The sequence below is a fragment of the Eleginops maclovinus genome, chromosome 16 (genome assembly GCF_036324505.1).
Source record: "Eleginops maclovinus isolate JMC-PN-2008 ecotype Puerto Natales chromosome 16, JC_Emac_rtc_rv5, whole genome shotgun sequence".
Classification (NCBI taxonomy): domain Eukaryota; kingdom Metazoa; phylum Chordata; class Actinopteri; order Perciformes; family Eleginopidae; genus Eleginops; species Eleginops maclovinus.
In genome coordinates, this window is record NC_086364.1 from 21,265,878 (window position 1) to 21,326,825 (window position 60,948).

Below are 60,948 nucleotides of genomic sequence, written 5' to 3' on the forward strand. Positions count from 1 at the left end.
GTGTCGCCAAACAGACGCAGCACACCAGAGAGGGAAAGTGAGAGAGAGAAAAGCCAGAGTGTGATTCAACAGCCATTTTCCTCTCCAGCAGCAGCCAATGATCTGAACAGAAAAGATATTGGGGAGAAACAAGTGGTCAAAATGGAAACGGCATCGAAAGAGGCAGCAAATTTACAACCTGATCATCATGGTGGAGCTAATGAGGCTGATCCGGAGTATCATTCCAAGTCGGTTCATTCATCTGTTGTAATGAATGCTGACCCCTATAGGCGAGGTAATGTGGATATAACACCCTTGTCTTCTCATCCGTTGAACACTAACCCTTTATCTTCACCCCCGAGGCATCAGTCCTATCTTCACGGTGTTGATTTATCAGCTGGCAGCAGTTTTCCTGGATATCGATTTGGAGACGCGAGAGAAGGGAATATGATGCCACGCAGTAACCCCCATTTTCCCTCCCACCATCCATACCACAATTTGTCCCCCCAGACTCAACCCGCAAATAAGCTTCAAATGTATCCTCACCCTCGCGGCCCCCCTCATCTCCCCCACGACATGAATGACTGGGTGAAAGCGATGAACAGGCCGTTAAAGGAGATGATGATGCAGCCCGGTTTGTCTCCAGGAAGACATAAGAGCGGCCAATCAGAACAGAGGCAGAGAATCTTGCAGAGTGAAATGCCAGGTGAACAACTTGGAAGCAAAACTCTTCTCCATCAACAGGGTGCTTTTTTTGATTTGAAAATGTGGGAGTCGACACACTCTGGAAGAGAAGGAGCTAGAATAAAGGACGGAGATCCCTTTTACAGAACACAGCCTCCCCCTCCTGCTGCTCCTGTAGCTTTACACGTCCCTGTTCCTCCAAAATTGACTCATGGCCAAAATGCTGCTGAACCTGAGGTTTCCAGAGCTGCCACAGAGGAAGCCAAACATCCCCTCCCACCTCCTCTCACTAAGCCTCCTGCTGAAATCAACTCCACTCCACAGCGTCCAACTAAAGCTGGCGGTTCTGGAGACACAAATCCGCTGATGTTGCGAAGAAGAGTCCGTTCTTTTATCTCTCCTATTCCCGCCAAAAGGCAACTCCAGGATGCCTCCCAGCAAAGGGCTGCCACAAATTCTCACCACTCCCCCGGGGCTCAGTCTGAGTCGAGCCATCACAATGAAGACTCATCCAGTTCAGATATCACATGCCCTAGGCTTTCTTCCCCTTTGTCTGGAGAAAACCCATATTCACAACCTCTATCTCCAACGAGTGGAAATACCAAGGCTTTGACTCCCAGGAAGGGACGAGGTTTGAAGCTTGAGGCAATAGTGCAGAAAATCACACCAAATATAAGAAAGCCAGCAAGCCACATCGATGACGAGTCAAATCATTACCCGGGTTTCTCTCACCCTGAAATACCTTCGTATAATGACTCACAGGACCAAGACTTGACACATTTCCCCAGGGTTTCAGGTGGTGATGATAGTTACATGGATGAAAGTCACTCATTAAATGATATGATTCCCTTCAGAGGGATTGATGGGGCTGGGCCTTTACCTCCGACTGCCTACCCGTGTGATCCCCATCAGACGTCCCGAACCATAAAACAAGACTTTGACTTTGGATTAGGATCCGCCGTGGCGTCCGCGTCAGGCGACAAGGAGGATTTCGCTTTGCTCGGACCTTTACCCCCTCCTCCTCCTCTTCCTCGCCCAGTCCAGGATTCCCCACCTCCGTCTTCATCCGCCCTGTCAGACATTCAACATTTCACCAACACTTACCAGCAGCTTGAGACCAGGAGAGGTGAGCAGTCTGCTGCTAACCTCCTGCGACAGAAACTTCAAGAATCTGGCATGGGGTTTGACGATTATCCCGGGAGCGATTACTACGGCGCCACCTCTCCCCACGATAGCCAAGGACACATATTGAATAGGCATCAGATGTCCTCTTCTAGGTCCAGTTTGTCGCCACAAGACTGTAAGGACAGTTCTGTGCCCAAAGGCTATTTTCCATCTGGCAAAAAGAAGGGCAGGCCTGTGGGGAGTGTGAATAAACAAAAACGAGCCCAGAGTCAAGGCCAATCACCGGGGCAAAGCCAGCCTCAAGCCCAGGATCAAAGTACACCTTCGAGTGCTACTCAAGCCACTCCAACTACAACTCCAGCTACAACCCCACCGTTTGCGCAGAACACCAGCTGCTCACCCCCACCTCCAGAAGTTCCCCCTCTTACAGACAATAACACCGCTCCCCCGCTGACCCCACCTGTTTTAACCCAGATAGTGAAAGTGGATGTAGAGAGCGAAGAAATGCAGCCGGAGGTCGAGGTCAAACCGGTGCGACGGCGACGAAGAGGCGTGAAAGATGAAGACGGTTCGCTGGAAGCAAGAGGCCGACAGAGGAGGAGGAGGCGGGTAGCGGCGCCGACGGCAACATCGGTGGCCAAAGACGACCCGGATACACCTTCAGGGGCAGGAGGGAGCCCCAACACAAGTAGAGATTCTAATAGAAAAGGCCCGTTTATCCCGCACATACATGTGGAGAACAAAGTACCAGAGATAGGGGCGGTGTGCACCATTGTAAATGGAGAGGAGGAGAAAATGAAAGTCGGAGGGAAAGCGAGCGGGAGTGGAATTGATTGTCTACTGACCTCCGCTCTTACCTCCCAGTTATCTAAGAGAGACAAAGAAGCAGAGAAAAGGGATTCAGACGATGTGGAAACTACACTTCAGTCGGGGAAAGCGCTCCCTTCGTCCGGCCATGTTGTTTCAGGCCCCGTGATCACAGAGACCGATCATTCGGGCCGCCTGCTCTGCTGCCTGTGTCAAAAATGGGCGAATTACAAACACCTCGGAGATCTCTATGGACCTTTCTATCGGGCCGAATACGCTGCAAAACTCCCCAAGAACCAGCCTCAAGTCCGACAATGTCAAACGGCCACGACTATAAACAAAACAGGACCAAACTTGGACGTAAACTCAAATTCTTCGAACACAATCCAAGAAATGCAAACACAAGAAGCTCAGTTTACCAAGCCCCAAGCTGAGTGCAACTACACCATCAACCTAGATTCAAACCCAATACCTCTCATCAGATCTGTCAGAGCTGCCCCGCCAAGAGAGGAAATGATGATGCACATGACTGGCCAGTTCAGTAACACCCCTTCCTCTTCTTCCTGTTCCTTCTCCTCCACTTCCTCCTACATCAGTAAAACCACATCTCTAACCTGGGACATGAATCTAGACATCCGGCCTATCCCTACGCTTAAGAGAGAGCCAGACGTTGAGATGGACCAACAGCAACAACCACAGCCGCCGCAAATCCAGCAACAACAGCCGATGGACGAGGCTCAACAGCGACCTCAACACAGAAAGCTGACCTCGCATCCTCGCTTTAAAAGGAGGCACAAATCCAGTGACGATTCCCCCAGAATGGTGCCATCCAACAGTAAGGCTTCGCTGCCTTTCCAGCCTCCTCCCCCAGCTTTGGACTCCCTGGGGCCCTTGGCACAACTGGCCCAGCTGCCTCAGATGCCGATGGACCCCGAAGAGCTGTGGGTGCACGAAGGATGCATCGTGTGGACCAGTGGAGTGTATCTTGTCAATGGGAGACTGTACGGCCTGCAGGAGGCACTAGATGGTGCCAGAGAAACAGTGAGTGTCCTCTGTAGCTGTGAAATTTTGGGATGTTTTAGGTTAAAGTGGAAAAGAAACAACAGAATTATACAACATGGTTTCAGACTTAAGGGTGTGCAGTTAGAGAGTGTGTGTGTGTGGGGGTTAGACTGATGGGGTAATACAACTACATTTATCTTTAATCAATATTTAGTTTTTATGGGTAAAGAGAGAAAAGAGATTATGTTAATAGCATAAATGAATAACAATCATTCAAAATAAGTTGGTACTACTGTGGATTAAACTATTGTTAATGGCTTTTACTTATTTTCCTCTGCTCAGTGCTGCTCGTACTGTGAGATGGTTGGCTCGACCCTGGGCTGCTACAGTAAAGGCTGCACTCTCCGCTACCATTACCTGTGTGCTATTGAAGCAGGTGAGTGGATGCATTAAATACAAAGGCACTTTAAAAGAAAAGAGTTGAAGGAATACTTCACATCCAAAATGATTGAATTCTCGGACCGTATTACCTTGAGTTTTTGAAGAAGAGTTTGTCCTCCGCGATGAACGAAGAATCGACGACCCAGAGAAATGAATTGAAGCATTCGTCAAAAAGCAAAACTGAACACGTGTGTTTGATATATTATTGCTGTTGTTAAATACAGCCCACATTTACTTCAATTCTTCCTTATTTTGTTAATGTATTTTGATACTTGAATCATCAAAGTGGCATAAGAGAAATACTAAGAAGGTCCTCATTATGTTAAGCTAACACAGGGAGGCTTTGATAGGCCAACAATGATTGAACAAATCCACCAAATGTTTAGATCAATTCTGGTGTTGTACTAATAGTTTCTGCTCCCCCTTCCAGATTGTTCTCTGAACGAAGATAACTTCTCACTGCGGTGTCCGAAGCACAAGGTAAAGAAGGAGAGGTTGGTCTTTGCTTTAAGAAATTCAGTGACAGTCTTCCCTGTTTTTTATTTGCCGCTGTAGTAAACCACCCCCTAATCACAGTTTTTAATCACTTCTCCAAGCTGTTCCTCTAACCCCAAACGGTTTTCTATCTGTTTGTCTTTCTGTCTCCGTGACTCAGTTTACTCAGAGCATCCGGCCCCCCAAGTCAGTTTACCTGGAGCAGTCGGAGAGAGGCTGAGAGGAACGCAGAAGGAGAAGAGACACAGGAGTCTGGGAGCTGTAAGTCTGTGTTTTTGTACCTGTATTATACCTATAGGTGTGTTAAATGTTATTGATTCTTCTGAACAAAAGACATAATGGAAATAGGGATGCACAATCTAAAAAAACCAAACTATTTGTGATTATTTTTACTGATATTTTGAATAAGGTATAGCAGGGTTTGGTCATTTTTCCATCAGTCTCATTGCTATTAAAAAATGCATCAACATAATAAAGGTGGGAGTATTTAAGAGGATTAGTACCAAGCCAATATATCTTGTTGAGTTGGTTGGATATATGTTTTTGTAGGCGGGGATGTCTCTGCAGTCCTTCCATACTTTATTTAACCTTTAACAATTACTGTGCTCCCTGCGATTTGAACGTTGCACTGGTCCATACGCTTTAGATTATTTATTCAGCCCTGAATGGAAATGCTTTTTAAAGTATGTGTCAGAATGGTGCAGCCATATAATGTTATGTAGATTGTGTAAAAATGACTTCCTCATTGGGTGTTAACATGTAATGCAGCAGTGTTCTGAATCAAACCCAACAGGTTTGATCAGCACAATTACATTTTTTTTCTGGGAAACATCATTTGGTTTCTCATTAACGAACCGTCAGTGAATGGACAGTAATTTGTTGCCTCAGGGCTGATTATACATTTCCTATTCAGATCATTTAATTCCACACAGCAATACAATAGCTACTCTGCTCTTTGTTGGCTCGTTATTAGGAAAAAAATAATTCTCTCACACTCCTCCTCGCCTCACCTTGGTGTCTGAACCGCTGCCTGTCACTTCCTCCCACTCACTGCCTGTCCTCATGGAAACCAAAGACAAAACTAAATCTCCTTTTTTCTGCATCTTTTAGAAAGATTTCCGCCTTAATTCATCACCATTTGAGCAAATGTATCTCTTTTGAATTTGTTTGAAAATTGAATTTTAAAAATTAATTGGACAAAGAAAAGAAACAGATGCTTGCCTCAGTTTGTGTTTACAAATCTTAATAACATGTCTGTCAGTGAGTCAGATAATGGAGTAAAAAGGACTCTGGCATTATTGAAAGAACCTGTGATTATCTGACAGTCAAAGCCCTTCTCACAGAAGTCTATGAAATTGTGGAATGTGTAAAAGTATTGCAGTGTAGTGGCCGTTTTATAGTACATTATTCTAAGCCCTCTTAGTCTGCAAGGGCAATTCCAGTTCTGACTGGCGCTCCAAACCACGGTGTTGTCCTCCCGGTTGGACTGTTTATAAAGCGTAAAGCACGAATCATCACCAAAGTCTGTGTTAAAAACAAAATACAAACAAAATAGCTATAACCGAATTGTTCGACTATTAGAAACAGGAAGGTAAATGAGGACCCAAAGTAATCACATGAAAGTCTTAAGGGTTTATTCAAAGATGTCACAGCTTCCAAATCCACACTTCTCTTGTCGGTCCACCTCGGACTTAAAAGACACGATAAAACTGGATAAAGTCAAATAAACACAAGTCCTATCATGCGGCCGAACGTGCTCATTCCACGCCTGTAGACTGCGAACAAGTGACCTAAACAACAATAACCATAAACCTTTGCACAGTCCAGAAACATGTCCACAATGATACGCCTGACGAACGAACTTCCAAAGTGTCTGAGGTCCGTCCCAAACCCTGGGTTCTTTAAAATCAAGGTCCTTTTAATGCTGCTTTTCCAGAGGTCATTTAACTATGTACTATCATTGCACTTCAGCACTTCTTGCAGCATTATGTGTATTTTAAAATGTCTATTTGTTTAACTAGTTTGTATTTATTTGACGAGTTGTTCAGTATATTTAGTTTTTAAGAGTTCTGTGTTATTGTAAATCAACAGCTCTTACTCTTTGTATTTAAACTGCTAGGTCCTTGTTGATGATACGAATCTCTTTCTTTGTGTGTGTTTCCTGTCCCAGGTTAGTTTTGGACCGTAGAAGACAAGAGAAGATGAGACCCGAAATGTGAACAGGACTGGCAATCCGTGACGGAGAACAACGTAAAAAAGGGAATGTACAATTTTTCTCAACGGGAATCAGCATTATTTACATTTAAAGACAACGGAGAAAAGAAACCTTTTTCTTTTTTTCTCTAAGAGAATTGTTGCTCTTTACTTTACAAGCTGAAAAAAACACGGACGTGCAACATAGAGGAACGGGAGTGAAAGAAAACAAAGAAAACAAAAAAAACAAAGCGGAATAAAAATGAGACGTCGAGACCGATGTAGGAACTAAAGGAGCTTTTCCGTAGAGAACAAAAGAAACTTCCTCTCTAGGCTTTACTTTGATTTTCCTCTGACACCCTCAAAGTCTAAAAGTCTTTATAATCATCTGTATTATCATTTACCTGTTTGTTCTTTTTCAATTGTTGCCTTAAAGAGGCGTATTGGGAGCAAGAAAAGGAGTGCATTTTGTATCCTCTCACAAGTAGTACCTTATGTTACGATATTAGGATTTATTTTAGTCCTCATTTATTATTTTTGTATCTTCATCATTATTTACTCATGAAATTGAAATGGATGTATCTCACTTTATATTCATGACTTGGATTAATTTCTTTTTTTATTTTCCATTCATTCCTGGAGAGGGAGGAGTGATGTTGTCAGGAATGTCAGGGTCGAGTTTTGCCACAAAGACATTATTGCCTTGGAGAACGGACATCTGTTGCCTTTCAAAAGTCACGTTAATGAATGCGCGATGAGTGTGTGTGTGTGTGTTTGTGTGTGTGATTGTGTGAGCGTGCGAGTGTGTGTGAGAGAGAAACCGAAAAAAAATGCCAATATCTTGGGTCTTTGATTCCATTTTTGGTCCTTTTTGAAAAGTGTTCTTATTTTTCATCACTTGGGGGTTTTTACGGTACAGATAGTATTCATGGAGAATCCGATGGAACAATCTTATTTTTCAAAAGTACACAAAGGAGGAGGACGGAGCCTTTCAAGAGGAGATGATAACACTATGGCCATCTTTTAAAAGGCAAAAAGAAAGACAACAGGACATGGAAGAGTTTTCATTGCGTGTGCAACTGTGTACTGGTTGCACTTCGGAAGTTATGAAAACATTTTTGGAACTGGAAACTTTGGAGACGTTGTCATATATGAACGCTGTGATTGACCAATGGGGAGTAAGCCTTACCAAGTACTTATGAAATGGTTTAATTCATAGTGAAACCGCAGCGATATTTGATCGGGAGATGCAAAATCCATTCAAAAGAAGCATTGCCATAAAATTTAAAAAAGTGCGTCGTACATGGTGTTGTGTCTTTATCATTTTTTATTGTTATTCTTGTAAAAAAAAAAAAAAAGCTGGAAGACAGTTACACTATCAAAACCATGCTGTATTAGAAACCTGTCAATATGTATATGAATTATGAATACACTTAAAAAATGCTTCAAGTACACTCCTCTTCTTATTTCAGAAACTTATTTTTGTCACTTTTGTTGCACTGATAAAAAAACACTACTTTCAGGTTCATCTGATATTTTTCTGCCCCAATTTCTTTCCAAAACTCTGCCTCATGCTTTTTGTTTTGCACTCCTGTTCTGACTTTTCTCTCTATGGCAGGTGGGTAGCTATCTCTGTCTCTATTTCTGTTTCCTTCCCTTGTTTCTTCTGTCTGTTTTTCAGTTTCAGGGGAGTTCATAACCCCATTCTGACTCTTCAGTTCTGCCTTTTGAAGGCAGGTTATGAATGCATATTTCTGAGTCTAGAAAGTTCTACCAGGGCAATTCTGTGTTTCTTTCAATCTTGTGTGAAAGAATTTGACTTAAAGAAACTAGGGCAGCTTCAGGGTAAAAATATAACATTTTATTCCAAATTCCCTAAGGTTAAAGGTAAATGTTGAAATGCAGATGCAATTTTCTAACTTTTATAGTTGCATTTATATTATAATGTGCATCAGCGTAAGTTTTTCTTTGACACAAGTGTAGATGCTTTTAATATTATGGACCTATATTTATTTTCTTACAGAAAGACGGGCTTGTGCAGTTGCAACGATGCTTCAGGGTAAGTGGAAAGTAGAGAAGCATCATATCTGATCATGAGAAACGTTTTTGTAAAATTGTATAGTTTTTGACATGTAAACAATTAACTAGCTTAAAACAATGGATAGGCCAAATGGTCATAATACATATCTACAAGTAAAGCTTTTTTTTAAATGTAGTTAAAAGTAATGGTTCACTGATTTATATAGCTAACGTTAGCTTACAGTAAATACAAATAAACGCATAAACTGCTCAAATAATTAGCTAAAGGTAATAGATAAACAGTTAGCCATAAGTCATTGATAAACAATTGAAATGGAGGGGTAAAAGCAATTAAAATATTAGCTAAACATAGTACAAACAGTTGAAATAACTAACGTTAGCTTAAAGTTATTCAAAAACCGTTAGCTTAAAGTTATTCAAAAACCGTTAGCTTAAAGTTATTCAAAAACCGTTAGCTTAAAGTTATTCAAAAACCGTTAGCTTAAAGTAATCAATAAGCTAGCGGGTTAGCTTAAAGTAATGGGTGTGTTAAAGGGTCAAAAAGTAGCTACAAGTAATGGATAAACAACAGAAATAACTAGTAAAAAGTTAGCTAACGGTCAAATAAATAGCTAAAAGTACTGTAGTAAAAACAATAGCCTTAAGTTATGGATAAAATATTTTAAAGGAAAGCTAATTGGGGCTCTCTGATGGAGCTGACGGATAAGCGGGAGAAGATGAATGGATAAAAGCAATTGAAACACAATAAACGGAGTACATTAACAGTTAAACTAGCTTAAAGTGAATTAAGAATTATTAGCTAAAAGTAATGGATAAAATTGTCAAAAAGCTAACTAAAACTCATGCATAAACATTTCCCAAAAAGTTGTTAAAACAAGTGTAAAGTATAAACTGAGTCCTGAATTAAAATGTAAGATATTTTACAATATTTATATATTTTTCCTCTAAAATCTAGCACAAAATGAAAATACTCAATTAACGTACAATTTAGGCTAACACCATAGTACTTATACAGGCTTACAGTTTTATATAATTAGTACAGTATCCAGTTAAGTATCCAGAAGGATCACGTTGTCTTGTTAACAACCTAAAACCTTTGCAGTAAAGCGATTTCAAGTTGCAAGTGGTTCCTTAACATTGGTGTACACATCTGGTACTGCAAAGCTATTTGGCCCAAGTGTGTGTTTATCTGACATTTATTCCACATTCAAGGTCATGTTGATTTTCAGATCCAAACAGTGAAAGAGGGGCCAGATAAGGATGGGGGTGAGAGATGGATGAAATGGATCAAAATAAGTCTAGGAATCATAATGAAAACAGATGGAACAGAGATGTCTGCTTTGGATTTATACGGATGGATTAAAGAAGAGGATGGTGTGTGTGTTTGTGTGTGTGTGTGTGTGTGTGTGTGTGTGTGTGTGTGTTTTGCTCACAGTTGTTGTGGTTGGATCATAAAGACTGACAGTCACTCAGCTCTCAGAGGTCAGCAGGACGGCCAAAATCCTCCATCACTCTGATATCTGATGAAGAGTCGACGGGAAGAAGAGAGCCGGATGATTCTGTCTTCAACTTCAATCGCTTCACTCGATGAGAGAACTGAAGACAAAGTACAAAGAAAGAGAGGCCGAAGGAGGTGAGAGCTTCTTAGTGTCTACTTTTAATTAAATATCCTACTAACAATAATACAGAAAAGGTCAAAATATCTTTAAAAAAAGGTATAATGGATACATGTGAAATAGCTCAAATTATTGCTTTAAAGTATTGTAATGAATCATTTGAATTAAAAGTTATTTAAATGTGCTTTCTAAAAGTATTAGCATTACATTATAATTAAAGTACCGAAGATATTTGTTGCGGTATGGCCGATTTCAGCTACCAAATATATGAAAGGATTTGGATTTTAATCATCGCTTCATTAATGTGTTTGCAGCTGGTAAAATCTGAGCTTAATTTGAATTACTTTACTGCTGCATTGTTTTATCTATAATGTTGTAGTTTATTTATATTTAGCTTAACAAGAAAAGTAGTGGAGTAAAAAGCAGAGAATACCAAACGTATTGGAGTTAAAGCTCAGGTAAGTACAAGTACCTCACATTTTACTAAATGTAGTTTCTTACGCATCTACCGCTGCAATTTCCGTCTGATTCATCCCTGCAACAATCACCAGTAGTGTGCTGATTTTCTGTCTCTAATTTGTTATTTAAATGTGATTAATCATGTAAAAACTCTGTAGCACCTTCTCTTCCAAACAGTATTCATCTCAGGATGTTGATTATGGCTGCTTCTCCTTGGTTACTAAATCTGGCTGCTGATATTTTTAATATTGAGTCCCTTGGTAACATATTGAAGTACTCTCCTTGAGTTTTTCCATGGTATGCCTCTTTGTTATTCTTCCTCACTACATTTCGGGAGAAAATATTGGATTTTTTTTCCACTTAATGTTTCTCAAAGTTAGTTTTGAAATTAAGATTTTGCAGTAAAACAAAAATGTGTACAAGAAAAACCTTTGACGTAATCTTTAAAGATGAATGCAACGGTTACAAAAAGAGAAAATTATTAAATATATTACAGAAAGAACATCTTAAACTTGGATAATTTGTGTCGTAGTTAATTGTATATATTAATGTCGTAATTTGGGATGAATAAAATATATAAAATGTAATTTAGTATCGAGCTGACTTTTAGTTTTCCATGTTTTTGGGATATTTGACCCTGTTTTAAATATAAACACAACTTAAGGTTCATTTTAGTTCAATGAATCCTGAACACCTGTTTGAATATTTTGCACATTACTGTTAAATGCTAGCTCTTTTAAAATCTACACATTAAGTTTTTGTATTTTGTCACACTTTTACTGTACATTTTTGTAAATATTTCTCTTATTTTTTTATCATTGCACTATTTCTGTTCCTTAATTCCTCTCACTGCATTGATGTATGCACAATTTACACCGAAGCAAAGTCCTCCTACGTGTAAACCTACTAACCTGATTCTGAGTCTCTCTACACCTGTTCCCCCCCCCCCAGCCCAGGGCTCCATCTAACCCCCCGATGAAGGCGTTTGTGCAGAAGATGCGAACCCCCCGCCTCTCCTTCCTCCAGACCATGGTCTCCCTCTTCATGGCCACCTCCGCCCTCCTGTCCTCCTACTGGTGCGAGGGGCAGCAGAAGGTTCCCAAACCGCTGTGTTCTCCGGTCAAACACAAAAACTGCATCCCCGTCCCCGGCATCGCCAACGCCTCCGACATCCAGTTCTCCTGGGAGACCGGAGACGACCGCTTCGTCTTCCCCACCTTCCACACCGGACTCTTCCTCATCTGCGAGGAGAACATCTACAAAGACGCCTGGGGTGAGAGTTCAAATGAACATAGTCTCAGAATCAATGAGCCATATGACATATTTATTAACTGCTGTGTTTCAAAGATGCTCAGCTTTTTTAATCTAGTTTGACATGCACAAAACAACATGGCATTCAATCCAGAAAAGGATCATGTGCTTGCGGTAAGACAGACATCCAAAACAGACAGGACGTTAGATAATAAAGTAAAGTAAATTCATCAAAGGCGCAGTGCTTTTTGTGTAAATACAATACTTTTATTTGTCCCACAGGGGGATAGATAGTCACAGCAGATCAACGGGAAAAACTCAATAATTATTAGACTAACAGAGAACACACATTTTAAAATGAATCAAATAAGGACACATCCATGGTAAATCAGTAGCAGCATTATGAAAGTGGAATCAATGGAAAAATAGTTCAAATACCTCAAAGAAAGTCAACAAATAAATGGTGAAATACATCAATTAGAATTTGAATGCCGGTCTTTTACCTGTCACCTGCACGTATTTATATTTGATTTGTTATTTGTTTAACTAAAATATTCGGGTAATTCTTTCATCTTTTTCATTTTTTTTTTCATGTTTTCGGTTTTAAATGGAATGAAAAACTAACAAATGAAATACAATAATGGTAGTACTTACAGGGTACAGCTTATTGAAGTGAATGCACCTGAACTTATATTGGTTTATTTGAAGTAAAGCTACCTGCATGCTCTTGTTGAATTTGAATCTTTATGGTTTATTGCATTGCAAGTCGCATTGGCTAAAAGCGTCAAAAGAACCATTTCATGTAATGTAAAACTTAGACATGCAGCCATCTTTGCATTAAACATTCAGCATTATTGTAAAATATTTTAAGCCGTGGTCATATGCTGATATTCACAAGGTGAGATAAGGATCGGCACAGAAACAGGAAGTCAAACTGTGGCACGAGTGCGAAACACAATGAAGTAGGACACAGAAATCCAAGGTGGTGATGTGAAATGAGGCCACTGGTGTGTTAATTTGTATTTGTGTGTGTCTCAGTGTGTGTGTGTGTGTGTGTGTGTGTGTGTGTGTGTGTTTGTGTTTGTGCCCAAAGAGGATTATCATCAGTGTGTGTTTGTGTGTGTGTGTGTGTGAGAGAGAGATTTAGACTTCAACAGCATGACTCAATTATGGATTAGAAACCCTGAGAGAGAGAAAGGTTAATGGGATTCACAAACATCGGCGGGGTTTTAACCGTCTCATTTGAGGCTGATTTGCAACTGATTGTAAGGATTGAGTCTCGGTGATAGCGCAGTGCAGCCAGAAGATTTAAACTGACCTACTGTGAGGTCAATATATACATAAATAGATCCTTATTTTGGTTAATAGTTTGGTAATGGTTGGAAGTAAAGCAAACACCAACCATCCTGTCTGCTGCAAGACATACAGATGTCCTTCCACATGTATTAATGAAGGTAGTGTTTGTTCTGTAGTGTTACACATGTTGTTTAAACCATCATTTGTGCAACTTTAGCGGCGTTTTCCAGGCAGCAAATTGTATAAGAATGCATCAGACAATTATTTACAATCTCGCTTGATTTGCAGACCATTTTTTGGGATTAAATCAGTTAAATTTGGTCTCTAAAATCAAAGAAAATTGTGAAAAATGTCAAAGTTAATCCGTACAAATGTCTCTTTTTTGCAATATTTATCCAAATCAAAGCTAAGAAAGCCAGGAGGGACAATACACGGAGATATACGAGAGTATTGACTACGATTTAAGGATCTCTTTCTTGAATACTGTCTTGTAGATTTGTGTTTCAGAGTGATAAGTAAGGCACACACAAGAAAAGTAGGCCCTCTGAGCATTTGAATGAATGTCAGTGAAGTATTTAGAACGGTGGCCCTGAGAGCTCTGTGTTTAATCTTTAAAAAAACACAAGCAAATGGACAAAATAAAGGCAATTGAAGAAGAATCTATGAGACAGAGCATGCACAGCATCTAGAGATAAAACTGCAGTGTGAGAGAACAAACAAATACCAAAGAAACATCACTTCTTTATTTTTCTTACACATTTCTTTCTGTTTTTCTCTGTGTTAAGTCCTAGTGTGTCGAGCTTATGGGCCGGTGTGATTTAGAGCCATATGCGGTACTCTGATTATTGCAGCTGTCATGTAAACACTTTGGTAAACAAGCCTCAAAGAAGCTTAACCGACTGCAGAACAGGTTGTCCCTATTTTTCTCCAAAATGGCTTTCCTGGCAGTGGAGGAAAAAAAAAAAACCCAGACAATGTGTGGCTGATGTGTTGCATTGGTTTTTGTCGCTTGAGTTAAAAAAAATACTTGTTTATTTTCTTGTTCTTGTTTGCATGTGTTTTCCTGTGTGTTGAACCCTCAGGGCCACCGTAGTTTTGAGCCTCACTGATTATTAGAGCTTGGCATGTGAACACATCGGCAAACAAAAAGGATTTCTTTGCGGAAGACATTTCTTTTAAATATATGTCAAAATTCAATAAAAAATAACCTCTCACTCCTCCAGGTTTATAACATACACAATATTCATTTAATAAAATGCTATAATGTGAAAAAACAGAAATAAATATTGGGTTTTTAGAGGGAAAAATTAAGAATAAAGTGACAGTTTTTTGGGGGGTTTTCTGCCTTTTTTCTTTTCTAAATTGGTGAAAATGTTTTCTTATTTGTGGACCACCATGGTTTTGAGCCTCACACTGATTATTGCAGCTGTGATGTGAACAAAATCTCTTGCAGTGTCAGGGGAAAAAACACAATTTGGGGATGTTAACAAAAATCATTTCCTTAAAAAGAAAGAAAATGTATTGTTTGTGCTGCTACTTGCCCTCCTGTAAACCACACCAGTCAAAGTCAACATTCTTATCAATATCTCAGATTGTGTTACAAACAGGGAGACTGAAATTATGTTTCACACTCTCCCAAAATGTTAAAAAGAAATCCATGTTAATAGCAAACCAATCCTACACTGTCACCTAAAATCGGACCAATTTGGAAACACAATGCACTAATAGATGCATTCTCTCATTTTCTCCATGCCTTGCACACGTGTTTCCTACATGTTCCTGTACTTGTTTGCACGTTTTCCTGTGTGTTGACCTCTCAGGGCCACCGTAGTTTTTAACCTCACTGATTATTGCAGCTGTCCTGTAAACACTTCAGTAAACAAGCCACAGAGAAGCTCATCCGTCTGCAGAAACACGTTGTTCCTATCTTTGTAATGTTTCTATTTTATAGCATTGCCTGCAGTGGTGAGAAGAAACACTTGTGGGGCGAACACAAAATGCTTTCATGTGGAAATAACGAGGGGAAATGAGAGACGAGACTCACTGTAAGAGAGTCTGGTTTGGTGCTACTCAGATTCTTCCCGTAGGGCCATCCTCACAAATCTGATAATCTCCCAGCAGCTTTCTGCAGGACATGTACACACTTCACCTCCGTCTGGTTATTCTCACAGTCATTAGAGCGCAGAGTGCATTTAAATATATAATATAGACTTTATCTACAGGCTGGAGGAGTCCTTTAAAGGGAGGAACAATGGAGAGTCTGTACAGTACATCTAAATAGATCAAATAATAGAAATCCAACTAAAATATTGGTATAAACATAACAAGTTAAGGTCAAATATCCCATAAAAGATGAATATGTATATATATTTTTACAGCCATAAAAAGTTCAATTAAATGTCCAATAAAATATTTTAAAAAATAGAAAACGATACAAATATTTATAAAGAAATACAAATTTAAAGAACAAGTTTGCAAAATATAAATAAAGGTTTTAAAGTAAAAAGTCTAATAAAGATCAAATAAAATACACAATTAAAATATGTATACAAATGTGAAATGAAACTAAGAATGATATAAACATTAAAAGTCAGAAAATGCAATGAAAGATAAAAGAAAGTGGGTAAAAAAGATTTATATAAACATGAATTAAAATAAGAATAACAAAAATGTCATGTTTTATATAAACATGGGAAGTAAAAATGTGCGCATTTTACTACAATATATATATAACATGCATTTTAAAATATGTGACTGCTGTAGTGGACATCTTCCAGTGCACTGTTCCTGTCGGTATAAAGATCATTTCAATGTACATTTTTTGTGTTTTTCGTTTGTCTTTTGATTCCTAGAGGAGAAATGCAGAGGGTTTTATACTTTGACTCCGGGATCTGAAAAAGGTAAATGGCTTTATCCTTCTCTGTGTTAGTGATTGATATAAATCCACCACCTTCACCAGTCTTATTGCTCAGCCTGTCCCTCCCCAGCGATGATGTGGCTGTCTCTCACGATGGAGATCATGTACGTGGCTCTGCTGATGATCAGCTGCACTCTGCTGTCGGTGCAGCTCTGCATCCGGACCTGCTGCCCGTCCACTCAGCGCTGTGGGCAGCTGCTCAACGCCTTCGCTGCTCTCTCCACGGTCCTGGGAGGTAGAGATACTATTTACGATGTCACTCAGACTTTGGTTACAAAGCAGAAGGACCAGTGTACTTATATTAGTTTCCTGCTCTGTGTTCCCAGGTCTGCTTGGGATGGTGGGTCACATGATGTTCATGCAGGTGTTTCAGACCACCGCCTCGATGGGACCAGAAGACTTCAAGCCTCACAGCTACGGCTACTCCTGGGCCTTCTAGTGAGTCCTTTAAACACACTCACACATGTTCTGCTACTCCCATCAAAACATCCAGACCTTTTTAGGTTTTTCCTCTGAAGCCGAGATCTCTGCAGAGAATTTAAACTTCTCAGAAAGTCTCAAGGATCCAGGCACAGTGAGATAGTCAACTTGGACCATAGAGTACTGAGGGTTTGTGCGTTGACTTGCAAAACACATTTTAAAACCGTATTTATCGCTCCCTTTGGTATGGTGGAATGTTTTCACGACTTCCTGCTGAGTCGTTCCCTGACAAACTGAAATTCTTGACATGGAAACAAGTTTTTCTTTTCTTGCGGCTCAGCTGAGACTCCAAGTCTTCATGTGGGATCACTTCACACTTCCAGTCAGTCCTTTCTTTGTAGCATCACAGGTCCATTTCCTTCAAATCAAATGTTGAATGGAAAAAAGTCTCAGGCTTTGCAAGAAAGTGTACTTCTGTATATCCTGTACTTAGATATAGACCTGCTTATTAGTTAAGACATGCTAATAAGAAGTGGTCGTTTCCTGTTTGACAGAAAAATGGGAGAGATTGTATTTTAAATTGTAATTTTTCCTCTGAATATTACCCCTCTACCTGTAATGTCCCTCATACAGTATTATACCGTTGAATATAAGAGGATTTCTTGAGAGCCGCCCTTCTGCGCTTTTTTGAAAAATGAAAATCTAGCTTTCCGATTATTTTTCTAGAACCAGGATACACCCAGTCACTCCCCTTTTACAAATGATTTCCCAGTCCATTCCCTCTGGTCTGTGTCCCATCAGCACGGCCTGGTGTGCCTTCACGGTCTGCATGTCAGCCGGAGTCTCCACCCTCAACAACTACACCAAGAACGTCCTGATGGTCGGACCGCGACGCCTCTCCAGTCTCAACGCCTGCAGCTTCAACTTTGTGGGTTTGCTGCCTCCTTACTACAGCTCCGTCAACCCCACCCTCAACCCTCCCCCGTCTCCCCCCCGGATCTCCCACTTGTCTCCGTACTACAAAACCCCGTTGGAAGATTTACCGTCCGCCGGTCAAAGGCACTCCGACAACCTGCCTCCTCTTCCTCACTCCAACTCCTTCCCTCCCCCTCCCTCCCACCATGCCTCTGCTACCTCGATCCATCGCCTCTCGCTACCTTCTCCGGCTCCACCACACCCCCCCTCTGTCTCGCCCCGCTTCCCGCTGCCGGGACACCAGGAGAGCCGCTACGATCCGGGAGAGGACTACAGCCCACTGTGAACTGTACTGCATATATCCAAGATGGAGTCTTTCTACGACTGCAGCACTTATTTGCCATAGAGTGGTGCAGCGATGACGTTAGTTAGCATCTCCCTGGTTCCCTCGACAAAAAGCCAACGGGATGTTTCCATTGGATTTTGGAATATAGCAGAAAATTAGCTCTGTGACAAACAAAAGTTGACACGTTTCGTACCACAGGAAAATCTCCACATATTAACACCACTTCTATAGTAGTTGAAGTGTACGTTTGGTTGTCCGGAAGTAAAAAGCTAACGTTAGGCTACAAAGGAACTACATCACGGTCACATGACTTCACGTCGGCACTGCTAAGCTAAAGGCGGCTAATGTTCTGGGCTGATCCAGGCTTTTAGAAAGTGAACCAGAAGTTAAAGCAAATTGTTATAGTGGCCAAATGGTGGTACTACATCTTCAGTGTGACATCATTTTGCACCAAAATAAAGGTTATCTGTTGACTCACATTGGGAAATCAGCTGATATTATTGTTTACTTAATTCAACTCCTCGTTACGAACCCTTTAAATAGCTCATATTTGGGCCTAAAAATTGTAAAACGTGCTATTAGCCAAATCCAGAGTTCTTTTCCAGCTCCGAGACCGGCCATGGGGGCGGGAAAGAGGCGGAGCTTAAGGAAAATGAAAGTGTGCATGCTTTAAGGACCCAATGGATGCAGAAGATTGACGTAAAGGTATTGTCGTTCTCGGAAGACAAGTCAATTTGGCTTCATGCACCACTGAGCAACTTTCATAGGAATGAAAGGGTTACCTCCTCCAATGATGTTCTCTGTGTCCATGAGGCTCCCTCCACAAGAAGCCAATTGGATTTTGAATATTGCAGATTATAGGATCCTTGTCAAACACGTTTTTGATGTTTATACGTTTTGTTTGGATAACGCCAGATCTTAGAACCACGTTAAAAAAACATTGACTTTGAGACGAAGGAACCGGAAGTCGTAAAACGCTGACTCATTTCCAGGTTTTAGGACTCATTCCTGCACCACTCTATTAAATGTTCATTAAAGTCTAAATATACATGGTGAGCAGTCCAGTGACCAAACGAATCAGACACTAAATTCTGATAGAGGGAAGTTTAAATGCACCATTGTTTTGTAAACTAAATATCCCGTATTGTTTAGAAAGACTCTTTGTTTTTAACGGTGTGAATCTTGTTTTGCAGTTCACTAAATTGTAATAAATGTGGTCATCAAACTGCTTTTGTTTCAACACAACTATTCCAACCACCATTTGCCAGAATTGAACACTTATTCAACTACTTTTTACTCCTAATAATGACAGAGAAACATCAATTATTGGTCGGAAATCAAGTTTTAATAGTGTAAAAATCCTTGTTATTGTCATCGATGATGAACAATAACAGTAGCAAAAATAAAACAGCCTTAGACATACAGAGCATTAAGGGAAACATATTTACACCACGTCATATCTCACGCTTTAAGGCAGTTGCATTTGGGGAAAACAGAGCAGATTGGACCCTATATGGTTGGATTAACAGTCGGAAAATATGTTTAATATGTGAGTTAATGTAAAAAGGCCCGAATGGATATCATTTTAGTTCATTTGGGTTTCAAAAGAGGTTAAAATAAAAAATATAAACTACTTGTGTATTAACTGGGAACACATTAATGTAGTGTAAGAGTTTTGCAAGTCATTTTTTAAACCGGTTTTCTGTCTGTAATCACAAATAATTACAAAAAAAAGGTGTATTATTGTACAGATTTGATCTTCTATATCATTATATAGTCTTATCATTAGATTACACATGAATCTGCCACAGAGGAATGGATTTGTTTTGACCACATTTGTTTAATTAGTGGCACATTTAATTAAGTAAGACCAAATAAAATAAATAAGAAAAATAAACTTGCCCCTTTTTATCCAATGTTAATGTACAAAAACAACAAACTACCACAGATTTGACTCTTCAACCTGCTAGAAATAGTGACAGATCTTAATTTATCATGGCGTCTTATATCTTAAGGCAAATTCTGTTCAGTTAACAACAAAAAAAGTCTTAGTCTGTAGAAATCCAGCCCAAAATCTGGGTGAAAACAGTCTCAAATACAGCCGTTATTTACCTGCTTCTCACTGACAGCAGACTCAGTTAAACAATGATAGCATTTGAAGGGATCAACAGGTCTGCTTTATCTTGAGCTGAATATACACTAGCAGCTCAAATCTGATGTCCAATATTACAACATCTGTGACAAAAAAATAAATCACATTTCAGCAGCGAGGGTAGATCCAGCCAAGGGTCTTTTTTTTGGGGGGGGGGGGGTCGGGAATAGCTTCTAGTGTCCATCTCACGCCGTCTTCTTACGTAACACGAAGTAAATGATGGAGGAGATGAAGGTGAGGGCGAACGCGATCCACGCCAGGATGAAGCAGTGACCGTACCAGCCGAAGTTCTCCTCCTTGTGGAAGCGGTCGGTGTAGATGGAGGCTGCGATCATGATGCACAGGCCTGCGAGGGAAGGAGACGAGGACGTGAGTTAGGAGGAGTGTAGAGGTACTCGGGAGTGAATGTAATTTCCCCCCTCTGAGTTGCAGGGATACTCACAGGCGAGCAGCTGGAAGGCGCCGGAGATGGTGAACCTCTGTCCTTTCTCCAGGGTGAACAGCTGAGCCACAAACACAAAGATGCCGATGATGGAGAAAATACAGGCGAGGACGGAGCTGGCCTGCACCGCCTGGAGGTAATCTGCAGGGGGCGACAGAGAGGGGGCATGTCAGTGACAGTGTGTGTGAGAGGGGGGTGTGTCACTGAAATATGTGCCAAACATCACACTGACACACCCAGGAAACTGTTATTCTGCAGCGACACCGTGTGCGGCTCATGCCTGGTCAGAATGGCAGGAATGTGACGTTCAGACAACAGGAGTATTTCAGCATTTTGAAACATGCTGGATATTTTTGAAGTTCCAAAACTCAACCTCACTTTACAATAGGTTGAGGATGATGTCATTTCATTGAGTTCTGCTTCAAAAACGGACATCTTTGCATTGTTGTTTGCGTCACTTTGAGCTATACCGGTCTTAATTTGCAATGCAAAAGTTAGTATTTGGATAACCGAAAAACCCATTGTGTTTTTTCCAACTCATTTACATGCCATGTTCTGGAAAGATGCCAAATAACAGGGCTGGATAAAATCATAATTTGAAGTAAAGGATGCTTCCATGCACCTATCAGGATTTAGCGACAGTATTAATCCAAATCCAATGAAACAACAACATCCATAGAGGCCGGGCGAAGCAGATTATCCGAGTTTTTGAGTGTTAAACTTAAAAAAGATGCTTAAAGATGACTTTTTTAGCGTTGACTGCTGTATTCTAGCCATGCATATTACATTTTTATGGAAAATACCGTGGATTTGAAGCCAGTTTTTCAGTGGCTTTAGTCAAACTGGGTTATTTCGTCTCTTATTGAAGCATCAAGTCAGAACAAGTTGAACAAAATTGGCAGAAAATCGATGAAAACTTGAGGGCAAACATTGTTTTTGATTAAGTAAATATGACTTGAAGTGTAGTGCGCATGGAAACGAGTTCTCCTCCTTTCAAAGTGGTGTGTTTGACTTACCCTGTGGGTAGTGTGCACCTGTGGGAATATCGGTGAGGTTCCACACCCCGTTCACCTCAATCCACCGAGCCCACACATCAGTGGAGATTGTTTCAGTCACCCACCAGGCCTGGAGGGGGAAGGAACCAAACGTTACTTTAGAAATCATGGTCCGACTTTGTAGCAGCTGTTGCACAAGTCTGAGAAACCTTCCTATGAGCTGAAGAAAGGTTATTGAATCAATGCTGGAGGAATAATTCAAAGCAGGAGGGTGTGTTCTGACTATACCGTATATAAAAACTGGCCATAGACGCTAAAACATCACATATTGGTTCATGGATTAAGGGCTCAAATTTGGCACTTTGGTTGTTGATCTAGGGTTAGGGTTAGGGTTTACAGACAGTTAACGTTAGGCATTGATCTAAAAATGCTTCGATAGTCATAGGTTATCGGACAAGAGTTTTTGCCAAATCTTGGGTTACTTTTCTTTTCTAAACTTGATGCATTTCGGCCGATGCCTGACATTATGGCTGTCACTATGTAGTTTTGTTGGAACCACCGTCACAACAAGAGAATGGATCTTAAGAACAACACCGAACAAGACATTTTAAGGCAACAAAATGAACTGGAAAACATTGTGAACAGGAGGAAGCACGGACAACACCCAAACCAGACAACATTGTGGTAGCAACTTGTCAATGACCTAGTTGCCACGCCCAAAAGGATAGCCTTCTTTATCATCCCGCAGTTTAATAAATGGTCACCTTTAGAGTCCTAAATTGGATTGGAGAAGACTTTAAACTAGCGATTGAGAACGGGAACTTCTCAGGAAAATGAAAATGAGTTATAAATCAAATGAGGAGTAGGGTAGATTTTCTCATAGACTTCTACACAATTTTCCTTCTTTTTTGCAACCAGTTGATATTGATAACTCAAGACTTTAAAACTGGCAAATGAAACCATAAACACGTTTGCAAAATGTTAGCTAAAGTGTTGAATCAAGTGAGAAAAAGTGTCATTTTCTCATAGACTTCTACACAAGTTGACTTCTATTTGAAACCAGTGGAGATTCCACTCCAATGTTTTTACTTTCTCACACCCGAAGGTTCACGCTCTGTATTTAAAAAGCTGCAAGCAAGAGCGACAATCATCAAAGGTAGGAATGCACATCTGCCTGTCACTATCACATTCCCCGAGTCTCACTCCTGTATGTCCGACATGTGCTACAAAAATGTGACATATTTACATGTTTATGTTCACTTTCTTAACAACACAGTGTCTGGGGGTAGAATGCACTCAGGGAGACCAGGTGACGACACTACCTCGGCCCCACCTGTCACCGAGAAATGTCAAAAATGCGGCGATGAAGGAGAACAGAGGCCCATTGACATTCTGCTGTCTGTCAGCATCAAGGAGACGCACATTACTCTGTGTTTTTAGCACTCAAACTAAGGGGGGAAGTCAGGGATTATGTAGCACTGAGGTAGAAGGTGTGGTTCAGGTGTGTTGAATTAAACTTCCAGCACTTTAAAACACAACAAAAACGCACTTACATTGTCAATGGTGGCCACCAGGAGGATGATGATGCCTATGATATGAATGCCAAAGATGCCAGCGAGAAGGATCAGCATGATGACGAGGGTTGCTGGAGAAAGAAAGAGAAGCACAAGAGGAAACTTGTCAGGCCACTTTACTACCTCTTTATTATGCAGGATAACTGCAGGGCTAACTCAATCGCTAATAAAACACACACAGCGAGCAGAACGAGTCAAATGTGGCCAATAACAAAGGCACTTCCTGTGTGGTTTTAAAAAAAAAAGGCAGCCATTAATGACAGCTTCAAGCACGCACACAGATCTTCATAAACACACTGAAAGTGCGGCGAAAAGCTGGCATCTACTCAGGGTGTGGCTTCACAACTTCTAATTACTCTGAGTTACAGCTCTCACTGTGAAATGTCTGCAAATAGACGGCGAGAAACGCTCCTAAAGAGAGGTGTTGAAGGAGATCGAAGACACTGTAAGAAGGTGTAAAGGAGGAGAAGTTTGTGGCGGGTAGATGAGTTCAGGCTTGTCTCCACTCCTTAAAATAACTGTCAAGAAAAACCTGCCATTCTAACGTCCCAGTTGAGCCCACGCCCGCTTCCCAGGGTTTGAATTACGACACACTGTAACCTCTGCTCTCTCTCACCTGAGGGCCTCTTCACAGGTGGCTCTTCTGGCTACTCTGTGGTTTTTTTGCGAAATAATCCACAGTGGGTGTGTGAACGGAAGAAGAGCGGCACATCTGGATTACGGCGTTTCTCGACAACGGGTATAGGAGTGGTCAAGGGCTGGGTCCACACACACACACACACACACACACAACACACACAAACAAACAGATCCCTGTCACGCAACCACACACATGCAATGAGCAACCGGGCGGCTGCACGATATGTCAAGCCTGATGCATCTTTACAAACATCCCCCGCCTTTCACCGGATCTAGGAAGAGTTTTGGAACATTTTCAGATATGTTTGCCCGTCTGTCAGATCCTCAGACTTGATAAGCATCTTCAGTGAAGTTAGTTCAACAGTCAGCAGCTGCTTTAATACAAAACACACTTGTGGAATACCTCCAAATTCTTGCCTCTTGAAAACAAGACTCTTTTTTCTTTTTTTTTTAGACCTGGTTGTGGCGTACTTTCCACCGGGCAAAATAAATGGGAGTCATTTGGTTGAGGTTGGCTAAAAATACAAAAAGCATTCAGTAAAAAAATCTGTCTTTTAAAAACAAATGAACTTTGTTGTGCTACAGGAGCTGAAGACATGTGGAAAGCAGCTTTTATCGACTCCAGGATAGTGAAGAAGTTACTGTGAGGACTGTGAAGGTGAGCAGTTACGTGAAAGTTACACACACACACACACACACACACACACACACAAACACACACACCTGCCTTCACTCATCAGTATTCCTCAATAAAACAGAAAACCTGCAGATGATCTTTTAAATACATAAATTAAGAGTTTTGGACTTACTGTTTGCTGCCTGTGTGTCTCCGTCTAATTCCTCCTGCTCTCGGGGATACTGATTTCTGACTCGCACTCTAAATGCACAAAAACTATGAGCTACCCGACTGCCCTCTTTTTAAGTCCACACCCCAGACAAGCCTCTGGCTGGCTTCACATAATCCCTCCTCCTCCTCCTCCTCCTCCTCCTCTCTTCTGCCTTACGCTGCCTGTCCCACCCTATCGTTTTACTTCTAGGAGAAGAAAACTAAATCCAGCCACTATTTCCACTACTTTTGTGGGCAGGACATGTAAATGTTTTCCTTTTGTGTTTGGTGTGTCATGCAGTGGTGGGACAGTCAAAGCAGCAATATAATATTGTAAAAGTACTCTGATACAAGAAGCATACTGTGATAGGAGTAAAAAGTCCAACATTTAAAACCTTACTCAAGTAAAAATCCTTTGGTAAATATATATATAAAGTAGCAGAATTAGAAGTATTGATAATGTTCCATTTCAGAATCATATATATTAGAAAACCGAATCATGATTGTTGATGCTGTACTGCGTTCGTCACAGCTGGTACAGGTGCAGCTATCTTTAATGACTAGTACACGGCGATGGATCTCTTAGCCTACAGTTATGTCAGTGTTTAATCATAGTTCTAAATATGTTTTGTAATCAATTAAAAAATCAATTAACATAATATTTAAAAGGCAGAAAAATAAGTTCCATGTGTCACAAAAAAATAAACAATAAATAACTAATAAAGCTGAAGAATAGTCCAAAAATAATATATAATCAATAAATACATAAAAGGCAGAAAGAATAAATAAATTAAATAAATATAAGGAAGAAATAAATAAACTGGAGAAATTAATTAAGGGCAGAAATAAAAAAATACATTAAAGGAAGAAATAAATAAATTATAGTAAAAAATAAATAAAAGACCAATAAATAAAAAGCTTCATTCTACAAAATAAATAACCTGTAAATTGATTAAAATAAAATGTGTACCGCAGACACATATCCTCATATCTCCAGCCTTGAGTAACTGTACTTCCCTAAGCTGGTGGAGGAGGAGGTGGGGGGTGTGTGTGTGATTTTGTCCAGTAGTGACTCACTGACGTTTGGTAGGGAGGGGGAACTCCCCAAAAATGTCACATTATTTACAATGATTCTCAGCCTGCTGCCATGGCAACAGACGAGGCGAATCACAATCACAGCGTCTCTGTTTCACATGTAAACAAACAGCAGAGAGACCAGCGAGTGTTCCTGATCCGCCCTCTGGCTTTCTCGCTTTTGTTGCACAGGAAGAAGGAAGGAGTTTCCTGATGAAGGAATGTTGTTGGTTGTGAGGAAGGGAGTTGGGGGGGGGGGGACAAATGAGTGCAAGTCATAGCATGAGTAAAAGAGAAGGAGGGAGGGAGGGAGGAAGAGAGGAATTTAAAGGGGTGAGGAGGAGGAGGTATTTCATACTGCTGCAAGGTCATTCATTATTACCCAGCTTTATTGTTTCATAGCTGCAGATGGAGTGGCACCGTGTCAACAAACTCAGGTTCAGAAATATATTCAATTAAATGTAAAAAGAAATGAATAAAAGAAATGTAAAAAATCACGAAGAAAATATTAAATAATAATAACAAATTAAATGTAAAAATGTAATTAAATATAATAATAAAAATGATGATAATACAAATAATATAATAAATATTCAGTTGAAACACACAGCATCAAAAAACACACCAAAATAGATGAAAAGAATGCATAACAAATAAATGCACATATAAGTTTCAATTAAAAGTACTAAAGTATTAGCTTGAAATTATATTTAAAGTAAAAGTACTTATTGTGTAGTTTGATTTCAGAAACATATTTATTCTGATTATAATTATCAGTGCATCCATGTGTTCACAACTCCAAATCAAAAGCTATTTTTTAAACCATGTATACTATTAATTATATATGTATTTTATAAATGATATATCTATTTATTTATTTATATATATATGTATTTACACTGCTGGGTGTATAGTACTTATCATCATGTATTAATGGATTAGTATTTGTGTTTTAATAAAAGTACAAATACCTCAGATTGAACTAAATTACAGTAAATGTACTTTGTTAACATTAAACCACAGCTCTCGATGCTATGGATTCCATGAGCAATGCTGCTCCTGAACACATCACAAGCTCAGTTTGAGGAAGATTTTTTAACTGAGACTTTATCTAATAAACAGCCCATAATAACATTTGCGTGTTTGTCATTGAGGTCATTGATTATATTTGGTGGTTTGAGTGCAAATGACTCATCTCTAACCGTGTCTAATAACTCAGAAAGGTCAAATAAACCATCGTAAAACACGCCCAGTTAAAACACTCAGGCGGAAAGGTTACGTCAGGCTCAAATGTGAGGATGTGTGTCTGTTTTACATATTATTTTTCATTAATTATTCTTTACAGAAATCCAACTTTTTTTCTGTTTATTTATTATTATAATTATTTTATTTATAATTATTTTATTTATTATTTTATTTATTATTATTATAATTATTTTATTTATTATTATTTTATTTATTATTTTATTTATTATTATTATAATTATTTTATTTATTATTTCATTTATTATTATTTTATTTATTATTTTATTTATTATTTTATTTATTATTTTATTTATTATTTTATTTATTATTATTTTATTTTTTGTGTTTATTTGTTTTTATTTATTTGTTTTTCTATTTCTTTTGTTAGTTCATTGTTTTGTTAAAATTATAAAAGTTATACATTCTTTTTTAAGCTTGGTTTGATGTGAAAACTGTCATAAATGTTCGGGCGGGGACGTCCTTGAAGTAGAGTCCATAAATAACTGGGAGTCCAGTATTCAGAATTATTCCAGAATTACTAGAAAAGTTACATTTTCCGAACAAATTTCAAGTAAGGTTGAAAACTTGCAATTTCAACATTTAAAATTCTAAAATTCAGAAATAGGATCCGGTAAAGTGGCAGTAGAAATAATTAAATGTAATTCATTTCAATTAATGAAAGTCACAAGATTAAAGTCACATATTTGCACGTAAAAATGAATTGATAAAAAGTGTTTTCTGGGTTGTTTCACTCTGAAATATCTGGTTTTAAACTCAGATAATGTCCACATTTTTAACTTCCTAAATGTTCAACTTGAATCTTAGTATAAATACATTTGTGAGAACAAAAAAAGTTTATTCATTTGAGAAATTCTGGAGATTTTTACAGAAATATTTCCCTCCTCCTGATTTGTAAGAAGCCTGAAGTTAAAATATGATAGGTCCTACGTTTGAAGGAACATAATACAGAAATCCCTCCAGAAAATGTCCCATATTACTGAGAAAAAAAACTCAATAAAAAAGTTGTGATTTGTGTTACAATTCTCCTTAAATCAGGACTTTATCTATGAATGTCTTGGCTTTCCTACTACATCACTCTGCATGCTGTTGCAAAGCCCACTCAAGCAAGTGAAAATAAAGATACAAAGATAAGAAGTGCACTATTAGAACTCGTGCAACAGTCATACTGTATAAACACGAGTAGAGAGACAGAAATACTCTGGGTGTGGACGCTGAGCTCACTTGTTTTCCTCTGGTTTGCATTAAATAAAAGCGGTGAGTCAAAGTCTTCCTGCAGCACCTGGCCCGCCCGCCCGCCCGCCCGCCCGCCCGCCCGCCCGCCCGCCCCGCCCGCCCGCCCGCCCGCCTGCCCGCCCGCCCTACTCAGGTAGAGCGGCAGGGCCATGACAGGCTGCAGGACTCATCCACCTGCCAGACTCTGACCTTGAAATGCAGCAGAGCCTGATCCAGTTTACAGTGGCTGCATTCTGCTGAGGTCAGAGGTTAAACACACATACACACACACACACACACACACACACACCGAGATGCCTTGACACTTCTTTCTTTAGTCAATGAAATCACGGCTCTCCTTTTGTGAAAGCTGAGATGAATACAATGCATTTTAATGTGGATAAAAAAAAATATATAATAATATTAATAATAAACAAAATTACAATTCATGTCAAAATATATGTTTTTAAAATAACTAAAATATTATTAAAAATAACAGCTGACGAAGAGAAATATTTTTCATAAACTTGCGGCGTAAACTTAATTGAAAATATATCTTAGAAACAACAGTGCAAAGGTCTGCCACACACACACACACACACACACACACATTTATTTTCCTAGTAATTGAAACCAAAGTTCTTCTCCTTTGTGGAAACTGAAATGTTTAAAAATAAGTATTAAAAAATCATAATAGATGAAAATATTAAAGATAAAGGGAAATGTCAGACGAGGGGAGGGAGGGTTGAAAAGATGGAATGGGAAAAAATCCAGAATTTCTGAGATTAACAAAATAAAAGAAAAAGATATATAAAAGGTTGATTCAACAAGTGAAAGTACACACACACACACACACACACACACACACACACACACACACACACACACACACACACACACACACACACACACACACACACACTTCTTTCTAAGTAACTGAAACCAAGGCTCTTCTGCTTTTGTGAAAGCTGGCGCGGTCGTCATGGAAAATACACTTGCAGCAGGAATGCTAAACATAACCAGCATGACACGACAAACTGAGAGAGACCTGAGACCTCTGCCATGGTAACGCATCATCCATTTCCATGACAACCCTATCAAACTATCGGAGCCACGGTAAATAATACACCGCCTGTGCTCCTATTGTGTATTGATGAAGCTCAACGAGAGGTAATCAGGGATCGATTCACACTCTAACTTCAGTTTTTAGAAACCATATCTGACATCTGAGTGCAGAAATGTATGTTTTTTATGTGTATGGTTTAAAAATCCGTCTTTTCTGACGATAAATGTTGCCAGATAATTACCACAACACACTAACATCCCTGCCCCATGTGTTCAATAAAAAGCATGTATGCAGGCTGCATTATAATAATAACTGTAACCCTTCCAACACTCGGTCACCAGGGAACTGAAAAAGAGAAGTAGAGGTCATTGACTTTGTGTTGCACTACCATCAAAATAATCCATTCATTTATTTAGAATTGTATATTTTAGAGAACTGACTGAGACTCTGAATACTTCACGTTAAAAAATACAAGGGTACAAAATAATATTAACATAAATGATTATAAAATATATAAATAAAAACAAAAGCAATCATAATAACAATAATAATAATAACAATAATAATAATTATAATAATAATAATAATGATAATAATAATAATAACAATAATAATGATAATAATAATAATAATAATGATAATAATAATAATAAAAACAATAATAATAATGATAATAATAATAATAACAATAATAATAATAATAACAATAATAATAACAATGATAATAATAATAACAATAATAATAATAATAACAATAATAATAACAATGATAATAATAATAACAATAATAATAATAATAACAATAATAATAATGATAATAATAACAACAATAATAATAATAATAACAATAATAATAATAATGATAATAATAACAATAATAATAATAATGATAATAATAATAATAAAAACAATAATAATGATAATAATAATAACAACAATAACAACAATAATAATAATAATAACAATAATAATGATAATAATAATAATAATAACAATAATAATGATAATAATTATAATAATAATAATAATAAAAACAATAATAATGATAATAATAATAATAATAACAACAATAATAATAATGATAATAATAATAAAAACAATAATAATAATAAAAACAATAATAATAATAACAATAATAATAATAATAACAATAATAATAATAATGATGATAATAATAATAATAATAATAATAATGATAATAATAATAAAAACAATAATAATGATAATAATAATAATAATAATAATAATAATAATTAATAATAATAATAATAATAATTATAATAATTATAATAATGATAATAATAATAATACATATTTATTTATATAGCACTTTTCATACAGCAGGTGCAGCTCAAAGTGCTTGGACAAATATATATAATATAATATTTTATTGACACAAATTACAAATTCAAACCAACTACATGAACTTCCCCTCAGATCAGAAGTTAAGACCTTTTTGGAAACATGCAGCAACATGAGACACGAGGGGGTAAAAGTTTTAAACGCAATAAAATAGATAATGATTCCTCTCGGAAAAATAAAGCAAAATATAAAAAAACCTATAAAACAAATCAAATAAAACAATATCAACTTAATGATAATTATAATAGAGGTTAAACGATTCAAAGACAAAGTTTAAAGGAAGCCATAATGTTCAATCAGGAGACACAAAATAGAATCAGAATATTAATATAAGAAGGTAGAGAAAAGGTGTATTTTACAATCAATATAAATACTGTATGAGTATTACTAGTTCATGAATACTTAAAGGGGCCCTTTTATGCTCATTTTCAGCTTCTTATTAGTATTTTGTTCCTCTACTGTGACCAAATATAAAATGTGTCATCCTTTTCAATTTTGCATACAAACCCTGATCTTATCAGTTGAGCAGAGTTTCTGACTGCACACCTCGAGCTCACTGAATAAACAGAGCGTCGCAGCCCGAACCCTCCGGGAGATTTCAGAGATCAGAGCTTTGAAGTTCTGTAATTCAGGTTTGGGATGGAGGTGTTTCATCAGAATCTACACTACCCCGCCTAAGATAAGAGACACCTCTGAAAGCATGAGATCCCTTCCGCACCTTTACCATGAGTACTATTTAAATGTAATTATATATATGTTTTAATCATAATTCCTTCCTTTTGTCTTTTTATTTATTTACTTTCTGGGTGTGTTATTTATTTGTTGTTCACCTTGGAATTATTTAGTATTATTCTGTCTTTTTTATATATATATCTATATTTTTTTTTAATGTTTAAAAGGATATTAAAGAGTACAGGAGAAGGGTTGTTTTCAGAAAAAATAATCTGAATATCCCAGATTTTTTCATGTAAATTTGTGACAATAATTTCAGATATGTGTTACTCTTCCTCGTTCATTTGTGAGTTTTATTTCCTGATTTTTCCTCTTTAACCTCAGAGAATATCCAGCTTTTTTTGGTTGTAATCCAATGACTACAAGTGCATGTGAGGCTGCTCCATGTGATCATTTCAGGACCTTTCAATTAGTAGAATTTGATTTTTAATTATAGTTTCATAAATGATATATCTTCAACAACATATGCCAGCTTATTGGGGACATTTCAGAGTAGAAAAAATATTAGAGAGCTAAGAAAGAAGGGAATTATTTAGAGAAAAGCTCCAGAATCACCAAGATTTATCCAACAAAGTGAAGTCTTTACCTTTACAGGAAATAATATATGAAATCTGGTACATTTTGCAATTTGTTCAGTTTCAAACCAAAGAATATCTACGCTTTTTGTTGTAAATTTTAATGACTTTAATATTGAAAACAAAAGGTGAAGCCATACTTGTTTTGCCACCATTTTTCTCCAGACTACACGGCTTGATGGATATATCTCAGATTGGCCTCACCAAGCCGTCCTCTCTACAGCTGAGCCCTAACCTGAGGACGATACAGAGTGTACAAAAGCCAGAGAGAGACTGACTGAGAGACTGAGGTGACAATGCAGTCGGACCTGATTCTGCGGGGCGAGTCGACCCCACCCTGCAGGTGAAGTAAAGCCGGGCTTATACAGAACAGTTTGGGACGGCACTCCCTCCTGCTGCAACCCTCAGCATTACTCAGGAATCATCCAGTTTAACCAATATAGTGGACTAAAGAAAGTTGAGTTAAGCAAGAAATGGGCTTTTTTTCTTAGGTGTTGGTGTGTTTTTGGGAGAGGAAATGCCATCAGTCATCTGTCATTTTTTAGAGCAAGTTGTTTGGCCTATTTTGAAAGAAGTGAGTCATTTAATCTCTAAAATCTGCCTTTTACAAAAAGAAAATCACAATCAGAAACAGGTTTATTGCCTTGCAGGAATTTGCTTTGGTGTAGACACATGAAGGGAAATTAAATTCTAAGAAAAGGACCAATAATATAACTATTATAGCATCTGTTGTACCTTGGAAATATCCCTGCAGTCTCAATAAAACCACTTTAAATACCTCATGAGGATTATTATGGGCGCAAGTTAACTAAATAAATATTGGAACGAACGGGGTTGTTATAAACATCTAGGAACATAAAACATTCCCTTTTTTTGTCTGACTTAGTTGATAAGCGTTGCTGTGAGGGAGTGCGCTTGTCCTTGAACCAGAAGGTTGTCGGTTCGATCCCAGACCGAGCAGTCAACATGTCGATGTATCCTCAGGCAAGATACTGAACCCTGAGTTGCTCCCGATGGCCAACGGTGTGTGTGTGTGTGTGTGTGTGCGTGTGTGTGTGTGCTTCCCTAGAGGTGTGAATGACTTGTAGTATGTAAAGCACTTTGAGGGGTATTTGAGATATAAGTCTCCTCTTTGTATTTCTGACTCAGGGCCTTAAATTACCACGCTTTGGGAACACATAAAGGAGTTCTGATTTCCTACTGTAAATGAGCAAGTGTTGCCTCCTCAAATATCGACTTGATATACTCGGGGGAGTGGCAGGAACTTAGCCACAACACGTCTTTTTATGTTCAAACACAGGTTGACAAATCACAAGAGTGTGTGTTTTCTGAAGAGGGCCAATCAGGAGGCTTCTCAACAATAAGCCCTTTGTTGCTGCCTCTGCTGATCAGTACTGGAAGAACCGGAGTCCGGAAGGATAGCTCTGTGTGTGTGTGTGTGTGTGTGTGTGTGTGTGTGTGTGTGTGTGTGTGTGTGTGTGTGTGTGTGTGTGTGTGTGTGTGTGTGTGTGTGTGTGTGTGTGTGTGTGTGTGTGTGTGTGTGTGTGTGTGTGTGTACAAGTATTACTGCTGATCACTTTGAATAAGTTCTCTTTTGGTTTTCTGCACAGGGTGGTTCTCTCACCGTGTGGTTTACTACGGGTACTGGAGGGATTCAACAAGTACATTTACCGTAGTACAGTTTAAAGGTACTTGTACTTTACTTGAGTATTTTCTTTATATGGAATTATTGTACTGTTGACTTTACAAAATGTATCCTGCAGTTTTAATTAATTCAATAATTTTGCGTTTTCACAATTTTATTTTTTTTACATTAATATATTTTAAGGGTTAATTAGCTGTATTTTAAGGCTATACTAATTTAAGCTTAAGTACAATTCTTACTGCAGGACTATGCACTCAAATGTGATGTTTTGTTTTTAATTTAATTCATTTAGCCAATAAGTTTAAACACGGAATAAATGTTAGACACAAAGTGAAACATACAGTCAAAGGCAGAATGGAGATATGTGAAATGGGACAACCCAACAAAGATATAAAATAGGGGGAATTTGCAATAGGAATAGGTGCCCGGACCCTCAGAAGAAAGTATTACAAATATATCTTACTAACACATGTAGAATTAGAGAGTTCATAAACTATAGAGAAACATTTACCAGCTAAAAAACACCCAGTACGTAAGAATAATCGACTAAAATGGTCCCAAAACATCCAATCCATCAGTCTCAACGTGGGTTTGAAACACGTAAGATTTAACAAACACAGACGGATTACTCAGGAAATTGGAGTACAAGTTCAATGCCTTTCAAAGAGTGACTTGAAAGATGGCTATTTTTCGTTGAGTAATAGGAAAATCCTTTGATTGGGTGTTTGTGAGGAGTCTCGGAGAGGGAGTATTTCAACATGTCTGTGAAACAAAGCCATAGAGCAGTGCCTACATGCCAGCGATCCTGACCAAAGTCACTGCTGCTTTACACAATAGTAAAGTCCTGTCTGTGGTCGCCTGTCTCACTCATTCCTCCGCTGTCTTACACAACCCCTGCTTTGAGATTTCAAAACTGCTATTACAAAAAGAAACAGAGAGGGAGTTTTCACAGGGGTAATACAGAGGTGCAGGAATGAGTCCTAAAACCTGGAGATTAGTTAGCATGTTAGCTCTTCTGGTTCCCATGTCTCAAAGTGAATGTTTTTCTGAATGAGTTATGGGTTAAAAACAGGTCTGTGGTTAAAACAAGTTGAAGACATGTTCACGTTTTGTTCTACATCATAAAATACGTCAGTAAATGGAGACTGTCTGAAGCTTCTTGTGTCTTAGAAATAGTGGTTGCTAACAAGTGGCTAAATTAGCTGCCTTTAGCTTAGCTGTGGTGACGTGAAGCCATGTGACCGTGATGTAGTTTGTTTAAAGCCTAACCTTAGCTTTTTATTTCTAGCCAGTGCTTTTATGCTTCAACAATAACAAACACGGCGTAAATAGAGTGGTGCAGGGTTGAGATATTTATGTAGGACCACCCGGAAGTTAGCATTCGATGTCTCCCTCATTGAATTTCTTAAATACTGCATAAAAAAAGATCTGGGGCAAACACAAGTTTTGGTGAGTTGGATAATCTCCACATATTCACACCAATTTTCTATAGTAGTTAAACGTTAAATACAATCTCCAGAGGTAATAATAAGCTAACGCTAGGCTATAAAGGAACTTCATCACGGTCACATGACTTCACGTCACAACCGCTAAGCTAAAGGCGGCTAACGTTCAGCTTGGTGTTGTTTAGTCGTCTCATTGAGACTCTTGTTCGCAGACGCTGTTTCTAAGACAGGTAGAAGCTTCAGACATTCACCAGTGAGGTATTGACTTACATATTTTATGTCGTAGAGCAAAAATGTTCAAATCTCTCCAGCTCTTGTTAACCACAGACATTATTTCATGCGTCTAAACACAGACTTGTAAAAAAACAAACAACCATTGACTTCAAGAGAGAAGACGAGATATGCTAACTCATACCTGGGTTTTAGGACTCATTCCTGCACCACTCTATATGTGGGGATTGTCCTGCTGAACAAAACATGAACGAATTATAAAAACGTCTTTGCCACAGATCTTATTTTCTGCAATATTCCAAAATCCAATGAAGTAAATGGCTTTTTGTCAAAGGAGCGCTTGTGTTGCTAACTTCCGGGTCGACCTAAAAAATATGTCATCCCTGCACCGCTCAATTTCAAAGACTGTGTGTGTTGGTTTGAAAGAGGCGGACCAAACACCAGTGTTTTGTGTCGTAACTCTCACCTCTCCCCAGGCTGTTGACTATTTGGTAAAGTGTCACTGAGCTGGTTTTCATGATAAACTTCAGCACAGGCCTGTCACACACACACACACACACACACATTCCTAGAAACATTTACACATTCTCATCTTATCTACAAGATCAGTGACACATGGCCCCCGGTTTCTGGAATAAAATTAACACACACACACACACATTTTAAATATGTACTGCATACTCATCATCCTCCGAGGGAGTGACACATCACCCCACGCACTAGAGGAACAGCACACCCTCAAACACACACTCGGAGCTTCCTCTTCTCACAGTTTTTTTCCCCCACTAATAGTCACCTCCCCAGTGTGTGTCCATTATTATATTTTGGCCTTTGTCCAACTATAACTCAATCTTTGAAAGCCTCAATTCATCACTAAGATAATAAAAAGGCTGTGTACAAAACCCTGTTGTTCCTTACTCCTACTGGTCCAAAACATGTCCTGTTGGAAGGGAAAGGCAATTTTCCCGACATCTTATCAACCCGATAACTAGTATCCATTGTTCTGAAGTCCTTATATCGTGGAAAGACACACTTTCCCTGCTACAAACTTAAGAACAAGCTGATTTTAATGCAGATTTACCGCAATATTTATTCTAAATTGCTCATATTTATTCATATTTTACACTTTTGAACATTAAAGCCTGTAAACACGTCACAGTAGAGGCACTAAAAACAAACACGGACATTTAAGGCATTCAATATGGCATGTGTCTTTGTTTTGTTTGACTTATATTGCCTTTTAAGACATTAGTTTGGTGTTTTGAGCAACGTACATGTATGGAAAAACATGTCAATAAATAATACGGTTTTTTTAAAATGTAGGGTAAAGTTTGAGTAAGGGGTCAAGAATATGCTAAACACGCAGATACAAAGGCATGTCTCCGTAAACGTGTCCCCGTTGGCTGTCTGCCTTGTGGTTTTGAATGGGAATCAACTGGCAGCAGCTCCAGGAGTCTTCATTATGAACCTCTGTACAATTTGAAGGCTGCAGATCAGCCTCAAGTGGGGCGATCATTGTTTGAAACCAACCGTTTACGTTCAATAAAATAAAAATCCTCCTAGCCGGCTTGTTTCCATAGTTACTCGATTCACTTCCTCACCAAGTGCTCTTTCTTTAGACCTTTTCCTTTCCTCTCTCTCTGATAGTACTACATTTAACTGCACGTGACTTTTTCTTCTTCTTCTTCTTTTCTGGGAACATTTCTACCTCCTCCTGTTTCATGCTATAAGTGCCACCCCTGCGTGGGTTCATGTCGCCCCCGCAAATAGTCTCTCTCTCTCTCTCTCTCTCTCTCTCTCTCTCTCTCTCTCTCTCTGTCTCTCAATGAAATCCAGACGCACGCTCAAACTGTACTCTCGCTGCCAGTCGAAAAGAAAACAATTCCGGGCTGTAGCTAGGCAACTCCAAATATGAGTCATCTCACTGCCGCGCCCATCAACTGATCACCCCCCCCACACACACACACACACACACACACACGCGGCGTCCTGATTGACACACACACATCAACACACACTTTAAAGCAACTTTTATGAAGGTTTTTTTTGTTAAGGTTTAAACTATGTGGCTGATAGATATGAGTTAGCGTTTTACCACTCTCGTGTTTTTGTGAGAGTGTTGTTGTTGGTGTCAGTGTTGAGCATGTCAAACTTCTGTGTCCTAGAAACAGCAGCTGCTAACAAGTGTCTAAATGAGACGACTAAACGTCCTGACGAGACTATTAGCCGCCTTTAGCTTAGCGGTGGTGACGTGAAGTCATGTGTTAGCATCTTAGCCCTTTAGGTAGCATGTGTCTCAAAGTCAATGACAGTTTTTTGAATGTCATTTTTGTGTATGCTTGTAATAACGTATTTGGTTTACACAATTTTAGGAGTTGTTTACATAACATATGTCAGTTAATACTCAACTGTTGAATATCTGAAGCTTCATTGTGTCACAACAAGTGTCTAAATGAGAATACTAAACATCAACAGGCTAACATTAGCTGCCTTTAGCTTAGCGGTGGTGAAGTGAAGTCACCGACCCGGAGGTTTGTTAATAGGCTAACGTTTTACATTTTGTTCCACGACATTTATTACATCAGTGAATGGTGAATGTCGGACGGTTGTACATGTATTAAAAACAGGGGATGCTAACAAGTTGCTAAAAGAGAAGACTAATGTCATCACACAAAACATTAGCAACCTTTAGCTTAGCAGAAATGGCGCGAAGTCATTGTGACCGTACTTCCAACTTTTATAAATAAGTTGTGTTAATATGCGGAAATTATCCTGCTGAACAAAGCATGTAAGTATCATAAACGTGTCAGCCACAGAGTTTATTTTCTGGAATATTCGAAAATCCAAATGAAAACTCCTATTGCTTTTTGTGGAATGAGATCTTGTGATGCTAACTTCCCATTAGCTTTTTGTGATGCTAACTTACGAGTCTGTCCACAAAAGCACGTCATGCCTGCACCGCACTATTTGTCACCACTTCTAACCTAATGTTGAAGAAGAGGTGAAAGACAGCCCTTTATAAGTGTTTAAGTGTGAGAACATCACCAGCCTGTCCTCGGTTGATAACATCATGACCACAATGTGATGACTGATCTCAGTTTGGCTCCGTCACTGATCTTCAGAGGGTGGAGTTGGCAGCCTCTCACAGAGCTGTTGTTTCTTGGCGGTTTTGGTTGACGTACACAGCAGACAATATCTGTCCTTTTCTCATAAAGAAAATGGAGAATCCACAGTTAATTAAACTTTTATCAGTTTTTGTTTTCAGGCCAAATGGCGTTTTGGAAGAACACTGGCTGGCAATACAGATTTAATTTCCTTAAAGTAAATAAAAAACAAACATTGAAATGCAAATAAATGTAAATGATACACAGAAATGACTCACTGTGTGACTTATTCAGTCAATTCAATGTTAGGTTGAGTTTGACAAAGCAGAGGATATTATTTTAAAAAGAGGGCAAAGGTCAACAAACCCAAACGTCATGGTCGGTGTCATCTGAGGACAACATGTTTGAGTAAATGCAGACAAAATATTTATTTTGAAGAATAATTCAACCATTCGATTTGGTCAGTAGTATGAAACAGATGGAAAACCTGAAATATGTATCGAGTTGTGTGTGTGTGTGTGTGTGTGTGTGTGTGTGTGTGTGTGTGTGTGTGTGTGTGTGTGTGTGTGTGTGTGTGTGTGTGTGTGTGTGTGTGTGTGTGTGTGTGTGTGTGTGTGTGTGTGTGTGTGTGTGTGTGTGTGTGTGTGTGTAAAACTACTCCACTCTGCAGTTAATTTTGTAAAGCAGTGCAGTACCGACCTCTAGTGGACAGAGTGTTTATAACATGTCATACTGAATGGAAATGTACTATCTCAATAAAATACAATTACTTATCCTGCAGAAAACCGGCCATAATGACAAGAAGTGCACAGTATACTGCACATCAAGCCTGCACTTTTGCACGATAGCTTTTACCCATATCAATCAATGTGAATATATTTAACAATCCGGATACAAAATGAATATATGTTCACTGAAGTCCTTAATTCCGTTTTTTGTCTAAACCGATACTTTACCTGTACATCATTTTAATCATTTTGTTTTAGTTTAATTATCCTGTGTGAACCACACTGTCCTGTTTTCACTCTTATTCTGTTCTTAAACCACTGAATTTCCCCCACGGGATTAATAAAGGTACATCTTATCTTATCTTATCTTATCTTATATATTACAGTATCAGAGTGCTGTTGCTGATGCTGGTGCAAAAATGTGTGCAATATTTTACTTTTGTCACAAAATAAATATGAATTAAAAATGCTTATTGTTGTGGAACTTTTTGTAATTTTTAAAAGCTATTTAAGTGATAATAATGGCTTGGTGTCTGGAAAAAACAAGTTATTTTCTCAGTATCTTGGAAAAAGTGACTCAGAATCTTAAAATTATAACTTTAAAAGATTTATTATGCAAAATGATGACAAATGTCCCATTAATTATGAGTTAGATAAAGAAGTATCGTTAAATAACTATCTAAATAATGATATTTTATCATTTATTTTTGAGAAATGTCTTCATTTATATGGCATATAAGTTATTATTTTGACGTAAGGGGGACGTTTATTTTTATTTTAAGATACTAAGTTCTTACTTTACGGTACTAAAAGTCATTATTTTGATATACCAACTATTTAATTTATGAGACAGTTTCTCATAACTATGAGGTAATAAGCGTTTTTTGTTTTTGTATTATTCTTTACTGGCAGAAATGGGCTAATAATCCAACGTGGGCCAAACACCTGTGTAATTAAGACCAATTAACGAGCAGGTGTGTCGGCCGGAAGTCTACAAACGTCCTGCTGCTGTTTCCTCTGTCCCAGTGTTTTTGTGCTGCAGAGAGAAACTCTTATTTGAAATGCATTTAAAACAAAAAGGACACGTATTGAGCGTCCTTCTCATTTACACCATCACAACAATAACTCTAGCCGTTCATTCATCCTCAAGCTCTGCTCTTCACAGTGACAGGAAAAGCGTCTTACCGATTAAAGGCCTCAGAGAGAGGCTAAACCTCAACTCAGAGCTGGAAAGAAAGACGAGAAATCTCCTTCTGCTGAACTTTGTAAACCGACACGGGAGTGAATACAAACTGCAAACAAACATGGCGCCTGCTTTGATTCGACTCAGTGAACGCAACAAACCGAAGCGAAGCGACCCTCCCAATAAAGAGTGTAACAAAGGGAGAATCGAGCATTTCACCCCGGGAAAGTTTTACATTCCTGGACAACTTGAAACAAACCCAGTGGGTTACCAGGCAGATTCTGCTTCAGGTAAGATACTGATAGTACATTTTCATATTTGCTGTCGAGCCTCTTTTTTCACGCTCTTCTTTTGGCTTTTTGTTGTTGTTGTGTTATCTTGGTTTTATAAATATATATATATTTAGAGTAGAGGATTCATTATAATGTGTTTCTGTTATTTTTGTAATGCTTTTTATATTTTTGTAAAGCACCTTGATGAACCTTGTGCTGAAATGTGCTTTATAAATATTCTGACCTTGTTTCCCAAATTGTAAAACATGCCTGGAAATCTCTTATATTAGAATCCCTTTTTATTGTAAATGTTCACAGATTAGTAAACATTTATCAACACATTCTTGATAAATTCTTCCAAATAGTGTTTTTATTTTTGGAAATGTGTAACTTCGAAGCCACACCTTGTCTATTTTTGAACTGAACTGCTTGTTAGTCACATTAGTAGTTAGGATGTTCATTATAGCTGCAAAGAAACACCTCATTTTGAATATGTCTAATTAGCTTTTCCCAACAAGGATAATTAAAAAAGTGATATTACTTCATACATTTTTTGAGAATAGCATATTTTTTTGTACATTAGGCTGACATTGTATTCCATTCAGTGGCTTTATTCCAATTGCTGACATCTACTATGTTGACCAAGGTTTTCTCTCTCTGACCGCCACCTATTGTTCATCAAACTGAGAAGATGTGCTTGCTTGATTTACATGGATTGTGTGAACTGTTTTAATCTTAATCGAATGTTTTCATTGTGTTTCTATAACTTGGAGGCTTTATAATCCACACTCTGGTTTGCTTCTGTCCTCCAGTGCAGACTGAGGGCAGAGTGGAGGTCAGAGGTCAGCGGCTCAGCGCTTCAAAGGAGACCTGGCAGAAGCTGAAGCCGGTGGTGGATTGTGGAGACGACGCCATGACCCTCACCGTGAGGAGGAGACGAGCCGTACAACTGCAGCTGAGCCGGGGTGACGCGAATCTCACTCACCTTTTTGATATTTTATTGGAAATTAAACGTACAGATACCCAGTATTGTAGAAGCAAGGGTCTATTTTCTTATCTTAAGAGTGGAATTGAAAGTATAAAATGTGACTTTTCCGTCTTTAAAATGTCTGATAATGGCGACCAACACCCCCTGACGCATATCGTCTGTAAAAGCTGACATAAATTGACATTAAGTTGAGTTTCCTGCCACGTTTGTCTCAGTGAACGAGTCCTCGGTGCCTCTGTCCCAGCCCCCTCCTCAGTGCGGATACTCTGTGCAGAACACCTGGAGAGACCTCAGCCTGATGGCTCGCTACGACGCCTGCCACGTCAAGCAGGAGGTCAGAGATCCGTACAGTTCAACCTAGATGATGATGCACAGCTTTGAATACAGTTTATCACGGGTGATTTCAACCAACCTCAGGGTTATTTTTGCACATTTTAAGGGGTTTAAGTTGTGGAAAATCTTGTAAAATATCCACATTTAGTTTAATTTTCCTTGTCTTTACAGTGTGAATAAAAGCTTCCCCTAAAAAAACAGTCTGTTTTTAATATCGGATGAATCATACCTTTGAACTGAGTTGACTCGTTGACATGTCATGTTGACAAGAAACCTGGGGGCTTTCATGGAGCGTGGAGTCATTTCTAAAATACTTTTTACTTGAGTAAACCTGGTCTCTTAATTATAGACTCATCTTCTCTAATAGATGTAAAATGTTTTTTGCTCACGGGAGTAAAAGTACTCCGTGTTTGTGTTAAGGAGGACAGGTTTGTGTTGCCTCTGCTGTGGGGGGGGACTCCAGTGGAGATGTCCTGCCCGGCCCCTCAGACCCAGACCCAGGCTTGGGCCCTGGGACTCGCCTCCCTCTGCTGCTCAATGCATGGGTTGGCCGTCACAGTGCAGGGGCTCCATGCTGCGAAGGACCTGAGGGTGAATGGTAATGAGACATTTCGTTTCCTTTCTGTTACTCTAATGATTTTCTGTCTCTAGATGGTCTTTTAAAAACAATCTGCTCCCTACAGTCAGAGGAGAATGGACCCCCCTGTTGGAGTTAGTGGAGCGGTGTGGATACACGGTCGAGAGAAGAGACGCGGAGACTATAATTGCTGCTCCATTTATCACCTGTGGCACCACAGAAAAGGTGAGTTTAGGAAAAGTCAGGGAGATTTATCAACTCTTTTTTTCCAGCTCTGAGTCGAGGTTTAGCCGCTCTCTGAAGCCTTTAGTCTGTAAAACGCTTCTCCTCTCATTGTGAAGAGCAGAGTTTGAGGATGGATGAACAGGTAGAGTTTGAAAAAGTCTCCTTTTTCTATTAAATGCATTTCAAATAAGAGTTTCTAAAACACCGGGCAGAGGAAACAGCAGCAGGACGTTTGAAGACTTCCCGCTGACACACCTGATTGTTAATTGGTCCTAATCACCATGAGACGATTCTACATATACTCCATCTATACTATAATACATTTTTAGAACGACTGTTAATGTTAATGCATACATGCTTGTGATTAATCTGGTAAACCTTAGTATTAAAAATAAATTAATCAAATTATCCAGTTTGACCAAAACGACATTTAAATCCAGCTGAGTTTTTTTTTTAAAACAACATTTTACCCCCCTCCCTGGCTCCTTTTTTATTTAACATGCAATGCTCCAAATTCCCTGCTGTAAAATGACTATAGAACCTCAGAAGATTTTATATTTAACGCATAAATACAATATATGCAGCATGAACAAAATACATAGAAAAATGGAGTCAAATTGAAGAAAAATGTTTACAATCTCACAAAGAAAATGTCCTCTCTTTCAGGATGGAAAACACACTCTTTCTCTTCAGATAGAAGAGAACACCTTCACAGTGGCCTGTCCGGTGTCCCCCCCCTGAAGAGCTCCCACCCACCCATCAGTCTGCTCATATTCCAGCAGAGAAAGCTCCTGAATCCCTGGAGACTTTTCCTTGGGATCCACCTTTCTACTTGGCCCCTCTTTACTACCCCCACCCTACATACCACCACAAGTATCCTCCTCCTGATGAATCATCTTCCACTGCTGAGCCTTCTGTTGATTCCCCTCCAGACGACCCCCACCAGGACTAATTTCAATATCCCCACTCCTCGGTCACCTCCAGAAAATGTAGAGGATTCACGCCCCGTGTTTCCGGATCCGCAAGAAAGTCACGTTGTAGGCGTCTCGATGAAGCTGCGTGCTGCTCCTTCCTCAGACAACGTTCAAGATGAAGCGCCTTCCCTGCAGCCCCCGAGCCACACCTTCAATCCATACTATCACTACTACCACCACCCTAAAATCCCTCTCTCTGGACCACCTCAAGACCCCGTTCCTGGGCCTGAGGAGCCCGGAGAACGGCCTTTAACTGATCCTCCTCAAAACCCTGAATTGCCACAGGACTCACAACTGTTCCTTCAGCCTGCCTCTCTAATTTCCGCCATTCCAACATCTGCACCACGTCCTCCCCATCCTTATCCATTCCCGTACTACCATACTCGAGGCGAGGCCAAAAGATTTCCTCCTCTCGATCCCGAAATGACTCGCTCATCACAAGTCCATGATGAACCCAACCCCTTCAATCCATACCATCACTACTACCACCCTCAACCTGGTCCACCTCAAGACCCAGATCCACGTCCCGAGGAGCCCGGGGAATTGTCTTCAACCAATCCTCCTCAAAATCCTGAATTCACACAGGACTCGCAACACCCTGAGACAGGGGCTGCCTCTCTTACTTCCACTCTTCTTCCAACAACCACTACACCCCCACATCCTCCACGTCCCTATACATTCCATTACTTCCCACATAGGGCTTGGGACAACGCCCAAAGATTTCCTTCTTTAGATCCTGAAACGACTGCAAATTTGTCAGAGGATCCAAATTCAGGCGCATCTGTTCGTCCTCGCTCATCTGAGGCAACATCTTTTACTTCTAGTCCTCCAGGAAGTCCTTCAGAAACTTCTCCATCTCAACTTCCACATCCTTATCCATTCCCGCACTATATCTTCCCACATATTGCTGGAGGCGAGGCCAAAAGATTGCCTCCTCTCGATCCCGAAATGACTCCAAATTTGTCCGAAGATCAGAAGTCGGACACCCCTGTTCTTCCTCGCTCGTCACAAGTCCCGACGAGCAACAACCCCTTCAATCCTATTGAGGGGGTACTATACTATCACTACTACTACCACCACCCCCCTGGAATCCCTCTTCCTGGCCTACCTCAAGACCCCAATCCAGTTCCTGAAGTGCCAGTAGGACAGCCTTTGAATGATCCTAGTAACCCAGAATTCCCAAAGCAGCAATCTGAGGTGTTCCACGGAGTAAATTCACACCAGTTTCTCCCACCTAGGATGAATGCTGCCTCTCTTATTTCTAGCCTTCCAGGAAATCCTCTAGGAACATCTGCACCTGATGCACCTTATCCTCCACATCCTTATCCATATCCCTACTTCTACTTCCCGCATATTGCTAGAGGCGAGGCCAGAAGATTGCCTCCTCTTGATCCCGAAACAAATCCAAATTTGTCCGAAGATCAGAAGTCGGACACCTCCGTTCATCCTCGCTCATCACAAGCCCACCACGAACCCAACCCCTTCAATCCATTCTATCATCATCACTACTACCACCACCTTAAAATCCCTCAACCTGCTCCGGCTCAAGACCCTGATCCAGGTCCTGAGGAGCCAGGAGAACAGTCTTCAACTAATCCTCCAATCTCCAAATCCCTAGAGGACACTGAGGCGGCCTATTTTACTTTTAGTCCTTCAGAAAGTCCTCCGAAAACCTCTGCACCTAATGCACCTCATCCTCCGCATCCTCATCCATTCCCGTACTATTACTTCCCATATATTGCTCGGGTGGAGGCCAGACGATTGCCTCATCTCAAGCCCGAAATGACTCCAATTTTGTCCGAAGACCAGAAGTTGGACTCCTCTGTTCATCCTCGCTCGTCACAAGTCCAGGACAAAGACAACCTTGACGTTGACACGGAAGACCCAGATAAAATGATGAGCCTTGAAAAGAGTAATCTACAATGGGTCAAACTTCCAATTTTGTCCAAAGATGACGAAGTAAAAGCAGATCTGGATGATGGGAAAGGACAGTCTTCTTCTTGGATTCCTGCCAGCCAACCTCCCCCTTTCCCCACTTATCCTCCTCCTATGGTACCTCCACCACCTGAGCATAATCTCCTCCTTACCCTTATTACCTCCATCCTTATTTCCACTACCATCGGCTGTTTTATGGACCCGATAATGAAGCTTCTCCCTCTTCGGACCCTCTGCTTCAAGAATCCTCCCCTACCCAAAATCCTCCAGAACCTCCACCCACTCCACCTTCCACAGACTCTGTGCATGATGTTTACCATCACCCTCTACATCCTCACTACTACTACTACCAACATCTCTTCCAGCAGCCTGAGGAGTTGGTAGACCCCCAGGAGATGCATCCTAACTCTGAAAAAGCCTCAAAATCAGAACCCCAGCTTCCATCTGACCTCAGTGGGTTGGATCAGGCCGCTGAAGCAGGATTTCCCAGCATACCTCAGCAGCGTCGTACCTTAAATTCACATTATGTCACTCGTCAACAGCCAGACGATGCTCTGGGGCTTCCTGATGAAGACGTGGGGAAGAGGATGGATGGGGAACTGAAAGGTGATTCCCAAAGCTGTAAAATGCGCTTGATTACTCGTACTCAGTTTTGCCATCATTTCTGAGCCATACCTTTAAGTGTCTTGACCTCAGATTTCCAGCAGGGGGCAGATGTTTCTGCTCCTCACAGAAACTCGATGCTGCTATGAAAACACATTTTGGTGGATTTATGAATCTGTTATCGCTCTGCAGATGAATAGAAGCCTTCAGGTATAACCGGCTCTCCTTTCTTTGTTTACTTCCTGCTCAGATCCCTCCCCCCCGCCCTGTGTTTTTGGCCCGGGTTTAGCCCTCTTCGCTCCAGGCTGCTGCTTGTATCCTGTGAAGGGTGAGCCTCTCTGAAAATGTCCTGTCAACACCAGTGTTGTAGTCAAGTCACTATGCCTCGAGTCTAAGTCCAGGTTCAAGTCTCCAGCGTCCGAGTCAAGTCCAAGTCATTAAAAACATTTCCAAGTCGAGTCTGAGTCGAGTCAAAAAAACTAACTAAAACTAAATGGGTCGCGAAACACTTGGGTGGCCGTTAATATACCTTGGTGGCCCGCCCAAGTAAAGTCTATGTGTGGGAAACCCTGTGTCGTTCAACTTCCCAAAAGCATAACTGTGGTCCCGCAGCTTATAGGCGTGTCCTATGAACTTTCATATGCATTGAAAGGGCTAATAATAGAGCTTGATGCACACACCATTCACAAAGATGTGTGTGCGCCAAGCTCTATTATTGGCCCCCTAGCTCCGGCTGTGAGTCACGTAGGATCTCGCGGGAGAATGCATCGGAAAGAAGATAGTCTACCGATTCCGGCAACATTTCTATGCCGTATTATGGCACACATATTAATAGAAACACGCCGGAGTTCTTCGACCTCAGCGTTTTAACAACAAAGTCGATTCCTTTCGAAGTCATCGCGAGTCCAAGTCCGAGTTCAAGTCATTAGTGCTCAAGTCCAAGACAAGTCACGAGTCTCGAGTACTACAACGCTGGGCAACACACGCCTGATTCCAAAATGAATCTACAATGAATACATCTGATGATTGATATGCAGACTCTCAGGATGCCAGCCTACGACCAAACCAGAGAATAAAACCAAATGACAGTTAGACTCAAATCAAGCAGAAATATTCAAGTGTAGACAAAAAAAAGAGGTGGAAGAATTTCCTCAGATCGTTTACAGATGTTTTATGTGGGAAAATGTCCAATAAAAAAGATAAAAATATGTATAAAAAAACTAAAATAGAGATAATTCAAATGACTATACACTTTTGGGAAGCTTAATTTGTAATAATGCATCCCGTTTCATTAGTTTTGTATAAATGATCTGAATATGCAAATGAGTATCAAAGCTATGTAAATTAAATGTGGAGTAAAAAGTACAATATTAGGGTAAGATAAATATACAGCTCCTTTTGTAAATCTACTTCCTGTGTGTTTGCCGACAGACTGTACATCGGGGCAGCATCTGATCTACGTGGTGCCTGACTCGGTGTTGGAGCCCACCGTTGCCCCCCATGCTCCACCCTCCTCCCTCAGTAACGTGTCCTGCTCGCTGCAGAAGCTGACCTCTGACCCCGACATCTACACGGTGCCTCTGGACGGCTGCGGAGTGAACAGACATGTGAGGCACACCTGGTTTACTTCTGGATTATTTTATTTATTCTGACACACATTTAACTTCTATGTGCACACGCTGCATGTTTGAGCTGGAATTGAATGTGTCATTGTGTTATTTGCCAGATTGTTGAAGCACTTTGAGCTGCACTGTGCGTAGGAAATGGCTAAAATATTCTCAACTCTCGTCAGGTGTTTGGTGAGACGGTGGTTCATCTGCTGGAAGTCCACGGGATCCAGAGCTCTGAGAACGCTCCAGTCAGGTGGGCTTTAATGTTAATTATTTGTACTGCTTTTGACTGATTATTTCCTAGTCTTATATCAAATTTGTTCCCCTTTTACTTTCTTCACACAGAACTTACTAGATTTCCTTCACAGAGGATTTACACACATCCCAAAACGGTCATCTGCAGCTCTTTTAAGCATTCAAATGAAAGTGTTCTGAGTATTGGCTGATTTATCAGATCTTCTTTTTGTTTAAGCTTTTTTAAATGGCATTTGGCTGAAGAGGGTTAAAATGCTCTGACTCCAACACAGCAGGAACATTTCAATCATTAAAAATGAAATTATAATAATGCTGGAGTGTTAAAAGGATGTGGCTGCTGACTGTGAGGTTTTATAAACATTATTGAAGTGACTGGGGCAAAGGTGACGGAAAACGATGACTAATTCACTACCTCACCCGCCTCTGCTGGTCCTCAGATTGATGGTGGAGTGTAGTTCCTCTCCAGGCTCTCCAGGAGAAGTGAAGCTCCACGTGATGAATCCTCCTCCTCCACCTGCTCCTCCACTGCCTCCCGTTCAGTCTCCACCCTCCACCGTCACCGTGCAGCTGAGCATCGCCACAGGTGATCGTCTGCACTGTATTCTCTTTCAATAACCACAGGTTGAAGAAGTACTAAAGCTATAACTTCTTAAGCAAAATAACAATTCTACACTTTCACGACATGTTCCATTGAAGTACTTGCGCCTCATTATTGCTTGAGATATGAACCTCGTTACTTTCCGCCACTACAAACATCACATCCTGCCTTTGGACATGTTTATGTCTAAGCATGACTCAGCATTTTCCTCCCCGTAGACGAGTCCTTCAGCAGCTTCCACCCTGAGGCTCACCTTCCCCTCAGCCTGATTCGAGGCAGCTCTGTTTACCTGCAGCTGAACCTGCAGGACCCCCCCGCCCCCGACCTGCAGCTGCTGGTTCACTCCTGCCTGGCGTTCACTCACACACCGTACAGCAGCTGGATGCTCGTCTACGATGGGTATGAAATCTGAAAACCTTTATTCAACGCACAGTGGATGCATTGTTTAGTAACAGCAAAAACTCAGTGAAAAATCACCCCCTTTTTTATATTTTGTGTCCAGTGCTTTTGTATTGTTAGCTCAAAATATTGCCTGTGAATCAGATCAGAATACTTGACTCACCCCTGGGGGGTTATTCAGTTTCGTTACATTATAGAAATTAATAAAACATATGAAAATTATTCATAAAATAAGATGATTTATGCAAGAAGTCAAAAGCAAAAATGTCTATATTGCAAAATAAAGTGGTGTAACGTTAATAAAGATGCTTGATGATGATAACCAGATACTTGCATGACATGCTCACTGTATATGTAAGTGTAATACGGTATATTGAGTATTGCACAGTTAAATTATAGAGGTCTAAGCTTTGCCCGTATTTCAGTTAAAAAAGGTTTTTAAAGGAGCATTTTCTTGTTGTTCAGTTGTCCGGGTCGCGGTGATTCACAGCGGCTTCCTTCCTCTCGCTCTGACCCTTCCCACACCCAGAGGATCCTGATCCCTGCCTTCCAGTCTCTGCCCTCTGAAAGCCCCTCCTCCATGGATGAAGGAGGAGCCTCTCGCCTGCAGGACCCGGAGGTACCTGCCTCTGAACTAACATGCTCGCACAGGACAATAATAAACCGCCGCACAGATCCTGCATGATACTGGTTGTACTGGTATTATCCGGTTAAAGAAATGTGTTCTTGTTTCCTCAGATCTACTTCATGTGTTTGACAGAGGTGTGCTATGCTGCAGATGTTGACTGCACCGTCAGCTGCATCCACAGTAAGTTCAACGCACACGAAACTCAGTATATTCATTAGAAAAAAATATTCAGTAGGGTTCCAATTAAATTTATTTTAGTTTGCCATTTGCTGTACTGGTTTTGGTGCATGTAAATGGTCTGCAAAGGCTAAAATCCCAAAGTTAATGAAAATACTGAGGGCCACTTTCAAAATAAACTGCCTAAAATCGGCTTATTAAGAATCTAATGCTCTTAGCAACATTTGCTTGCATACCCATTACCCAAGTAAGTAATTATATTCCACTTAGTATCCCATAATTCCAAAGGGCTTAACAAACATGCCTGGCTCAAGCACAACACAAGACTAGAGAAGAATCAAATATGTGGGAAAAAATGTCTCGAGGACTCGTTTATCACAACAATAACCCCTCTCTTTCCCTCGCAGGTCCTGGCAGTGCCGTGTGAGCGATGAAATAAACACTTTTGCACTCTGGTTTTGTTTCATGGAAATAACAGACTGACACGAGGCTGAAGAAGAAAAGGGGAGAAAAGCCCCGAGTGGAATATTTATTTAAAACTTGTTGTGCAAAGAGACGGACAAGCAAAACTACATGCATTTGGTCACAACAATAAGTTTGCAGGAACATGAAGGAATAAAAAATGTGAACATATTTGGCATGAATGGCACGCCGTTTCCCTTTGAACCAAAGCAGTGTTTACAATTAAGCAGCATTCACATGTGAAATGTTCATACAGTAAGTTTAACGGGACCTGACGGCTGCACAGTATTCCTGTCACACTCAAGAAGGTCCTTTACTTTATACAAGTGAACAGTGTTGGGCAAGTTACTTCCATAATGTTATACAGTACATGTTACTGTACTGCGTTACTTTCACCAAAATAACTGCAAAAGTATAGCTTTAAGTGCTAAACTGTAGTTTATTGCAGCTCATTAATTAAAGCTGTCTATCTGGCAGTACATGCTGAACTTTAGGAAAAGAGCTAGAAATGAAACGAATGCTAGATTTTGAACCCATGCTCCGTTTAAGTGGGCTAAATAATATTTGATACCGGTAACATGACGTCGCTGTTTGTTGTTAATAATAGTGGAGCTTCTGCACGGCGCAGTTATGAACGAGTCTCTATGACAACGTTAGCTCACCTTGTCCTTATCGTTTAACAGGGATTTGGCTGACAAGCTTTCTAAAAGCCGGCGACTCCACAGACGACCGAGGCTGCCATACAACACACTGCCCCGAGTCTCTGAACTTCAAGGGGGTTAAGCAGCAGAGAGAGTTAACTTCTGTTCCCTTTCCTATTTATGCATACATTACTCAATAAAAAAAACACTTTTCCCAGTGGCTGAGTATTCAACTCTTCCACAAAAGATTTGAAAGCACTATTGAAGAAAGACATCACCTATACGATAGACATGGATATAAAAAAAGCGTAACAGGTCTGGCATTATCTCAGTATCCCATTCTCTCCCTCACAGTTTTTTATTAAACGGTTGTGTTTATCGTCTATCCATGGTGATGAAGATGCCTGTCTGCTGCTGTGTCAGGTCATAGACGAATAATTATACACAACATCCCCTACACTAAGCTACTGTTTCACATACAGACCCAACTCCAAACGGAACCCAACACACTACCACTGCAGGGGGTCAATACTCTCCTCTCTCCAACACAGGAAACGGGACATTTTTGTAACGAGGGTTTGGAATCAGCATCTCTGACGAAAAGTTGTAATTGTAATAAAACGGCCCAAAAATATCTGGCGTTTCTTTTCCTTTTTTTAAGTCTCTCTATCATTAAAATACTTTCTGTCAGAGGGTTTAATTGCTTCCTGTTAGAGTCAGAAGCCAAAAAGAAAGATGTGGCTGAGAAACCACGTGGATTTTCCAGAAACCTCGACCCAGAACGGATCATTGGCGCAACAGACAGTAGCGGGGAGTTGCCCTCAGGTGGTCATTTCCTTTTATGAGGAGAGGCTGACATGGCACTCCTGTCCAGAGGATGAGGCTCAGTAGTGCTGTCCTCTGGTCTCTTTGCACCAACTGCACCCTTTTCCTCAGGACTGAATGTTCTCCCTCCGCTTGCCTTTGTAGTTTTTAGCTATTTTAGTGCTTTCTGTCCGAGGGTTTAATTGCTTGATGTCGGAGGCTTTAGCTAGGGTATGGTCGAATTGTCCAAAAACTCTGCTCCTATTGTCTATTCCTATCTACTATTCCTTGACCTTTGCGTGAAAACGTCACGGGGTTAAGGAATAGTGGATAGGAGAATTCAAAAGGACTTCGAAAAGAGACTGCGGTGCTTTGAAAATCCAACTGCACTATCCCACGTGTTTATGATGCGCCAGCGGACGTTGTTGAGCGTCTGCTGTGGGGGGACTACGGTTTTCTATAAAGCGCACCTAGGGACTCTGCACCGTGCTCTCTGATGGTGTTTTATGCTTTATGAACGTGGACAACCCTACTTCCTGTTAGAGGGTTTAATTGCTTCCTGTCAGTGGGTTAAAAAATGTACCGTTTGAGAGTTTAAAAAACTTGCTTTTGGTTGGTTTCATAATTTTCCTGTTGAAGGGGTTTCATAACTTCCTGTTGCAGGGGTTTGAAAGGTCCCTGTTTGAGGGTTACCATAACAGAGTAGAAGTGGGGAGATGGTGTTGGTATCAGTTTGGAATTGAGCCACAGAGACACATTTGTAAACCAGTCAATTGAAACTTGAAATCCAGCGATGTGTGTTCGTTGATGATAGTTGACCTCCTCTTGTTAGTACACGGTTGTATACTGCGCAGTGATCTGCTGTTGCTCTTTCTTGGTCTGTTTCAGGAGGACCATGCTGCAGACCAGGGCAATAATCTGTCATTCAGAGGGGAAGTAAAGAGGAGGGATGGGAATAACAGCCATGATTCCTGCTCCGCTTTACCCAACAGCGTTACACCAGAATGAGAGCTGATGTAAGACAGGTACCAGCCCAGGCTAGCAAGTAGCATGCAGCCACACAAATAGAAGAGGCTTGTGTCGAAGGCAAAATGATCAATTTGAAGACACTTTGAAGAAAAAATCCAACCTTTTATATGTTTTTTTTAACTGCAGATTAGAAAAAAAATTGAGGTTGAATTATTATTTTTTATGCAACTGGTGGGACAGCCAAAAAAATCATTTAAATTTTTGGTTGAATAGTTATTGGAGAAGTTGATTTATTAGGTAGCTTAGCGATGCACAATTGTTAATTACTTTTATTTTAAATGAATATCTTTATGCACTGTAGTTACAACATAACGAAAATATGTGCACAATTTTAAAAAGTTCGTAAAGAAGCCTTTTACTTTAATATATCTGCAGTAATTCCCTAAAAAATGTTTATTTAAAGTGGTTATTCTTAAGTATGTGCACAATTTATAAAGGAAAAAACTCAAATGCTTATTAAAAAATCTTTGCTAAATCTTTGTCCATTGTTTACTGGAATAAAATCATAAAAAAACATTAAAATATCGAATAACTTACGTGCTGTTATAATTGAGCTTGAGGGTGGAGTTTTCCTTTAAAAGGAGCTGAAGAAACCCCACAGTGAGCATGCACAGAAGAGATAAACATGAAGTGAATGTGAAAAAAAACCAAATCTATTCCTCTATGCCCGAGCATTGCGGTAAAGAGCGATAACCCACTCTAAGTGATAACCACTGGGATGTTGGCCACAGTCAGAGGGGTGAAGACCACCGGCTCCTGGTCGGGGAAAGAGTAGGAGATGGAGGTGGAGGTGGGGATATATTCATGCTGAGATTGTGGAGGCTGAGTCAGGATGATGTACTGAGGAGTGGAGGGGGTCTTGAGCTTTTTACTAAGGGTTGCGCTGCAAATCAAAGCCAGGAACTTTTGGGAAGCAATGATGGAGAGAATGAAAAAGGGAAGGGTTTTTTTTGTTTAAAACAAGAGGGGGGGGGGGGGGGGGGGGGTTAAAGGAAGACAAAGGAGGGCATAGTGGTTAGAAAACCAGTAATACGTCTCACTTTTCTTTTTGCTGTCCCTACATAAGTCTTTGTAGTTTGATTAATTTGCTTATTGCGTAACAGCTAATGCTAATTCAATGCTAAGTATGACTTTTTATACTGTTTGTGTGAAGTGTGGAGTGCAGAAGTGGATTGTAATGAAGTACACTATATTTTCCAATTATGCTACCTTTATGCTACCACCCCACTTTATTTTTAAAGCCAAAATGTGACTTTTTACTCCACTACATTTGTCTGACAGCTTTAAGTACTTTGCAGATTCAGTTGCTTACCAGTAGAACTCCAGTTCCGACGAGCAGGCCCATCACCAGCGGTGCTTTGCTGTTGAAGATATCGACGATCACCCCGGGACAAGTCTGTATCACCAAGAATAAGGGGATTATAATCAGATTTAAACTCATATAAACCTAAATTGTACTCATTTCTAAAGTGACAACAGATTGTAGCTCTAAATCCCACAACACTGGAGAGATATACAAACTTAAGTGTTGTTATAGTTAACTGCCAGCATGCTAACAGGCTAAGATAGGCTAACAACTAAGATACTGAATGTAGTAAATATTCTAAGAGAAAGAGGAAAAGGGTGTTTTTTGTCTGTTCCAAAAACACAGACGCATACCTTGTTTGTGTATTTAAGTGAACACATAACTCTAAAATCAAATGATACTTAAAAGATATACAAACCTAGTCTTGTCATAGTTAACTACTAGCATGCTAACAGGAAAAATTATGATAGCAGAAGTTGCCGATATTATAAGAAAAGATGAAAATATGTTCAATTTTTGTCAGTTTCAAACACATGTAAACCCACATGTTATAGTGTCTTTACAAAAAGATGACTGAAAATACTACAACACTGGAGAGATATACAAACTTAGTTGTGTTATAGTTGACCGCTAGCATGTTAACATGCTAACATAGGCTAGCAACTAAGATAGTAAATGTGGTAATATTTATTTTGTCTGTTCCAAACACACAAAAACCTACATTGTAAGTGTCTTGAAGTGAACACATAATAACTCAAAATCAAACAATACTTGAAAGATATACAAACTTAGCCTTGTCATAGTTAACTGCTAGCATGCTAACAATAAAAAAATGATGATCATAAACGAATGTTAAAAGGATAATATTAGAAATAAATGTTACTTTTTGGTCAGTTTCAAACACATATTAACCCACATGTTATAGTGTTTTAAGTGAACACATAACTCAAAATCTTACAAGGAGGGATATGTTAACATAGTTGTGTCATAGTTTACTGCTAGCATGCTAACAGACTAAGCTATGTTAGTCAACTTGGCAAATAATATATGAAAAAGGTGTTTATTTTTTGGTCCATTTCAAATACAGGTTAACCTACATTGTAATACTGTCTTAAGTGAGCACATATAATAACTCAAATCCATACAATACGACTGGACACATATACAAGCTACAAGGATTTTTTATAGTAAATTAGCATGCTAGCAGGAGATAGCAAAAGTGGCTAAGTGGCATTCACTTACATCCATCTTGATGTGTTCAAAAATAGACTCTGGATCTGGACAGGTTTCCTTAGCAAAGTCTAACAGAGGCATCCCGGTCGCTCCACAGCAGTGAAGCTACAGAGGAAACGAGATGAAGGGAGATTAAAAAGCAGTGATGATTAAATTAATACAAATTACATCCTCATATTTTACAATTTACATTACAGAATTAATGTGAAGGTAAAAGAAGGAATGAAGTCATTGTGAAATAAATGACTCAGTCAGTAGGGGCGTGGACTGGGAATCGTAGGGGTCGCCGGTTCAAGTCCCCGAACAGACTTGAAATATGGAAAGTGGACTGCTACTTGGAGAGGTCCCAGTTCACCTCCTAGGCCCTGCTGTGCTGCCCTTGAGCAAGGCACCGGACACCTCCAATCCCCCCTCCCCATTGCTCCCCGGGCACTGCACAATAGCTGCCCACTGCTCCTAGTACTAGGATGGGTTAAATGCAGAGGACTAATTTCACTGTGTGTGCTCTGCTGTGTGCATGTATGTGACAAATAAAGAGGGTTTCATCCTCCGATTCTATCTTCTATCTATCATTCATCCTCCGATTCTATCTGTCATTTGGACACATTTTCATTTATAAATAAGGCAATGAATTAAGACCTTTTTTGAAAATAGAAACTGACTCAGAATATATTATTAGACACTCATTTTAGTTATATGTTTGGAGAGTTTTGAGTGAAAACAGATGTTTTATTAGTCAAGTAGCACTTTTAAATTGAATTAATTAAAATTATTTTAAAAATCAATTATTTAAAGAAAATGTATTTATATATATATTTATCCAATTTGTTACTTTTTAATAATTCATTTAAAACTGTATTTTATTTTATATTATATTAAAACACTCTGGTTTGGTGTCAGGAGTATTTCACGTTGCAAACTCAAGTCCGAAACAACACAAGAATCTATTTTGAATTCAAATTGAATCAACGTCCATATAACGAAGGAGAAAATTAAGTGCTTACCAGTTTTTGGATGAACGTGAGAGTGACAGCAAGAACTGGGTCTCTGTTAGCCACATACAGAGCATACATGGTAGTGTAGAATTCTCCAATTCTCAATCCAATCTGAAAAATAAAACACAATTTCATGAGCATACATATAGTATTTTCATTTTAAACATGTATTCTTCTCTTGTTTGAGTTCCTTCCATCTTACCTCATTTTTCCTGGAATAAGCTACCACTCCACAAACAACCACAGCAACTCCCAGGATGTTCACCAGGACGGAAAACTACAGCGAGAGGAAGTAAGTAAACCCAGCGGATTTTGGAGAAACTGAAATATATTTATACATTTCCTGTTCATTCACCACATGTTGATATTTCTCAAGAAGGAAATGAGTGATGTTACAAAATCTGCCGGAAATATCTGTTTAACCAGCAGGTTTCAGGAAGTGAATAAATAACAATGAAATTGCACTAGAGAATAGATCATTTTCACTTCACAAGAGGAGTTCTGCACTAGTTACAGTAACCCAGTTGTGCAATGCAGGATTTTGTAATCACATAAAATGGCTGTATACGCAGAAGTCACTGTGTGCAGAAGTCTCACCGTTTTCAGAGCGCATCGGTTCTCGCTGCAGGCGCCGTAGTCTCCAAAAACGACGACAATCAGCATCACTGAGCCCAGGGTAATCAGGACAGTCACGGCTGGAAATGGAAAGAAGGATCTGTGATTAAATATGTTTCAGAGGCTAATTATGTTCACGTGTTTATTCTGGAGAAATTGTGTCACGTGTACTGACCAATAACAAATGCACTTGAGTTGAGGGCCTCGATTTCGAAGATAACTCTGGTGCTACCGCTGAACCTCAGCCACAGGCCCAGACCGAGAAATATCATCCCCAACAGCTGCACAACAACAGAACACACATCAATGAATCCCCACAGTTTCAAAAAGCTTCACACAGTTTCACATGTTCACATTCTAAATGTACTATAGATGGTTTCGTCCGCTGCGGGTTTGTTCACGTGGTGTGATTTAACAGGTGCCATGTAAAAGTGAAGAACGAAACCAACAGGGGCCGAGAAGTACATGAGCATCTGTCAAACCACCAAATACTCAGAAACAGAGAGCAACATAAACAGCATGGACAAATGAAGTAGATATTTATATTGGGAAAACTGGATTAAATGTAAAGAGAATTAGATCTGAACGTATATGAAAGAATGTGCTCAATTGAAAATACCTTGCTTAATTGCTAAATATGTTTTGTACGTTAAGTGGAACTTAAACATTTTAAAAAGTAAGTAAATAAATGACTTAAGTGATATAGATATAGGAGTAAAAAGAGCAGTAATCAGTTTTGTATCATTCATATATTAATTAATACCAATACACTTCTGTATATAATGTAGTAAACACATTTTATTTTCGTTGTTGTATTACAATGTGCACAGTTTAAATGTTCTAAACTGGTCACAAACCCTTTATATAAAGAGATCATTATTGACAACCAGATACTTATATGCATATTATGGGGACGATGTGTTGTATCTCATAACCCAGTGGTTCTCAACTGGTCCAAGCCTCAGGACCCTTTTACTTCGTCAATAAATCACGACCCAAAGTTTTTGAACCACTGCAGTATAGCACATGTTTTTTTGTATGAAATAGAAATACAGACTTGGAGCCAATCCTTGATCACTAGATGACAGCAGTTTTCAAAACCGTTTCGGTTCTACATGTTGGCCTTCAAAATAAAAGGGGCCTTCAAAATAAAAGTTTGACTTTTTTCGGTGGTTTCTTTATTTTTTCTCAATTTTTTTTTCTCACTTGCATATCGTCGACCCACTCAAAATGAATCGCGACCCATCAGTTGAGAACCACTGTCGTAACCTATCCTTTAATTGTATTTATTATAACACATTTGTTATTTAATTTGTACATAAACCTTCACGTTTTTTTTAAAAGGATAAAATACTGTTTTTATTGGTGATTTGCTATTAAACAGTAAATTCAACATGTAAGTAAACAACATGGGTATGTATTAATGATGTTGTGTCCTCTCCCCTTCTTCAGTGTGAATAGAGGTGCAATAATAGACAGTGGTTTGAGGAAATGGAAGTCACAGGTAGCTGGCATTCCACAGAAACGAAACCTACAGTGTGCGAACTCAACAATACACGAACCACTAAAAACTTCAATACGACATTCAGAAAAACCCATAAGGCCTTCGTTTTTCAAAGCATTAAAACTTGCACAAAACACAATAAAGTCAAATGAAGTGAGGAATTCAAATAGGCAGTTTCATGATTTTGAATACTTACCGCAAAGATGAGGTTGAAAATGAACAGCGTGTATTTGCACAGGAGGCCACATCCATCCAGAGCCATGATGCTTGTTTTACTGTATAAGTAAAGGAAGAACGCATTATTTCTTCACTTATGCATACCTTTTCTAAGGTAAGCTTCTACTTTTATTACAAATACACATACAACCATTTAGTGACATATTTTACTGTAAATGCCATAGTAAGCCAGTTGTAATACGTTTAAATCATTGTTACACAGCGCTTTTTCGTGTTCGAAAATCAGACATGCAGCTAAACTCAAAATCAGCTTTAAAATGTTATAAATACCCGGATATCTTTTGAAGACTCGAGTCTGTGCTGCTCTCAGACAGAAAACAACCACAGGATTATCAGTGCGTTGTGTCTTTGCATGATACCCCGATGTGAGTCATGTTCCGCCCCTTCAGTCTCATTTGATTGGCAAAGACGAGTGACGGACACGATAGACAACCAATAAGCAGGTAGTTGCGTACAAAGTAGGCGGGGCTACATGAACATGACGGTTACAGTGAAACTTTAGGAAACGAAATCTAAAGTGAACGTTAATTTATTTAATTTAAGAAGTGTTTTCCTTTATAACAGCCCTTAAACCAAGGAAAAATAAGAATACAACTGTGTTGTTTTGTATTATAGAAGGATATGATTTATATTTGAAAAAGGCCTAATCATTTTATGCATTTACTATTATGTATTGCTATTTATTTAATATTTTGATGTCTTATTCGTCTTTTAATTGTTAACTTTTTGTATGTATCTGTACTGCAAGTTTAATTTGAATATATTTTTATTTTGTATTTAATTTGCACAAATATCTCATGGATTAATAGACCCATTAGCAATCCATTGCAATTGTTTCTAATGCAGAAAATTGGTGTAAATGTTAGATTTATAAATCAGCTGAGAAAAAAATTGGAAACAAAGGACAAGAAGTGTCATGTCTTCCTCCCCCTTTCTTTCTATTGGCTTATGTCTATACCCATAACCCTCACACACACACACACACACACACACACACACACACACACACACACACACACACACACACACACACACACACACACACACACACTGCAGATAAAGATGAAAGATGAAAGATTCAACTTTATTGTCATTGCACAGAGTACAAGTACTAGGACAACGAAATGCGGTCTCTTCATTTGACCCATCCTAGTGTTAGGAGCAGTGGGCTGCCATTATGTACGGCGCCCGGGGAGCAGTGTAGGTAACCAGTGTCTTGCTCAGGGACACCACAGCGCAACAGGATGCACTGCACTCTGGAAATGCCCACTTTTTTTTTTTGTGTGTCAAACCCTGATTTTATCTCAGGGACCATCATGCAAATATTGTCTTCCTGGCCTGGATGATTTTCATATGTGCTTTTCGGCTCAGACAATAATAGTGACCTACACATAACTATCAGAATCAGAAATACTTTATCTATCCCAAGCTGGGAAAATGTGTTTGTTGCAGCAGCCAGTACAAATAAGGCAATGAAATGGAATATTAAATCAGTATAATGTATGAAGGTGTGAAGGTGTGCATGTTAAGTCCAGTTTTCAGAGAGGCTATGGAGCAGTGAGTTGTCTACCAGCCAGGGGAGTTATTGTACAGAGTTATTGCAGTAGGCAGGAATGTTCTCCTGTACCTGTCCTTGTGACAGCGGAGATGGAGCATTCTGTTGAGAAGGAGCTCCGCTGTCTGTCCAGCTGCAGGTGGAGAGGGTGGGTGGGGTTATCCATGATGGACAACAGTTTGTTGAGAGTCCTCCTCTCCACCACAGCTTCAAAATTGTCCAGTTTGATGCCGATGACCGAGCCAGCTTTCCTGATCAGTTTATTGATTCTACTGGTGTCTCCAGCTCTGATGCTGCAGTCAATGACCATCTCTCTGGTCTCGGCCACATTCAGAAGCAGATGGTTTCTTCCAGTCCAGTCCACAAAATCCTCCACCAGCTCTCTGTACTCCTCCTCCCATCCATCTCTTATACACCCTACCACTGCAGAGTCATCCGAACATTTCCGCAGGTGGCATGACTCTGAGTTGTATTGAAAGTCAGGTGTATAAGGTGAACAGGAAAAGGAGACAGCACAGTCCCCTGTGGGGCTCCTGTACTACCAACCACCACATCAGACAGAACACTGCCCAGCCGGACATACTGTGGCCTGTCTGTGAGGTAGTTGGTGATCCAGGAGATGGTGGACGCGTCTACCCTCATAGCCTGCAGCTTGTCACTCAGAAGTCGTGGCTGGATCGTGTTGAATGCACTGGAGAAATCAAAGAGGGTGATGCTCACAGTGCATCCCGATAAGTCCAGGTACGAGTGAGCACG

At 39.6% G+C, this 60,948-nt stretch overlaps 6 protein-coding genes across 9 annotated transcripts in view; 4 read left to right on the forward strand and 2 right to left on the reverse strand.

Annotated features, from left to right (window-relative positions):
- Nucleotides 1-8,178, forward strand: part of tcf20 (transcription factor 20) — a 15,574-nt gene extending 7,396 nt beyond the window's left edge. Inside the window, exons 2-6 of one of the 2 annotated variants that reach the window (XM_063904284.1) lie at nt 1-3,636; nt 3,940-4,033; nt 4,469-4,532; nt 4,694-4,794; nt 6,704-8,178. The exon at nt 1-3,636 is cut by the window's left edge and continues 4,399 nt beyond it. In XM_063904284.1, the coding sequence (XP_063760354.1) occupies nt 1-3,636; nt 3,940-4,033; nt 4,469-4,532; nt 4,694-4,794; nt 6,704-6,708 (3,900 nt within the window). In that variant the 3' untranslated portion in view covers nt 6,709-8,178. The remainder of the gene's footprint in view (nt 3,637-3,939; nt 4,034-4,468; nt 4,533-4,693; nt 4,795-6,703) is intronic. The other variant, XM_063904285.1, reaches the window with a different exon arrangement.
- Nucleotides 8,179-10,215: 2,037 nt separating this feature from the next.
- On the forward strand, nt 10,216-19,156 carry LOC134878592 (germ cell-specific gene 1-like protein). Its single transcript, XM_063904736.1, has 6 exons — nt 10,216-10,399; nt 11,793-12,114; nt 16,241-16,288; nt 16,376-16,540; nt 16,632-16,743; nt 17,527-19,156. Exons 2-6 carry the CDS (start codon nt 11,817-11,819, stop codon nt 17,984-17,986), a joined length of 1,083 nt encoding a protein of 360 aa, XP_063760806.1. The 5' UTR covers nt 10,216-10,399; nt 11,793-11,816; the 3' UTR covers nt 17,987-19,156.
- Nucleotides 19,157-19,309: 153 nt separating this feature from the next.
- Nucleotides 19,310-24,771, reverse strand: LOC134878471 (epithelial membrane protein 2-like). Of its 2 annotated transcripts, none has more exons than XM_063904512.1 (5): nt 24,598-24,771; nt 23,129-23,220; nt 21,597-21,705; nt 20,581-20,721; nt 19,310-20,484 (listed from the first exon to the last, which is right to left on the reverse strand). In XM_063904512.1, exons 2-5 carry the CDS (start codon nt 23,204-23,206, stop codon nt 20,324-20,326), a joined length of 489 nt encoding a protein of 162 aa, XP_063760582.1. In that variant the 5' UTR covers nt 23,207-23,220; nt 24,598-24,771; the 3' UTR covers nt 19,310-20,323. The 2 variants fall into 2 exon arrangements, with proteins under 2 accessions (XP_063760582.1, XP_063760583.1); XM_063904513.1 differs by lacking the exon at nt 24,598-24,771 and adding an exon at nt 23,766-23,980.
- Nucleotides 24,772-40,085: 15,314 nt separating this feature from the next.
- LOC134878041 (uncharacterized) lies at nt 40,086-43,859 on the forward strand. The gene is made up of 6 exons (XM_063903795.1): nt 40,086-40,527; nt 41,322-41,474; nt 41,713-41,831; nt 42,251-42,428; nt 42,514-42,632; nt 43,710-43,859. The coding sequence occupies exons 1-6, from the start codon at nt 40,116-40,118 to the stop codon at nt 43,857-43,859; spliced, it is 1,131 nt and encodes a 376-aa protein (XP_063759865.1). The 5' UTR covers nt 40,086-40,115.
- A 1,529-nt stretch (nt 43,860-45,388) lies between these two features.
- LOC134878042 (uncharacterized) lies at nt 45,389-50,488 on the forward strand. The gene is made up of 10 exons (XM_063903796.1): nt 45,389-45,518; nt 45,812-46,147; nt 46,395-46,472; nt 47,576-47,751; nt 47,937-48,007; nt 48,447-48,592; nt 48,826-49,006; nt 49,472-49,625; nt 49,745-49,814; nt 50,219-50,488. Exons 1-10 carry the CDS (start codon nt 45,389-45,391, stop codon nt 50,236-50,238), a joined length of 1,362 nt encoding a protein of 453 aa, XP_063759866.1. The 3' UTR covers nt 50,239-50,488.
- Nucleotides 50,303-59,000, reverse strand: zgc:65811 (uncharacterized protein LOC393524 homolog). Of its 2 annotated transcripts, none has more exons than XM_063903400.1 (9): nt 58,908-59,000; nt 58,597-58,675; nt 57,072-57,177; nt 56,879-56,976; nt 56,484-56,558; nt 56,291-56,392; nt 55,296-55,391; nt 54,060-54,143; nt 50,303-52,636 (listed from the first exon to the last, which is right to left on the reverse strand). In XM_063903400.1, exons 2-9 carry the CDS (start codon nt 58,660-58,662, stop codon nt 52,547-52,549), a joined length of 717 nt encoding a protein of 238 aa, XP_063759470.1. In that variant the 5' UTR covers nt 58,663-58,675; nt 58,908-59,000; the 3' UTR covers nt 50,303-52,546. The 2 variants fall into 2 exon arrangements, with proteins under 2 accessions (XP_063759470.1, XP_063759469.1); XM_063903399.1 differs by having other exon boundaries at nt 50,303-53,650.
- Nucleotides 59,001-60,948: the final 1,948 nt, after the last annotated feature.

Bases quoted from the DNA above. Each gene is read 5' to 3' on its own strand.
- zgc:65811 (XM_063903399.1), bottom strand. From the start codon at position 58,662: ATGGCTCTGGATGGATGTGGCCTCCTGTGCAAATACACGCTGTTCATT. The intron at 57,178-58,596 runs GTAAGTATTCAA...GTTGTTGTGCAG, and splicing joins TTTTCAACCTCATCTTTGCG to CTGTTGGGGATGATATTTCT. The intron at 56,393-56,483 runs GTAAGATGGAAG...TTTATTTTTCAG, and splicing joins CTTATTCCAGGAAAAATGAG to ATTGGATTGAGAATTGGAGA.
- LOC134878592 (XM_063904736.1), top strand. From the start codon at position 11,817: ATGAAGGCGTTTGTGCAGAAGATGCGAACCCCCCGCCTCTCCTTCCTC. The intron at 12,115-16,240 runs GTGAGAGTTCAA...TTTGATTCCTAG, and splicing joins CATCTACAAAGACGCCTGGG to AGGAGAAATGCAGAGGGTTT. The intron at 16,289-16,375 runs GTAAATGGCTTT...GTCCCTCCCCAG, and splicing joins GACTCCGGGATCTGAAAAAG to CGATGATGTGGCTGTCTCTC.
- LOC134878041 (XM_063903795.1), top strand. From the start codon at position 40,116: ATGCATTTAAAACAAAAAGGACACGTATTGAGCGTCCTTCTCATTTAC. The intron at 41,832-42,250 runs GTCAGAGATCCG...GTTTGTGTTAAG, and splicing joins CCTGCCACGTCAAGCAGGAG to GAGGACAGGTTTGTGTTGCC. The intron at 42,429-42,513 runs GTAATGAGACAT...TGCTCCCTACAG, and splicing joins GAAGGACCTGAGGGTGAATG to TCAGAGGAGAATGGACCCCC.
- LOC134878471 (XM_063904512.1), bottom strand. From the start codon at position 23,206: ATGCTGATCCTTCTCGCTGGCATCTTTGGCATTCATATCATAGGCATC. The intron at 20,722-21,596 runs GTAAGTCAAACA...CGCCCCCTGCAG, and splicing joins AGGTGCACACTACCCACAGG to ATTACCTCCAGGCGGTGCAG. The intron at 20,485-20,580 runs GTGAGTATCCCT...CTTCCCTCGCAG, and splicing joins CGCCTTCCAGCTGCTCGCCT to GCCTGTGCATCATGATCGCA.
- LOC134878042 (XM_063903796.1), top strand. From the start codon at position 45,389: ATGACTCCAATTTTGTCCGAAGACCAGAAGTTGGACTCCTCTGTTCAT. The intron at 48,008-48,446 runs GTGGGCTTTAAT...GCTGGTCCTCAG, and splicing joins TCTGAGAACGCTCCAGTCAG to ATTGATGGTGGAGTGTAGTT. The intron at 48,593-48,825 runs GTGATCGTCTGC...TCCTCCCCGTAG, and splicing joins GCAGCTGAGCATCGCCACAG to ACGAGTCCTTCAGCAGCTTC.